The 72089-nt window shown below is 40.0% G+C and overlaps 2 protein-coding genes across 5 annotated transcripts; one reads left to right on the top strand and one right to left on the bottom strand.

The window, feature by feature from the left end:
• Positions 1-7249: 7249 nt before the first annotated feature.
• yars1 (tyrosyl-tRNA synthetase 1) lies at positions 7250-16022 on the top strand. The gene is made up of 14 exons (XM_017694083.2): positions 7250-7376; positions 8460-8558; positions 9712-9858; positions 10216-10391; positions 11386-11515; positions 11659-11739; positions 11877-11969; positions 12051-12186; positions 12305-12390; positions 12556-12691; positions 13250-13350; positions 13921-14114; positions 15125-15266; positions 15435-16022. Exons 2-14 carry the CDS (start codon positions 8502-8504, stop codon positions 15543-15545), a joined length of 1590 nt encoding a protein of 529 aa, XP_017549572.1. The 5' UTR covers positions 7250-7376; positions 8460-8501; the 3' UTR covers positions 15546-16022.
• Positions 16023-17897: 1875 nt separating this feature from the next.
• Positions 17898-68616, bottom strand: kiaa1522 (KIAA1522 ortholog). 4 transcript variants are annotated; one of them, XM_017694070.2, is made up of 8 exons: positions 68373-68616; positions 66775-67057; positions 24449-24604; positions 24301-24341; positions 24065-24206; positions 22957-23064; positions 19148-22843; positions 17898-19002 (listed from the first exon to the last, which is right to left on the bottom strand). In XM_017694070.2, the coding sequence occupies exons 2-8, from the start codon at positions 67022-67024 to the stop codon at positions 18965-18967; spliced, it is 4431 nt and encodes a 1476-aa protein (XP_017549559.1). In that variant the 5' UTR covers positions 67025-67057; positions 68373-68616; the 3' UTR covers positions 17898-18964. The 4 variants fall into 4 exon arrangements, with proteins under 4 accessions (XP_017549559.1, XP_017549533.1, XP_017549541.1 ...); XM_017694044.2 differs by having other exon boundaries at positions 68377-68616; XM_017694052.2 differs by lacking the exons at positions 66775-67057; positions 68373-68616 and adding an exon at positions 53037-53338.
• Positions 68617-72089: the final 3473 nt, after the last annotated feature.

Below are 72089 nucleotides of genomic sequence, written 5' to 3'. Positions count from 1 at the left end.
ATGACCGAACTTCTCACCCTATCTCTAAGGGACAGCCCAGACACCCTGCGGAGGAAACTCATTTCGGCCGCTTGTATTCGCGATCTTATTCTTTCGGTCATTACCCAAAGCTCATGACCATAGGTGAGGGTGGGAACGTAGATCGACCGGTAAATCGAGAGCCTTGCCTTATGGCTCAGCTCTTTCTTTACCACAACAGACCGGTAAAGAGCCCGCATCACTGCTGACCCAGCACCAATCCGCCTGTCAATCTCCCGCTCCCTTGTACCATCACTCATGAACAAGACCCCGAGATACTTGAACTCCTCCACTTGAAGCAAGAGCCTATCCCCGACCCAGAGAGGGCTCTCCACCCTTTTCCGCCTGAGAACCATGGTCTCGGATTTGGAGGTACTGATTCTCATTCCGGCCGCTTTACACTCGGCTGCAAACCGATCCAGCTAAAGCTGAAGTTCGCGGCCTGATGTCCCCAGTAGGACCACATCATCTGCAAACAGCAGCGATGTGACCCTGAGGTCACCAAACCGGACACCCTCCATCCCCTGACTGCGCCTAGAAATTCTATCCATAAAAATTATGAATAGAATCGGTGACAAAGGGCAGCCCTGACGGAGTCCAACTCTCACTGGGAACAAGTCTGACTTACTGCCGGCCATGCGAACCAAACTCGTGCTTTGTTTGTACAGGGCCTGAATGGCTCGTAGCAAAGAGCCATGTACCCCGTACTCCCGAAGCACCTCCCACAGAATACTCCGGGGAACACAGTCGAATGCCTTCTCCAGATCCACAAAGCACATGTGGACTGGTTGGGCAAACTCCCATGAACCCTCCAGAATCCTGGAGTGGGTGAAGAGTTGGTCCAGTGTTCCACGACCAGGACGGAACCTGCACTGCTCCTCCTGGATCCGAAGTTCAACTATAAGCCGGACTCTCTTCTCCAGTACCCCTGCATAGACCTTACCAGGGAGGCTGAGGAGTGTGATTCCCCTGTAGTTGGAACACACCATCCGGTCCCCTTTTTTAAAAAGAGGTACCACCACCCCAGTCTGCCAATCCAGTGGCACCACCCCCGATGTCTACGCAATGTTGAAAAGGCGTGTCAGCCAAGACAGCCCCACAACATCCAGAGCCTTGAGGAACTCAGGGCGGATCTCATCCACCCCTGGAGCCTTGCCACCAAGGAGCTTCTTAACTACCTTAGCGACTTTGGCCTCAGTAATGGACAAGCCTATTCCCATGTCCCCACTCTGCCTCCTCACTGGAGAACGTGTCGGTGGGATTGAGAAGGTCCTCAAAGTATTCCTTCCACCGCCCAATGATGTCTTCAGTCGAAGTCAGCAGCACACCATCTCCACTATATACAGTGCTAGTGGCACACTGCTTTCCCCTTCTGAGTCGCCTAACGGTTTGCCAGAATCTTTTCGGAGCCAACTTAAAGTCACTTTCCAAGGCCTCACCAAACTCCTCCCATACACGGGTTTTTGCCTTGGCAACAACTGAAGCCGCAGATCGCTTTGCCTGTCGATACCTGCCAGCTGCCTCTGGTGTCCCACAGGCCAACCATACCCGGTAGGACTCCTTCTTCAGCTTGACGGCATCTCTCACCTGGGGTGTCCACCACCGGGTTCGAGGATTACCGCCCCGACAGGCACCAACTACCTTACGGCCACAGCTACAGTCAGCCGCTTCAACAATGGAGGAACGGAACATGGCCCATTCTGAGTCTATGTCCCCCACCTCCCCCGATATCTGGTCAAAGTTCTGACGGAGGTGTGAGTTGAAGATCAATCTGACAGGTTCTTCTGCTAGACGTTCCCAGCAAACCCTCACTATACGTTTGGGCTTGCCTGGTCTGACCGGCATCTTCCCCCACCACCTGAACCAACTCACCACCAGGTGGTGATCAGTTGACAGCTCAGCCCCTCTCTTTACCCGAGTGTCCAAAACACATGACCGCAAGTCCGATGACACGACTACAAAGTCAATCATTGAACTGCGGCCTAGGGTGTCCTGGTGCCATGTGCACTTATGGACATCCTTGTGTTCAAACATGGTGTTCGTGATGGACAAACTGTGGTTTGCACAGAAGTCCAAAAACTGAACACCACTCGGGTTCAGATCAGAGAGGCCATTCCTCCCAATCACACCCCTCCAGGTCTCACTGTCATTGCCCACGTGAGCGTTAAAGTCCCCCAGTAGGACAATAGAGTCTCCAGGAGGAGCACTTTCAAGCACCCTTTCCAGGGACTCTAAGAAGGCTGGGTACTCTGAACTGCTGTTCGGTGCATAAGCACAGACAGCAGTCAGGACCCGTTCCCCAACCCGAAGGCGTAGGGAAGCTACCCTCTCGTCCACCGGAGAAAACCCCAACATACAGGCACCGAGTCGAGGGGCTATGAGAAAGCCCACACCTGCCCACCGCCTCTCACCATGGGCAACTCCAGAAAAGAATAAAGTCCAGCCCCTCTCAAGGAGATTGGACCCAGAGCCCAAGCTGTGTGTTGAGGTGAGCCCGACTATATCTAGCCGGTATCTCTCAACCTCGCGCACCAACTCAGGCTCCTTCCCCGCCAGTGAGGTAACGTTCCAAGTTCCAAAAGCCAGTTTCAGCAACCGAGGATCAGAACGCCAAGGCCCACGCCTTCGGACACTGCCCGATCCACAAAGCACCGAACCCCTAGTACTGCCCCTCCCATTGGTGGTGGGTCGATGGGAGGGGGGACTCATGTAACTCCTTCGGGCTGGGCCCGGCCGGGCACCATGAGTAAATGCCCGGCCACCAGACGCTCGCTGGCGAGCCCCTCCCCCAGGCCTGGCTCCAGGGTGGGGCCCCGGTAACCCTGATCCGGGCAGGGTACACAAATCCTGTTCTTGTCTTCTCATAGGGGTAATTATGGATTATGGGTTATTAAATATCCCTGGTGATATTGACTGGGATGACCACTTGATTGGGAGGTCTTTGACGAACAAATTACCACCCTGTCCGCTCTGATGCAGTCACTTCATCTGCCTTTGCTCACTTGCCTTCCAGTTTGGCCACCATGGAGCCTCCTGCACGTCCAGTCACTTTCCTGCTGAGCAGAGAGCTTCAACTTCATGCCTCCGGTTGTGTGTTCAAGTATGGACGTGATGTTTACAAGTTATGTGAACCCTTGAGCAAGTTGGGCGGGTACCTGGTTTTGGAAGTGTGAGTCACTGGCAGCTGGGTGTTTCCTCATTATTAATATCAGACAGGTTGGTGTGCATTTTGTCCTTTTGAAAATGAGAGTCCAAGTAAAGCTGTACTATGGGCATTAACTTCAGGTTGCCTGTGCCTTTTTTGTGTAACCCCTGCTTTATTGCCATAATGGTTAACTCTAACAGTATGATGATCATGGTTTTGATTCATATTCTCAGTGTGATGTCCTAATAGGAGTCACTGGCTTTTGTAGATGTATTTGTCATTTTTATTCTGAGAAGCCTTCAACAGTAGCCAGAGACTGTAACAGTAACCCTGTCAGTCAGTAGCAGTGACTGGTTTGACTTGCTCTCATAGGCCTTTATCACTGGTTAATATTTCTGTCCAGTGACAGGCTGGTTCCTTTTTTGTGTTCAATGTTGTATGTTGATTGTAAAATCTTACCATTTATCCATATTGCTACTGTTGGTTTATTGTTTTGCAATAGGTTTGCCATTATTGTTTCTTCCTCTCACTCTTAGAGAGTTTTCCCCTGCTAGCGTTTCCCCTGGCCAGCTCATTTGGGGCGTAGATTTTCTGTGAAGCTGCTTTCTGACTCAAAAATGTATAAATAAATGTTGGTTTGACTTGACTTCACATGCTGTTTTGTCAGATTCAGATTACCCATCTATTTAAAAAAAATATTACATTTTACAAATGGTTTTAAGAAGCCAAGCCAAGTTAATACCACTTCCCCTGAGAGGAAGCACATTCTCTGATTATCTGCATCAGCGCGCCATCTAGTGACGGGATTTAATCACAAAAGCATAATGAATCCTTACGTTTATAAAATGCAGTGATGGCTCTACATCTTCATAGCAATCAAAAAAACTGACCAAATGCTCTTTACCTTTCCTTAGGAAAACAAGGCACAGTACATAAAAACAGTTATAATCATCTTATGGAAATCTTCTTTCGGCTGCTCCCTTTAGGGGTCGCCACAGCGGATCATCTGCCTCCATCTTGCCCTATCCATTGCCTCCTCTACTTTCACACCAACCATCTCCATGTCCACCTTCACTACATCCATAAACCTTCTCTGAGGTCTACCTCTTCTCCTTCTACCCAGCAGCTCAATCTCCAACATTCTTTGCCCAATATATCCACTATTCCTCCTCAACACATGTCCAAACCATCTCAACCTGGCCTCTCTGGCTTTATCTCCAAACTGCTCCACCTTCACTGTCCCTCTGATCTGCTCATTTCTAATCTTGTCCAGCCTTGTCACTCCCAACGAAAATCTCAGCATTTTCATCTCCGCCACCTCCAGCTCAGCCTCCTGTCTTTTAGACAGAGCCACAGTCTCCAAACCATACATCATAGCAGGACACACAACTGTCTTGTAAACTTTCCCTTTCACTCTTGCTGCTATCCTTCTGTCACACATCAGCCCTGACACCCGTCTCCACCCACTCCATCCTGCCTGCACCCTATTCTTCACCTCTTTTCTACACTGTCCATTGCTCTGGATGGTTGACCCAAGATATTTGAAGTCATCCACCTTTATGACCTCTACTCCCTGCATCTTCACGTTTCCACCTGCCTCCCTCTCATTCACACACATGTATTCCATCTTGTCTCTACTGACCTTCATTCCTCTCCTCTCCAGTGCAAACCTCCACCTCTCCAGATTCTCTTCCACCTGCTCTCTACTCTCACCACAGATTACAATGTCATCTGCAAACATCATGGTCCATGGAGCCTCCAGCCTGACCTCATCTGTCAACCTGTCCATCAACATTGCAAACAAAAAGGGGCTCAAAGCTGATCCCTGATGTAACCCTACCTTCACCTTGAAACCATTTGTCACTCCAACTGCACACCTCACCACTGTTTCACTATCCTCATACATGTCCTGCACCACCCTAACCTACTTTTCAGCTACATCTGACTTCCTCATACAGTACCACAGTTCCTCTCTTGGCACCCTATCATATGCCTTCTCTAGATCCACAAAGACACAATGTAGCTCCTTCTGACCTTCTCTGTACTTCTCTACCAACACTCTCAACTCAAAGATTGCATCTGTGGTGCTCTTTCTGGGCATGAAACCAAACTGCTGCTCACTGATCTGAACCTCTCGCCTTAGCCTTGCTTCAACAACTCTTTCCCATACTTTCATGGTGTGACTCATCAACTTTATACCGCTGTAGTTACTGCAGCTCTGCACATCACCCTTGTTCTTAAAAATGGGCACGAGTACACTACTTCTCCACTCATCAGACATCCTCTCACTCTCCAGGATTTTGTTAAACAACCTGGTTAAAAAGTCCACTGCCTTCTCTCCTAAACATCTCCATACCTCCACAGGTATGTCATCTGGACCAACTGCCTTTCCATTCTTCATCCTTTTTAAAGCTGCCCTCATTTCCACCTTACTAATTCTCTGCACTTCCTGATCCACTATCTCTCCCCCAGTTGTCTTCCTCGCTCTCTCGTTTTCCTCATTCATTAGTTCCTCAAAGTACTCCTTCCATCTACTCAACACTCTCTGTTCACTCACTAGTACATTTCCTTCTCTATCCTTTATCACCCTAACCTGCTGTACATCCTTTCCAGCTCGATCTCTCTGTTTAGCCAAACGATACAAGTCCTTTACTCCTTCTTTACTCTCCTGCCTCTCATACAGCTCATCATAGGCCTGAGCCTTTGCCTTTGCCACCATTCTTTTCACTATGCGACTAGCCTCACAGTACTCCTGCCTTCTTCCTTCATCTCTCTGGTTATACCACTTTTTCTTAGCTGCCTTCTTCTTCTGAATACTCTCCTGGACTTCCTCATTCCACCACCAACTTTCCTTGTCTTCTTTCCTCTGACCAGACGAAACACCCAACACATTCTTGCCAGTTTCTCTCACCACCTTAGCTCTAGTTTCCCAGTCCTCAGGTAGCTCCTCACTACCCCCAAGGGCCTGTTGCAATTTTTCCCTGAACTGCCTGCAACCATCCTCCTCCTTCAGCTTCCACCATCTAATATTTGGCTCTGTCTTCACTCTCTTCCTCTTCTTTGTTTCTAATCTCATTCTACAGACAAGCACCCTATGCTGCCTTGCTACACTTTCCCCTGGTACCACTTTACAATCTCCAGTCTCCTTTAGGTGGCATCTCCTGCTAAGGATATAATCCACCTGTGTGCACCTCCCTCCACTCTTGTATGTCACCCTCTGTTCTTCCCTCTTCTGAAAATACGTGTTCACCACAGCCATTTCCATTCTCTTTGCAAAATCTACAACCATCTGACCTTCTGCATTTCTGTCTTTCACACCATACACCCAGCACCTCTTCATCCCCTCACCAACATGTCCATGATGTCCATGATGCAATTTCCATCGCCACCCTGCTGGACAACAGCAATGGAGGCGGTCGTTGTTAACCCGGGCCTCGACCGATCATATTTGTGATCTGCATGATAGTTTTGGCACAGGTTTTACGCCGGATGCGCTTCCTGACGCAACCCTCACCATTTATCCGGCTCGGGACCGGCACCAGTAGTACACAAAGTACACCCCTAATGGCTGGTTTATAATCATCTTATGGAAATGGTGGACTTAAATTTTCTTCACTGAAATTAATATTAGAACATTTGTAATTTCTATAGCAACTACACAGACACAGTTATTCACTTATTTGGCTCTGTGAATATGTTAATAACTAAAGCTCTCTTTATAACAAAAAAAGCTAAAAAAATTGTTAAAGCATGTGAGCGCTTTAATTTTTTGTGTAGTTATGAATATTCCCCCTAGCAAATTTATTTATGTATACATACACTGTTACGTGTATATTTCATGCCTCTGGTGTTGTGTAATGTGTAAATAAAAACTATAAAATTTATCACAGGGACGCGGTTCAAAAAATCGATAATCGTTATCGATTATTCATCCTGAGGATTTGACTCGATAATAGATTATACAGCGCTGATGCAATATTGTGATTTAAAACCTCTTATGTTAGTTACAAATAAAAATCATCTGCTCTGCCTTTGGACCCTGATGTTGTTGGATTTGTGTAGTCTTTTTGTTACAATCCTGTAATCTTTCTACCGCTATTTTAAAAGTTATAACAAATTACGTGTGGAGTAAAGAGACTTTTATTTTGAAAAATATGACGTAACCGGCAGCAAGCTACACGTTTTCTGAATTGTCGGAGACTCGGAGACGCCGGTAGGGATTTTTTTCAGCTCTCTGTAATATTAAACACTATTTAGTTTATATAAAGACTTAATGAACATGTCTTTAAACGTTGTCGTTGCCTCCCATAGCAAATAAACCTTAAAAAGAAGTCAAAAGCCTAATAGGCGTGCTCTTAGTTTCATAGGCAGTTAGCATATGTTAGCTAACCTGTCAGTGAAGTCCGAGCGTTAGCCGGAGTCGTGCCGCTTTACATCAGCCTCGATTTAGATGTTTTTTGAGATAACACCATTGTGTAGACACCATATTTTCCGTACAGTTCGTAGGATTTTACGGATATTCACTCATTTAGTGATTTAAATAACTAAATATTTATGCTGCGGGATGGCTTTAGGTCTGTATTTGAGTAGCAGTGACGTCAGTATGTAAGGTGTTTTACTGAAGGTGTCTTCAGTTCTTAGTAGGTTAGCAGAACCTTTTTTATTACAGGCCTGAATTCATTTGTCGTACACTGTACGTTCACAAGCATCTAGTCTAGATCCACATTTTGTGAATTTTTCTGTTTTAAGGTACACTTTTTGCTGACACTGCGTTCAGTTGCGCACACAGATTGAAAAAGCATGGGCAGTAGAATTGGACGCTGTGGAGCAGCATAAGCTTAAGGACACGATGGCCTCTGCCAAACATTAGCTAGAGGGATAGAACCTCTGAGTACAGAAATTTAGCGTCACACAACACAGGACAGTAACAGTAGTAAGGGTGTAAACAGTATCACAGGAAGAATAAATATAAAAGATAAAATACAACAATCTGGTATAAAATCTATAACCTGAGATGAAAGAGGCAGTGCAATGATGACTGTACCAGGAGGCACTGGTAACAGCAAAATTGCAGATATGTACAGGTATATAAGACATATGTAATGGCATGTAATGACAAGACTGAATAAATACGTGCGGATATGTCTGGGTAACGGCATATAATGACTAATACTGAATAAATACGTGCAGATGTTGCTACCAAAATAAAGTGTAATCAGTTGTAAATAATTAATAAGAATAATTATGTATTAATAGCAGTAAATCATTAAATGTTGATATGCGGTTTTTGGTTTAGAGATTTCCTTTGCATATTGTCTGAGAGTACAGCCAGGGCACCATGGGAGAACAACTGAGTCCTGAGGAGAAGTTCAGCCTCATCACAAGAAACCTTCAGGTGAAATATTCCTCATCAATACAGTAATTCACAAACATCACATTGGGCATTGTCTGTTTAATGATTGTCTTATTTAATAAGTTGATACTTAAGGAATAGATCATGAGTGTATTGTCATAAAATAACATCGTGACCGAAGATCATCACAGAGTGTTAGTTGCTTTTATGCAACAGTTAAATAAATAAAGTAAAAAATTAATAAATTGGGTAGTGAACGTGACATTTCATCTGTTTTAATGTTCGCAGTTCCTTCCACCAAATTATAGCTCCTTAACAAGCAGCTTGTTGCTACATTGGAGTAACAAGCTCCGCTCACACACTGTTCAGCTGGCAGTTCGTTCTCCAGCTCCTTACATTAAATTCCCAAATTGTCATCACCACTGAGCAGCTTTCTTGTTTTCATTTCTGGGTAAATTTCTGGCTGATTCCATGTTTGGTTTTCTTCTGTAACAGTTGCCGGCTGAAAAGCTGCTCAGTGGTGATGACAGTTTGGGAATTTAGTGTAATCTCATCTTCAGAGTCTGACCAAATCAGCTGTCGGGCAAATATGATCTTGAAAGTATCCATTTTCTGTTTGTGCGCAGAGTAAGAAATAAAAAAGTTCAAATGCCTTCAGTGTCTCATACAGCTGTCAAGCTTGTTGCTTAGCAATGGCATCTCAGCAGAGTGATACAGTGTTTGTGAAAAAAACGTGATGTTATGGTGAAATAAAAGCACGGTTAGAAAACTTTCCAACCAATCAGCTTGCGTGGCCAAAACTAACTGTTGTATAATGAGAAGTACAGCCCTAATCTGATATCTAGTACACCTACAATATTGGCCACTCCTGCACCAGAACTTTTTTACTGGTGTCCACACTGTTTAATTTTTGTTCTGTTACCCATACTGGTCACTACTAAATACTGTAAACCATCTTGTTTTGTAAAATGAGTCCAGGTAACCCATCCATTAAATAAAAATTATGTATTATTTTATGTATAAATATTTTAAATAAATAGAAACTTCTAACAAAATATATATTTGGCCACTAACATGAGACCCTGCAAGCTGGTGTTTACACCATTTCACTTGTCCTGTTTTATCTGTACACCCTGTACAGATGAAACCCTGTATAGAAAGCCAGCTTACCTGACATTGGCCTTTGTGTCTCTAGGAAGTTCTTGGGGAGGAGAAGCTTAAGCAGCTTCTTCAGGAAAGAGAATTAAAGGTATACTGGGGAACAGCGACCACAGGAAAGCCACATGTGGCTTACTTTGTTCCCATGTCAAAGATCGCTGACTTCCTGAAGGCAGGCTGTGAGGTGAGTGTAATTTTAAAAATATAAACCTAGTAAATGTGCTAGTCACCATTATGCTGCATTCACTTGTTGCCATGAAAAGATGTTCTGTGCCTTATGTGACCGTGTGACAGTGGTATGTTTCCATGGTGATGGCATCCCTGGCGGAAATAGATAATTTGAGAGAAAAACTTAAGCATTGCTGATTGTTTATTTAAAGTCCAAAAAGGCAGGATCAAGTGGAAAACACAGGATCATTATTTTAGCTTGAGAATTGTACTGATACTAATGTTAATTGTAGTTGCTGTACTAGTAATGATTGTATTTTTCCATTAATAGTGTGGATATACTTTTCCTCTCTTGCCCGTATGTGATTTGTAGGTAACAATCCTTTTTGCAGACCTTCATGCCTACCTGGACAACATGAAGGCACCCTGGGAGCTGCTGGAGCTCCGGGTACAGTACTATGAACAGGTCATCAAGGCCATGCTGGAGAGCATTGGGGTCCCTCTGGAAAAGCTTAGGTTTGTCAAAGGCACAGACTATCAGCTAAGCAGGTGAGAGACTGGTGTCGTAGACATCATGATCCTAAAATACAGTACATATGATATCTGAACAGAAATAAGATTAACTTGGTTGAAAATAGCGGCCCTGATATCATTCTTAGCCACCACTTGCCATTCATGTTGCTAACCCATAAATATTGAGCTGGATGTCAGGAGGTAAAAATGTGGATATCCACAAAATCTGGAAAAAATAGTGGTTTATTTGTAATTACATGTGTGTGGCCTAGCTGTAATGTGTCAAGCATGGGTTTCCACTTAGCAAGTTGAAATGAGTCAGCATGACAATGTAAGACAAAATCATGTTGACATTGTAGATTTTCTATCCAAGTTGAACAGATCAGATTTTGGAATGTCTTAAACAGAGGTTGCTTTATTCTGAATATTTGTGATTAATGTTCCTTTAATTCAAATCAATGGCTGAACTTCAATTTTGCTACTGTAGGATACAAGTACTGAAAACTGTATTGCATTAGAGTCAGTGATGCTTTATTTGGTATTTGCATTACTTAGCGTGATCATGGTAACTGGTAAGATATAAATCTCCATGATATTAGAATTGCATTACTCAGATTTGGTAAATCAGTATTTGCACTGAACAAACTGGCATTACAGGTCTCTAATTTGAGAAAATAAACATGGTTTGTCTTTTAATTACTACAAGTTTTATGTAAGTACATTTAACACTGGGGATTGGAAACATTCGATATGATAAAGCATCAGTCTGGATGCGTGTCTGAGATAAACATACAGCTTGCCATCTCTCTTCATGTATGACAACACACTTCTCCAAATTTCATGGACAATTACTGTTTATTTAATGACTTTAACATTAAAAAATAAAATCTAAAATGTGGCCTGTGCAAAATTTATGGCACCTTTTACTTTCACCAGGGTTGTTTAAACATTTCCATATGACTGTATTCTTGTAATCGTCGTTCCTCTGTTTAATCTTCCTTTGGTTCGGTTTTCCCTGTTCCCTGTGTAGGGAGTATACGCTGGATGTGTACCGACTTTCGTCCATGGTGACTGAGCATGATGCAAAGAAGGCTGGTGCTGAGGTTGTGAAGCAGGTGGACCATCCGCTCCTGAGTGGTCTGCTCTACCCTGGACTACAGGTGCTTAGCTGCACTAAATGGAATAGTTCATTGTTTTATGTAACTAGCTTTTTGAAGCAATTAGTGCATTGTTTCTTTTTGAATTACCTAACCAACCGAGTGTTGTAAGAATCTTGAGGTCACAATTTTATTTTGGTATTTAGGCTCTGGATGAGGAATATTTAAAGGTGGATGCTCAGTTTGGTGGAGTCGACCAGAGGAAGATCTTCACTCTGGCAGAAAAAGTATGAATAATATTGCGCTTCAGTGCTGATCTCTAGGTAAATTTTGTGAAGTGTTAAGTATCATTAGGTTGTGACTGACTTTTTTTTTCCTTTTTGTTCTTTTATTTCTTTTTGTTCTTTTTGTTTTCATTCTGCAGTACCTGCCTTCTTTAGGATATACAAAGCGGATCCATATGATGAACCCAATGGTGCCTGGTCTGACTGGAACCAAAATGAGCTCTTCTGAAGAGGTGAAATCTTAAGGGCGACTGCTCTTTTATCAACTTTTGGTATTCATATATTTCATACTGAGACTTTGCCCTTGAACCCAGGAATCCAAGATAGACCTCCTTGATAAAAAGGACGATGTGAAGAAGAAGCTGAAGAAGGCCTTCTGTGAGCCTGGGAATATTCAAAACAATGGCATTCTTTCTTTTGTCAAGCATGTCCTCTTCCCTCTGAGTTCTGGTGAGTTCAAACTTTCTATTTTGGCACCTCCTGCTGGGAGCATTGCCACATTACATCTGGACGAGATTATCCACAGCAACAAGTCTTAATGCATTGCCAACTCTGTCCTCTACACTAGAATTTGTGATTAAAAGAGATCCTAAGTGGGGAGGTGATAAAGTTTACACATCCTATGAGGAAGTGGAGAAGGACTTTGCTGAGGAGGTTGGTGAAGAACACTTGCCATCATTGAAATGTGTTACTTAATTTTATGAAATAGTACACTTTTGCAATTGTATGAAACATTATTCATAGCCAAAACATTTGTGTGTGCCTTATTAATTTGGTGAATATCTTTTGTTAAAATGTCTGTCAATTTTTGATTCACAGCAAATCCACCCTGGTGACTTAAAGGCCTCTGTAGAGGTGGCTCTGAACAAGCTTCTGGACCCTATCAGGAAAAAGTTTGAGACACCAGAGTTGAGGAAACTGACCAGCCAAGCCTATCCAGAGCCCACTAAAAACAGTGAGTGTAATAGGACATGCTATTTGAACTGTTCTCTACAATTTTTTTATGCTTATTTTCAGGTACTTCCCTGTAAAAGTGATGACTATTATGTGTGACTATTATGGTTTGTATTCATGGAAGGGGTTTGTGTTCTTTAAGTCTTTTTTTAGTAAGACCACATTCACCAGGTTTTTAAAAAATTGCTAAGCATTGCTATACATAGCTGGTTTGCTGTGGATGTGTTTGTGGCTAGAGATCAAGCTGTTGTCAAATAATAATTCCTCCCCCATTTTGTTCATAATTGACATAACTGGCTGGAGCCCCATCCTACAGTGTTTACTATTGGCTGTTGCATGAGTACATCAGAGTATGCTCTTTCAAAAGTTCAGCTCTGTAAAATGTTTTCAACAGAGAGCAAAGTTTAATTTTCACGAGTTGTTACGTTTCTGTTGTCCGCCAGCGCATAGTTTTTATAGAATTCTGTGGCCAGCGATGTTTTTGACAGTCCATGTGTCATTTTAAAGTCTTTTTGAATCAAGTCTAAGCTTGAGAAATTGTTTGTGATTTGTTTCTCAGAGTTTGCAGCAAAAGGGAACCCCAAAAATGCAACAGAAGAGGACGACGTTGTCCCATCCAGACTCGATCTCAGAGTGGGCAAAGTCATCAGTGTAGAAAAAGTATGCAGACCCAGTACTTTTCTGTGCTTGAGTTATGACACTTCCAACTAGGGGTGGGCGATATTGCAACAATATTGTATCAGGGTATTCAGGATAAACAACATTTTTCTGAAATGCAATAAGTTGGAGCAGACAAACTAGAAGCTTTTTCTATCACATAAAATATTATAATACAGTAAGAATATTATATAAAAATGGTAACAGACTACGACAATGACTTTTATTCCTATATTTTTACAAACTGCATTGCACTAAATCTAAATAGGCTTGATTATGCACTCTTTAATGTAATGTTAGTCAGTTTTTTTAGTGCTGATGATATCCACAGTATCCTCAGGAAAGTGTATTGTGTTGTAATTTATCATGATAATGATAAAACATATTGCCTACCACCCACTCACAATATACTTATTGCTGACTAATATAACTTTGTATTGTTCTTTGGAATGAGTAGGCACTTATGTTATGTAAGTAGTGCAGTACCTGTGTTTAATTGCTTTCATTTGGCATAACCTGCTAGTGACAAAGTCTTCATGATGTTTAATTGCACTTTAATCTTGAACTCTACAGCATCCGGATGCAGACTCCCTGTATTTAGAGAAGATTGATGTTGGAGAGGAGCAGCCTCGGACTGTTGTCAGTGGATTGGTGGCTTATGTTTCCCAAGAGGAGCTTCAGGACCGGCTTGTGATACTGCTGTGCAATCTGAAGCCCCAGAAGATGCGTGGAATTGAATCTCAGGCTATGCTGCTCTGTGCCTCAGTGTGAGTATCTCCAATAGCCAGGCTTTAGAACTAGGGATGCATTAATACAGATACTGGTATTGAGTATCTGCTTGATACTGTACTCTGTTTGACTAAATAGAATTGCAAAGTGTAAAGTGTTTTTTTTTTTTTTTTTAAATTGCATTTGTAAAATAGGCAGTAGGCAGTATTTGCATTTGTAAAATAGATCGTATGCTCCTACCATGTACACCATTTGGTTGTAGTGTCAGTGCACAGTGTGGTACAAGTTATCAGAGCTGCTGTAGCACAGTTTCTTAATGTGTTTGGTCATTATTTTGATGTGCAGTGTTATTTTAAATGAAACGGCAGCACTGATATTTGTTCATTCACTGTATGTGCACTGTCTGTGTAGGCTGCATTTCACATGGTATGTCAAGCGGACTGAGCTTTTTCATATAGTGTGAGCATATATTAAAGGCTTTGTCCATGAACCATGGTCTATTCAAATGTACGGTGAGAGTCCACAAAGAAAAAGATGCCTTGGACGAAGAAAAAGATGACTCCTCCAAGATGTAAAACTCAAAATGTGAGACCCTTGAATTAGCAGTGAATGTGATTCTTGCTGTCACTGTGGTACAGAGACAGATGCAAAGCATTGGATCAAAATCATCAAACATGCTTTACTACCACGGGGTTTTCTGATGTGAAACAAAACCTGCTCTTCAATACAATACTACGTGAACTAATATAAGTAACTAATGTAACATAACTAGTTAGTGCACTTCATTTAAAATTAGCTAGATTTTAATGATTTAATTGTTAAGGTACATTGCACTCATTTACACTAACAACTGTGTAATTTTATGCAAGTTACTTAATGTGTCTCAATATCAGTGTGTACTTAAAACATGTACTTGTATTCTGCCTGAAAAAATCTATTCATCCCTGATGAGAGCAAGCTGACAATTTGCTGCTGTCAATTCAGAGGCCTTAATTTCTTTCCTGGTATATATGATTTGTCTCCATTTTCTGTATATTCTGTGTCCCAGTGAGGGGGATCCCAGGAGAGTAGAGCCTTTAAATGCTCCCGAGGGATCAGCACCAGGAGATCGTGTGTATGTAGAGGGATTTGAGTCAGGCAAACCAGACGATGAGCTGAAGCCAAAGAAGAAGGTGTTTGAGAAATTACAGGTATGTGAATGAGAGATATGAAACTGGGCTGGCAGGTGCTATGTGCTCAGTTGTGTATGAAGGATGGTGGACAGAGGTGCTATGTGCTCAGTTGTGTATGAAGGATGGTGGACAGTTTATTGTGTCACACATTGATTGTATGGGTGAATGTGTGTGTTCCCTTCTCAGGTGGACCTGAAGATCTCAGATGAGTGCATAGCTCAGTGGAAAGAGAAAGATCTGATGACCAAACTAGGAAAAATCACCTGTAAAACACTGAAAGGTGGCAACATCAGCTAGATATTTCCTTCTTTCCCCTAGTCTTCAAATCTAGAGTTATAATGGAAACCCAACATCCCAATAACAAATGCACAGTGCCAGATATGACTTTTAATAATTGTAACAGCAGTCAAAGTCTGAGGAATCGGTTAAAGAACATTAAGTGCTTTTTTTCACAGAGGTTCATTCATTCCTTACGTCACTTCTTGTCTGAAATAGCAAAAGTGCATCTGTTTTCAAGTGGGTATTGTCTCTGAATGATGTGCTGCACATTGCATGTAATTCTGCCCAACATGTCTTTAGCATAAAGTGCATAATAGACTGGTCTTATGTTACCTTTCAAGTCTTCTTGTGGTGAAACATCAACGGTTACCTTTAGTTGACGGAAATTAGGCCATTCAAACACTGGGAAACCATTACATACTGAACTTAACATGCATATGGGATAATGTTAATGAAACATGTTAATTCATAATAAATATATATATAAAAAACATTGTTCTGCTTTTCATTTCTTTTTGTTAAAGGAATTAGAAGGTATTTGCATGCTAAGAGTTGGAAGGAATGTTTGAACTGTGCTCATCAGATTGGCCAAGTTTTGAGAAAACGGGATCTTTCACATCTTCCCGAAGAAGTCAAGTACATTAAAGCATGTTAAGTGCTGGTCTTAAATAATTTAAAACCTACTTCTGCATTATACTATATATATTAAACAATGGTGCACTTGCCAACCACCCAGGTATCTTCAGGAACATTAGGTGATCTGTTTTTTGCCACGTTAGATGTAGTTTGTGGAAAGGTACATAAACCTGTGGAACCTAAATGCTTGAAGCATAGTCTTGATGTATGTTTCAGTTTATTCCCACAAAAAAAGACATGATAAAATGAGGAATGTATGAGGACTGTGCAGTTTTTTAATGCATTATGCCATTTTATGTTTTACTGTTCAAAACTGGAAACGTGCATATTGAAGTAAAAAACAAACAATATGGGTATGTGAAGTATTTATAGTTCTTTAGCTTTATTACTTTCTAATTCCTATAATAATGTATATATCTTCACCTAAGGGTACATTGTTTAATGGGATAAAAACCATATCAAGGAGGAGTGGGTTACATAAAAATATACATACTCTTCTAAACTTTAAGAACACTTCAACTTTAAGAAATATTACCAGGAAATGGATATTAAATTAAATTGAATTCATTCAAAAGCCATTTTAGACTGGCAATACATTGAAAATATGAAAGACAATGCTCAACGTGTATTTTAGCTCACCCATTCTTTCACACCAACTGTATATTGTACCTATAATTAGCAGCCCTTCTTTTCAGTTATTCCTGATTTAACTGTCTGACAAATGTGACCTTTGCGGTGACCTGCATGTTTTGTTTTTTAAAGATCTGACCAACTTTTGCCCATGGAAATTAATTTTTTTGTAAACCAATGTTGTTTAATTCAATTATTCCATTTCTTACATTTTCATTTAGTAGATGGTCTTAGCCAGAGGGAAAAATTAGAAGCCAAAGCAGAACAGAGTACCTGTCAAGAATCTGCAAGAATATATGACCTAAGAGGCCATTCCTTGATATTGTTAAAGGAGCCATATCTTACATTTTTTGTACATTTTCTTTTTCCACAACCAGTCAGCACTCAGTAGTAGTAATTTTAGCCTCCTACTGACCAAAACCCCGTTTGCTTAGTGAAATGCATCCTGCTTTCCAAAATTAAAGGAAGGTCTTAGACAAATGGTTAGAAACTATTTATACTTTTTGTTTTTAGCCATTTAGCTCTGTTCACCCCTTTCATTAAGGACTCTCTCGCAGGTGCTTTCTGGCATTTTCAGTTATATATATTTTTGAAATGATAGGAAAAAAAGGAAGTGGCTAGGCTTCTTCAAGTGGCTTAGTATGCATGTAAATATGTTGGTTCTCAGGACATTACAGAAACAATTTGTTTGTTTTCATATATAGGCTAAGTGGACTAGGAAATGAACGGTACATTTTGAAGTTTATTGTATATATATTCTTTTTTTTTTAAGCAAAGGAAATTCATTTTTCCATGATATGGGCCTTTTAAGTAATCATTTTTCATATTGTATCAAAACTTGGTGATGAATGAAGCAGTAGAAATGCTCCAAAATTACTTGTTCAAATAACTTTTTTTTTTTCTTCTCCTGTAAAGTTCCTGATGAGTTTTTGTCATGAGAGCAACAAAATGCAAATCTAGACATTGAGGTGCATGAATTATGTGCAGTTTTTAAAAAGTAAGTGAACAGTAAAACACAGGTTAGTTTTTTTTTGTGCAGTCATTTTAAATTCTCAGGATGTAACTAGTGTGAGAGGTAAATATCAAAACAGACCATCACACCAATTTTTACACAATGTGAAATGTTTTTTACTTGAATAGAGAAAATACATTGCATACATCTGAACAAAACCTCAGTGAGTTGTAGAGATTTGGTTAGGAAGTTGTCATTTAATGATAAAGTAAGTTTAAAAATAAAAGACAGATTGTAACAGTGCCAAAAGCAATTCTCTGCAGATTATAAAACGCAAATGAATATCTTCTTAATCCATATATAGCCAAATAGTTTAATACATATAAGTGTCAATGCTGTTTATGCATTCCTTGACACCAGTCAAAAATATGTGTTCTATATGTGTTTTAGAGGGAACATATAATTTAATTGCCTTGCTGATTTTATCAGAAGTGGGTGGTGCAGCATTATGTCACTTGCAAAGTGCTTCCCAAAGTTCAGAATATACATTTTTTCCCCAACCACAGCCAATATATCCTGTGATTTCTAAAGCACATGTATTCTAATTATACAGATGCATTGAGCAAAGCTCTGTAAGATTGTAAAATAAAAATGATGTCTAAATATATATGTACATACACTCAAAATGTGTTAGTATAAGTAACCATCTCCACTAGCTGCTGGAGGATAAACTCTGTATGTGAGCATTAAAAATGCATATTTGTGTTGGGCGAAACATTTGAGCATAATAATAAGGTTTGATATTCACTAGAGAACATCAAAGCAGCTCTCTTTAGTTTCATTTCTGATCAGCAGTAATTATTACCCTTTATGACCACTAAATATGACAGTTTAATATTTGCAGTCAACTTGAGAATTTACAAAATCCACTTTTAACAGCCACCCTTAATAAATAAAGGTGGCTTTTTAACATTTTGCCAAAACAGACAAAAACTACACTGTATAGAAAAATACCCCAAAGCTACAGTAAAGCTCAGTAAAGCTATAATATTAAAGGAATTGGGACCAACTCCAATCCAATTTTTTTGCATAAATATGAAGGCCATGTTCAGGCTAAGGCTTTTACAATATAACAGCTATATTGCCCTCGGTAGATAGACCCTGCTTTCACTAACTTTCTACGTTAAAAGAACAGTGATTTAACAGTCCTCCCCAAGCCTTACGATACCTCAAGAGTACTTGCAGTCTCTATTGTACCTGAAAAAGAGAAGTTTGGTTGTAGTTACACGTATTCTGAACCCCATATTTGGTATTCAGTAATACAAAAGAAATTACAAGATTATAGGCTGTATTTCTCATGTGTACAGCATAAGTAAATAAAATATGGTACTTTATTTCTTACTTGCTGGCGTCTTTGTCTCTGGGGATTGTGCTCGCTGGCCAGCAGGTTGCACATTCTCAATTTGTCCATTCTCAAATACATTTTTTTGCTTACTTGATGAGCTTTCAATTGCAAGCGCTGTGGCAGTCCCAGACTTATCCACTGGATTTGTTGCATGTGCTGGCTTCTTAGCAACAGGTGGAGGCACCTTAACATTTTTTTTTGTCTCATTTGTAACCGTTGACTTCGCCTGATTAGAAAACTGCATTAGCTCAGCTGCCAGGTTCTGCTTGAGGGTAGCCTGGACCTCTGGAGATGTAGGTGTCTCAATGACAACTTTCTTTGTGCTCTTGGAGAAAATGAAACTGGCTGTGGATGCAGGGGACTTGTGCAGGTCACAACTGTCTTGTGTTTTAGGAGATAGTACAGGTATTTCATTACTGTTTGTGGTGGGTGTGGGCAAGCGTAGGCTGAGCCTTGCTGGAACTCCACTAGAGGTCATTGCAGCCGTCTTCATACGTATTGCCTCTTGAAGGCGCATTGAAGGGGCCAAGACCATAGCAGGGGATGACTTCGCTGATGATTGTGTGGACTTTAAGTAGGACTTGCGTATAGGTTTTTGTGGAATTACCTGCCTAGGTGTTCCCTGATCCTGACCTGGAGTGCCCTCCGTATCAGGTTTGCAATCCTCTGAGAATACGTTAACCTGATCTTCAACGTTTACAGACCGTAGACGCACCATCTGAAGTAAAGAAGGAGTCACAAGGGGAATGTTTGCATCTTCTTTTGGAATAGCTGCACTTTTAGGCCTAGATAAAAGTTCCTTGCTTCTGTTGTCTTTGCTGATTAGACTTGGTTGCCTTCTGAAATTAAACGTAGACTGATCTTCCATTGAAGCAGGACTAACCACTTCAGTAGTGAGTACAGGTGCTTCAGGTGTTACTTGCTTTGATAAATCTTTAGCTAACATGATTGGAGGATTTGGAGGATCCTGTTGAGGTGGAAGATGGTTTACCTCAGGCAGCTGTTGGAAAGCTTCATCCTGGGATTGAGGGGAAAATTCAGGAAGTTTTGAACAAACCAGATCATGGAAAACTGAAATATTCTCACAGGACTGTGGTTTGGCTTGGGACTGATCAAATGATTTTTCATCTGACACCTCTGGACCATTCAAAGTGGCATCAGCAGTTGGTTGTTCATCATAAGATTTCTCTGAATTGTGTGCTTCCTGATTAGTTATATCTGGCACATAAGAGGAGTCCTCTTGAGCCATGTTGTTTCCCTGTCTGGTTGATTCCATGTTGCAGTCATCTGACATGTCTGAAAGTGTTTCATGTGTGAGTGGTGGTGGAGGTGGAGGAAAGTCTATTTCATCCTGTACTTCAAATACTAAATCAGATGACTCTTCTAAAGGTGGAGGTGGTGGGGGCCAGGAACACTCCAAAATGGAGCATTCTTTTTCTGTATCTGGCTGAAGTTCTTTCTCAAGTAAAGGTGTGGACACTGAGGAGGCAGGAGATTTTTTAGGAGGTGGAGGAGGATGATGTGCAGGTGGTGGAGAGGGAGGTGGAGAGTTTCCAGCGACTCTAGGGGGCTCAGAACTTAGAATTTTAGTGGGTGTATGATCTTGAATATCTTTGTCAGTGCAGTGCTTGACAAAATTTTGGTCCTCTGCGTCAGTGCTCTCTGTCTTTGGAGTCAAATTGTCATTCTCTAGCAGCAACGCACTTGTTTCAAGCTGATACTTCTCAGTTTTCAACTGCTGTGCTGATGATGGCACCCTTTGATCAAGCTCATCTGATGGCACTTTCTCTGAAATAACTGGACTTTCTTGTTCCATCTTCTGGTCTTCTAAATTTCTCTCCTCTTGTTTCTCATTCACACTTGCAGTTTCCCTCTCAGGACAACGTTCTTCTTCTTTTTCATTCATCGGTGGATGTTCTTTATGCCTTAAAACTAGAGGCTCATCCAGAGTCACTTGTTTTTGTACAGGCATGGCCTCATTCTTTGCTTCAATGGTGACCTCTTTATGCTCTGAATGAGGTTCAGTTGTTTTAATTTCTAATGATGTGTGTCTTTCTACAGAGGTTTGGTCAGTGTGATCTGTTGTGTCCTGTATTTTCATTAGTGAAGAGTCTTTTTGTTGTTGTTTTTGAAGCTCATATATCCTGTTGGGGCATGGACTTGGGCCACATAAAAGCTCAACTGTACGTTTATTGTGAGCCCAGGTTTCAGGGGGAGGGGAACAAGGAGCTTTTACTTTAGGTGGAGGTGGAATGTTAAACAAGTCCCTGAGGGCTGATCCTGAGGGTACAGGAGTCACTTTGTTCTTCTCTGCTGTAACAAAAGTGGAAACTTTTGGTGGCTGTGACTGAATGGTATGGGTTTGTATAGACAGATGGGCTGGATCTGTTGTAGCTGATGAAAGGGAATTCATTGATGATGAGACTGACACCACAGGAGAGGTTCGTGCACCCATCCTCTCTGGTTTGGGAGGCTTTACCTTGTGCTTTCCTGGAGAGGTAGGACATATGTCTTTAGAAGGATGAGTTGGTGTGCCACTTTGACTTGAGTATCCACTTGATGGTGACATTGTCCTTTCAAATTTATTCTGTGGGGATGAGTTACCTGATCCTGTTTGAGCATCAGTGTAATCTTGATCAGGACTCTGTGGATTGGAGGTCAGAGATGAGTGGGTGTCATCCAAAAATGCTGTTACTGGATAATGTGTTGGCTTATTTTCATTGTTGGATGATGTAGGATCTTCTTTTGCATTGACATCCCCATTCATTCGGCGACTATTGGATTCCAAATTATTCAAATCTTTTATGTCTACCTGTTCCCTTGACCGTTGCTTAAGCTTTTCTTGATGCAAAGAGTATGTCCTCCTTGGTGGTGCAGGTGGTAATTTAGCTTTCGTTACAGACAAGCTACGAGAGAACAGCTGACTGTTTCGGACACTTTCCCCATTTTCACTCAGTTCCTCTTGCTCTGGTTTATGACTGGCTGCTTTAGTGCTTGAACTTAACCAGCTTGATGAGCTTTTTTGACTCCTTTGTTCCTCTTGGTTTAAATCAGTGACTTCCTTTGTGCTGTCTGTTGGATGTAAAGGTGGAGCATTACCTCTGAAGGAAATTGTTGAGGGGTTGGACGCGACAGTCTCAGATGATTGTGAGTGGCTACGTTTAGAGTTGTTGGAAGGTGGAACATCATGGATACCACCTCCTGACCGTGAAGAGCCTGGACTTGCGGATGCTAAGCTGCTCTTGCTAACTGTACGTACACTGCGCCGACTGCGGCTTCTGTCAATTTCTATTACATCTATAGCAGCAGGTAGAACTGCATTAGGAATGATCGTGGATAAATAAGTAGCTTGTGGAGAAATGGACATCACAGGACCTTGTGGTTCCTGCAGTAAGGAGGAGGAAGTAGTCATTCCTGGTACAGCAAGGGACTTGGGCCTCTGCATAGGAGACATTCGAGGCCCAAGTTTGCGGTTTAAGAGTAAGTCATCTCTGTACACAGCCTGTAGGTGGTGTCTGAGAAGTTGCTCATCTCTGGAGGCCTGAAGGGCTTCAATGTCCTGTAGGTGTACCCGTGCCCCCTCATGGTTTATTATTGGCACACCTCCATCAATTGTTGGGATTATGACTGTGCTAGATGAATTGTCATTTTCATTGTTTGGGAGTTGCTGCAGCAAAACTCCCTTCCCCATACCTGTTTATAATAAACGATTAAAGTACACAATATTTTATGAACACGATATTTTGTGAACTATATCATAATACATTTATTACAATGTAAAGTATACTAGCATGTAAATGACATACATAGCTCTCTCTGAACCTGCTGTGGGATTCCCATAATAGTTGTTCTTCTGGTTCTCTTTTTGGTCTTGTCCAGCCTTTTCACTGTGTTCAAGGGCTTAAATGTTGAACCTGAGAATATGAACCCAAGAATATAAGAAAAGCTACAGGAGCTAGATTGTTTCAATGCAAGTCCACAAAGCATTCACAAAAGCAGTGGTGTCATACTTGAATATGGAATAATAAAATAAAACCATTTTTTCTTTAGATCTTTGTTTCTTAATCCATAATGCTATTACTCATTGCACATGAGTATTCAGACATTTGTTTGCATCAAATCTACACACAATGGACACAATGCAATTTTTTGGAATTTTGCCATGTCCATTTTGGAAAAGTAGTTTGGAGAGCTGAAATGTTTAGGTTTTTTAATTTTTTGAGCATTTTGATGTCTGTAAGCCCATCTTAAGTTGCTTTTGGAATGCTAGCACTACGCTTGACGGCGCAGAAGACAAACTAATCCACTTCAGCAGCAGAGACAACAATGACTGGTTGATAGTTAAGTTCATGCTGCGTGTAAAAGTTTGCTAAAATATGCCAGAGTTCAAATAAAATAAAGTTGCATTTTTGCCTTTCCAAAAGTCACGTTTATTGTGCGAGATGTTATCAGTTATATATGTCTATAAACAAATTTATATCCAAAAAAAGATTCATGTGTAAAGGCTTTTACTGTGAGGACACCAGTATCACAGTTTCAAATGTTTGCTGCTCCAACACACTTCATCCAGCTCGTCATCTGATTATCGAAGCCCTATGTGAGCTGGACTGTGTGTTGGGGCAGGAAATAGTTGAAACAGTGCAGGACAGCAGGTCCTCAAGAGCTGGATTAAGAAACTAGACTCTAAACCCTGTGATGGATTAAATGACTTCCTGCACAATATCCATCAAGAACAAACAAGATTCAAATGCCTAATTCTAAAGTACACATTGAAAAATGAATAACATAAGCCACCAGACATGGTCTGTTTAGAATACATTTACAAGTTTAAGACCATCCAAACCATCAGTGGTCCCATCGTCCTCAACTTTACGTAAAAACAGTTTGCTTCACCATTGTAATAATGTGATGTACCTTGCCGTGTTAGCACGGGCCGTGAAGACGCTGCAAATGTACTGGATACTGATGTGATGGAGTGGTCAGCAGTGCTTTCAAAATCCAGTTGTTCATCTCCTTCCTGGCAACAGGCATCTTTTTCTTGTGGAGAGTCTGTGCACTGCAAGAGGAAGCAACCCAGAGAGGACATATGAAGTCACCTGTTTAAAAGTCAACTGTCATATTCTACTATTTTCTGTATGTCAGGAACTTACAACAGTCTGATCATCCTTAAAGTCCACTCCATTATTGTGCTCTGTGGTATAAATTTAATAAGATTCATATCAGCACTCTAAGATATATGATGTAAGAAATTTGTTAGCTTAAGATTGTTTAGGAAGAGCTAGAGCAGAGGATGCTCACCCTCCTGTTGTAGTATCTTAAGTCCTTCTTGGGCTTCAGTGTGGAGGTCTTCCAGATACTTTGGCCTGTTGCCCTCAATGAACACATTCTCCTGGTAGTGTTGGGAGGCTGTGTAATGCACTGTCAGCTTCCTCTGCTCATCTTGCTTTTGCCCAGCTGCAGAGAGAGTGAGTCATCTTTGTTAGATGCCTGGAAAATTATTCATGTTATTCAAATACATTGGCAGTGTATGCACATAGAATTTTTCATTTATCAAGTAAATGTTAAAGGTTATAGTAATATATTAATTGTTAGCTCTGCAATATACTTAACATACATATAGTAACAGCCCCTTGCCATGTCTGGTCACTGTGCCATGCTAAACTCGTGACAAGCTGGCAGTGTAAGATCATTACAGTATTAGAGCGTGAGGTAGTAAAGACTGTGGCCTCAGACTCGATTGGCAGCTCTGATCTAATTGACTGTGACAACAAAGGAGACTCTTCCCTCCAAATCAAAAGAAGGTGATTTACATGGTGAATGCATCTGACTGAATTTACGCTTCTGAAAAACCTGCAGTTTCATCGATGGTTAACATATTTCACAGTTTTTTCTTCACATGTAAATGAACAGATTCCCTCGACATGTACAATATTTGGCTGGTTTCCCAGAAAGGTTTAAAGCCTAGTTCTTGACTACACTTTTAATGGAGAATCTATACTCAGAATGCTGTGGTCCAGGTGTAGGCTGACTGGGCAACCTTGTTTACTAGTTTGTGAAATGCAGTGTTCTCTGGTTGTCAAAGTGCCTTTCTTTTTCAAAAGTAACACCTGCTAATCTTGGCAGTCAGATGGACACTTGACAGATTGTAGATAGGATCTCAGCAGCAGTATGTTAGTCTCTGATGCTCATGCCAAATAATCTCTCTAGCTGTCTTGACCTTTAATGCGACCCAATACCAGATTACCCTTTGCATCCCCTACTTCCCATTCAGCACACAGTAACCTGAGGCTTTGGTTCTGTTACTCTGAAAGAAGTTAGAAGTTTTAAGTTAAATAAATGTGAAAGGGGCGAAAGGACAAGCGTCTTACAACTGGCAATTACTGGTACTGGAACTTTATACTAAACTCTAGCAATTAAAAAATTTCTATTCAATTTCTATTATTTACTGCGCAATAATAACTTAACCTGTGTATTTATATATTACAGACTATTTGCCATTAGATATTTTAAGATGTTTTATTCCAAATGTTAACAATTCTCTGAAAAAGAAAGCATTAAGTGATGAATAATGTACTGTAATTATCTGTTGACACACATTTTGTGAAGTTTCCTGACCTGAGATTTGATCTCCACTTTTGAAAAGTGATGAATTATGACTACTAATTTTATTAAAACTTCATTTTTTGTATCTGCATTCATCATTCTGATCACATCTAACATTTTTAAATACATTTATTTATGTATTTACTTATTTACAACTTTGTGTTGTCCTACAACCTACTGGAAACCTGTGAAGTTGCACAGGACGAACATATTTATATATTTATCTTTACATTTTCGAAAATATTGATTCCAAACTTTTCAGATTATAAAGGAGTACATATATGAGTATATATATTTGTTCTTATTCAATGCAGTGGTCAGATGCTATCAGTCACTCTAGGCCTCCATGCTTGCATGCAACCTGGAAAGCTAAGGTGAGTCTTTGGATATGGGTGGTCCAGCTGTCACGATGAATCACATGCTTGTCTCTTTCAGGGAACAGACTGGTAGACAGATAGACCGTTCAGCATGCGGTGGAGCAAATCCAGGATTGGCTAAGGTCAGAGAAACATTACGCCCCAGGTAGCAGATAAGCTGGATTGGCCAGATAAAACCTCCAGCTTTGAATGTAATATTTCCTTGCTTTTGAGACATTTGAGAATTAAAACAGATATTTGTTTCTTGTTTGTTTTTGAGCCCCAACTTTCCTCCACTTTTTGTGTCATTTGAAACAGCCACTTTAAAATCGTCATTCTGTGCCATGTTCAGTGTGAAGTGTTTGCGGATTACATGTCTTTGCATTTTGACTGCTCTGTAATGAGGCGGCCATTGGCCCCTGAGCTGCCAAGTCCAAGAGTGTTATGTCTGATTCGCACTGAGGCTGACTGTTAGCTGGACAATAGGCAGAAACACGACACTTGAGGGTGACCTTTAGTTGCCTTTGGACACTGTCTGAGAAACAGTAAGAAGCTTCATATAGGCCCCCATATCAGCTTCCTAATGTACCCCTCAGTGCCTTAAACACTTGTGAGAAGAGAAACTCCGCTTTGGTCCTCGTGAAGGACATTAGGATGCAAACGTGATGAAAGGTTTTTGCATAAAGAAGGACCCTCGCCTAAAAGAAATCCCCTCATCTCTTTAATAGCATTTTTAACCCCCTACCAGTCGTCGTCTTTTAAGTGTCTGGATTAGTGGACACCCAACGGAGGTGTCGGGTGACTTGGCTGTGAGGACAAGGACTGTGATCTGATGCAGACTTAATGTAAGGAACATGGGCAGGTGCGCTATATGGGGCAATCTTACAAACGGTACTTTATTAATTATAATTGCTTGAAAATGCTGTAGATAAATGGTGACATGTCTACTTTATTAGGCCTGCAACATCTCTTATAATGCATGATTTTACCACAGATCCGTTATTATTTAAGGGGGCATTGCAGAGGGATTTCAAGGATGGCAGTGAAAACGAACAAGGGAGCAAGGAAGATGAACCAAAGAACTCCAAAAATACAAGTCCAGATTGTCAGACATAAAGGAACAAGATGATTGATTGATAGTGACTGATGGTGCACTTTTTCACAATCCAAAGTCGTGTTCCTGTCTGGCCACTACCCAGTCTTAGTCTTTAAAATTCGCCTTATAAACAGCAGGGTGCAGCCCGGTAACAAACATATGGTCTCTTCCTCTCTCTGCAACACTCGTGAAGTTATAATGTCATATAAATGAATTAATCTAGCATTCTGATGTCAACGTGCTCATCCTTGATTATTCTTTTTGACAGTGGAGGTTAAGAAAGGCTTTTGGCTTTTCCAAGAACTGCTGTCATGTTAGCTGATGGCCCACGGCTCAGCACCTGCTTCTCTGTTTCTTATTCAGACTTCTGCTGCCTGCCTGCTGCCAAGCTCAGCACTTACAGAGGTCAGCTTTTTATTTCAGTCACAAAACTGTTATAACTGTAATTGTCCAGATTTATGATATACCATAAAGAATGTAATTACAATATATTATATATAATGTAATGTTTTACTATGCAGAACTGTTTAAACAGTTGTATGCCAATGTTGGGATACACCTTGTCAAATTACATGTTTTGTTGTTTTTTTTTTTTTCTAAATGAAAATAAGTTGAAGCATTCTCTACAGTAAACAACAAATATGGCATATTTTAGAATACAATTTCTGTTAACATATTACCATGTGCCATGAGTTTTGTATATGCCACATTTTATGTTTTATTTTTTCCCCCAATATGCTCAATTCAGCAAATAAACATAAACTGTGCATGAAAATCTGCAGATGTTTGCAAGGGGCACCCAAACCTTTGCATACAACAGTAAATATATATTTAGTTCTGTGCTGTAAAAATAGCCAATAAATAAAAAAGGCATCTAAAATAACGTGGCTAGATCAGCAGTGCATTCCCTTACACTCTTATTGTCACTGCCAAAAAATATGTCCAAAATAGTTTTCATGAGAAAGCAAAAGCTTACCTTTAATGTAAGTTAAATGTTACATATAAAGAGAATTTATTCCAAATAATATTGGAGCATTTCTATTAGTCCCTTCATCATGAAACTGAAAAACAAATGGTGATACAACATGCAGTTTTGTCCATTTTTTTCCTCCAAGACAACCATGATGAGTACAGAAGAACAATAATGATGCTGAAAGGAGTGCACTGATGCCAGTGAAGAACCACTTTTGGCTCCCCAAACAAAACTTTTCAGTTCTTCTCGAACTCGTCATCAGGACCACCACCCCTCAACCACCATTGCTTGAAAGAATCTTTTTAGTGATTAAAATGTCTGTGTGAAAAATCTATCTGAATCCCAATGTCCTATCCATATTAAAAGTGTTTTTTCTTTAAATCTGTATGTTTAAGCCAAGGACCATTTAGTAAAAATTCACATTTAAGAGCGTAGTGGTGTCTTGAACACCAAAAGAGTTCTCTACTCACCCTTCTTCTTGAAGACTGACAGCAAAGATCGAAAGTTTTTACTTAGAAAAACCACCATGCCTGCCTTGATTTGACATCCCAACAAGAAATCATTGCGGTGAGAGCCAAAGTGCTTTTAAAAAGATCCACCTAACACAGTAAGACCTGCAGTCCGAGCATCATGACAAACCGTAAACTGCAGGAGTCACAGAAAGGATGTTGTGAGGTAGCTGTGTCGTGGCAGACTGATGAAGGATAAGCTGAGTGAACACAATGAGATCTACTGTGTGCAGCGTCAATCCCAGCTGCTTTACTCTGCTACCCTCTCCCTCCCACTTTCCTCTTCAACTCCCCCTCCTTTTGTCACACGTAACCAGCCCTGGACCCTCAGTCCTTTGAGTTTTTGACCGTTTTTGACCGTTTTTCCCCCCATTTTTTTATTTGATCACTCCAACTGAATTTAGGATAATTTACTGGCTGCTTGACTAATCCAGCTCCTGTTCTGCTCCTCCCTCACCATCCAAACCTCACTTACACATAACATTAGATGTAACTTTGTAATCCATAACTGTAGGAATGTAAGTTCTCTGAATGTTTAGTTAACCCATTAAAGACTTATTATTCAGTAATTTTAATACTTATTTAGTAACTGCAATAAATTATTTGGCAACTGCTATGAAGCTAATATGGGAGTTATTGAATGGAGAATTGAAGTGCAGACCTACATACAGTACGTTGCATTCAAAGCAGTTAATTGGTTTTGGGCCTGTATGTGATTTGAGTTCAATGTCCATTGACTTTTTTAAGAGTAAGTCATTTGTTGTTTTAACTCAGTCAGCTGTGATCACATCAATGCTATTGTTATTCTATCGTTCAGTTTCACCTACCTAAAATAGCAAAGAAAGTCTCTGATGGGGGGTTTTCCCTGACACAGAGAAAACAGTAATCGATGCCTTTTGACCACTGTTTAGTACAACAGACCACTCCAGTAATTACGTCCCAGACAAACATCATTTGTTTTGGTGTTTAGGCTTTAAAGCTTGATAAATTAGTCCAGCTGGATTGCTCTTTCTTAGTGTCGTGCAGGTTTCAGTGATACTATCAGGGCTCTACATGTTCCTTCAGCCGACAATCTCTGTGCCAGTGATGCACCTGTGCAGGGGGTACAGCTGTGGCCTGCTGAAGGCTGGCAGGTGACATGCTGTTAAACTCTTTATCCTCCCTACCACGGCCTGCCTCACTGCACAGACCCTGCTTTTGGCACTGAAGCAGGAACTCAAGTGGAGTTGGCTCAGGAAAGGAGGCACCATTTCAAAAGAACATACAAAGGGAGCCATTTTGGGCGGTACATTGCCAACTCTTACTTTGTCTAGTGGGTTAATCCTTTTGGCCTTCACATTACTCTGTATCTTTCACTGCTTCCACATCTTATTTTAAACTCAGACTTCTTATCATTCTCCACTTCACCAGCCTGTCAGTCTCTTAGGTTTATTGGATGTTCACTGATTCTAACTCTCTATTTCTGCCTCTCAACCAGTAACTGTTAGCTTTCACCCGTTGCCCTACTGTCTCTAGTGTAGAGGCATGCAGCTTTGTGAAAAGGGTGGCAATGTAGGTGTACATGCTTGGAGATCCCTTTGGAAATTTGAAGGCAAGACGCTCCAAAAAGCAGACTGAAACTGTGCGCCTCCTGTTGTTCCCTCATGCAAGTTCCATTAATATTTATCAGGTGATCCTAAAGCCACCATCTGGCACACGGCGAGGGGTGAGGGGCATGCTTATGAGGCCAGCCGACGGACCCCAAGTTTCTATACACAGCCAACTTCACACACCAGTCCTTTTGTTCAGACATACAAATCAAGTTTGCAGGAAACAAATGACACATGGTGGCTATTTTATGCTAAATTAGCCTGGCATACTCCAGACTCTTGATTTGACTTGGCATCACTGATCTCAGCTTGCTGAGAGCAAGAAAACTAATTTTGTAGTTTTATGTGGCCTTAAGTAATGAAAATATAGTTTCACATAAGAAGGCTAAAGATTTCTCATTCCTCTTTTTGAAACTGAGAAACCCTATACCTGCTTTAGTAGAGTGTTTTAGGTCATTGGTATGCTGCAAGGTGAAGCACCATCTGCAGAATTTTGGGGCATTTGGCTGAATCTGAGCGCTTAATGCTTTCGTACATTCCTGATTCATCCTGAATTCAATTTGAGGTAATACAGTTTGGATCACATTTCCTTTATGCTTTTTTTTTGATGTTTCAACATCAGTAATATCAAACTGGCCAGTTCTACTGGCAGTCATGCTGTAAATGTTATAGGTTATATGCTCTGGATCATGTGTTTTTTCCAATGTCATTTTAGGGTATTCTTCTGTTTAAGGTAGTCTTTGCAGATCTTTGCATGTATGTCTGGTAATTTGCTATTTAAGCTCAGTGGTACATCCTTGTTGCTTATTTCTGGCTATATGTGTGATAGATTTTTTCTGATATTTGTAAAAAGACCTACATGCCCCTCTTGTACAGACATAAAGTGGACCTCTTACAATTTAATCGGACAATTATTGTTCTGGACAATAATCAAACATGAACACTCTTAGGCAAATGACCTTTTTTGTGGATTTTGTGAAAATAAATTTAAAAAGTGTTAACACATTCTCTACAGAGAGCAAAATTAAGTAATAATCAGTAATTGTGCATTAAAATGTGTAGAATGGTGGTGTGTAAAATTATTTTTGCTTAAAAAAAAAAAAAAAAAAAAAAAAGAGTAATTTGACTGGGGTGCCCAAACTTTTGCATACAACTGTACTGCCACTAAGGTTGAATATGTACTTGTTAGGATAATGAATATAAATTCCAAGAATACATTTTAATACATTCACACATTTCATTTACAAGATTTATTTTGCCTTAAAAACCTTTACTGTGCCATTTGATAGATTATACTGTGTTCTACTACAACTGTTACTGCAGTATGACATGTTTATCGAGTCCACCAGATGGTACTAGTCTTATGCTAAGACCTGCTCAACGATCTCTCTGTGTCCTTGTTTATGTATTGTCCTGTATTTCTCTCAAGCTGACATGGTGATGTAATTTGGGTGGCCCGCTTTGGTGCTCATAATTAGATCCCATTGGGTAGGTCAGTTCATTCTTGTTAAAGAGGCCTGCAAAACTCTGTGTGGCTTCCTGACTAAGTAAATGTAAGGGTGGGCAGTATAAAGGCTAAAATAGAGCAGGCTAAAATGCAACATAATTGAAGACATTTTGACAGTACACATACAGTATCACAATATCTTATTTTTCTGATGTATGCAAGAAAGTGACAGTGATGTTACCCATGATATTTTTAGAAAACTATACAGTGACAGTGTATTTTGATAACACTAATGAAAACATATCGCATTGCCCAACTCAGAGTAATGTGATGTCAGCAGCAGTTTGGTTAACTGTTTTTGCTTTGCCTGGAAGATTTCTCTCATAAGTGTGGCTGAAGGAAATAAGATCATGATCTCTAATACTAATACTAATATTCTCAGGCTCTTATATATACACACTGTTTCGTCAGGTTTTGCTCTCAAACAAAGGCTGAAATCTCTGTTGTACTTGTACTCTTATAGTCAAACAGAGCCACACTATCCACCACAGAAACCTTGTCTAGTGAAAGTGTGCAAAGTCTGCTGAAGTTCCTGTGAGGCAGGGCCGCTTGGGCTGAGTTGGGGGACAGAGGAACATCTGTTTGTGATGAACTTTTCAGATGAGATCTTGCTCTGGGCTCTCCACGAAGCAGGTCTCCACCCTCACATGACCCCTAATTGGAAAATCCCCAACCATAAGCACCTCATGTTAGCTCATTGTACATATCGCCTTCCATCATCAGTGCACTGGCTCAGTATGTGTGGGTGAGTGGGTGTGTACAGAGTAAAAGATAGAGATACTGCAATAGAAAGCAATAGAAATCCCAGGCCTATTACATAAAAAGGCTTGTTTTTCACTACGCAATGAACCACTGGATGTTATCAGTGTTAAATGTCTCTGCAGAGTGTATCATATCATATCATATTAGAGTATAAGATTATAAATTTAATAAGTTTAATTGGTAATTATACTGTAACTGTAAAACCAGCAGGACAAATACAAGCTGCTGAATAACTATCTGTAATACTCACAGTACTTCTATAGCTCAATTAGGTCACAATGATATAGTTTATGGTGATAATTCTGCAGACGATAATCGTTAACTGTCTCTAGTCATAGGTGCTACAAGAAAGCAAAGTATGTATGCCAGTTGAAGGCATGTGCATGATGTTTGACAGCCTGGTATGTTGCCTTTCCTTGTAAATGTTAAACGAAAGGCAGCTATCCTTTACATAAAATACACTTTTCATTAAGAATGCATTAAAAGAAACTGTCCAAATAACTTGGAATAGAATCTACATTAAATGACATTTTACCTTTGTCCTATGAAATTACCTTTCCGGGGGTACAGGTTTTCTTATGACTTAATTCCTTTCATTGCATTGTGTTTTGCTACCCACTGGGTTTGTGAATGTTACTAACCAAGTCCTGCCCCAGATATAAGAGCCCTTCTGCTTTTCATTCCTACACATGCTTTCTTCTCCTAAATGTTCTGTACATAAGGAGATGATAGTGTTGACTCTTAGGGCCATTGGAGGAGACAGAATGAATATGTCAACATCTTTCCAAAACCTCAAGGGAGGATGAAGTATCTTTGACCCGCTCCCCTCTCCTTTGTCTCCCTCTAGCAATACTGCTCAGTCAGTCATCATGCTTATTTTAGTTCACTCTGTAGTTTGTACACCAGCACCCCCAGCCATTAGCAGAATGGACCAGAGCTGAAACTTTACTTTTCTCTTCACTTATTTCATGGAACAACATGTATTGAAAAACTAAAAGTAAAGAACTGCATGATCCTTTTCATCCTATGTACACACTCTGAGGCCTGAAAGCCTCATTAATTGTAACTATTAATAACTGGTGTGGAGTTTGGGTATGCACGTCACAGTGACATTGAGTGGCTTTCATTCAGGCAGAGATCCCCTCCAGACTTTTCACTGAAGTGACATGTTTGACATGTTTTTATTTCTTAATGCAAAAATGCTCCCCCATTTCTTGGTTGAAGTTAAAAGTGAATTCTATTGCTTTATTCAAAATGTCTGCATTTTGCCTTCATTAAGATGTAAACAAAGTCACTGACAGTGGTTTGATGTAAAATGTTGCTTTCTTGAGAAGCTTATTGCATCATAATTCTTGACAATGGTGGTGATGGGAATCAGATGTCCAAAGTGTTTAATGCTTCTAAAAGCCACTCCACAGACAGCAATTGCATGAAATTGTGACAAATGTGTTGACAGTTTTAATGATTTGGACTGAAACATAGAAACATGAAACATAGGACTAGAACCCCAAGAACATTTTTAGATTTAGCACTATGTCATCATTATCAACATTACATATTAAACTTAAAAGACATGTGCAGGTTCAAATTCAATGGCCATATCATATATTTATATATTGCAGACATCACAATCCCTGCAAAGAACCACCACTGTAAAAAAATCCTAGTCAGCAAGTTTCTCTGCAATGGACATCAAATGTTTTACAATGACTTGGATTATATCTAAATGATTAAATTCAATGTACTTCCCTTTAAACAAAGATTGTGTTGAGTCAAACCCTGGAAAGCAGAAGTTTAGTAACTGGTGATTCAGAAGGACATCTACTGAATGGTGTTAAGGTATAATAAGACCAACCAGGGCTGGGTTTCCCAAAAGCATGTTGGTACAAAGATGATGCTTAAATGGAAGAGCAAGCGTCACACTGGACATTCTCTCTGCCTATTAAGATCATCTTAACGCTAAGATGCTTTTAGGAAACCCAGCCCTGATCTCTGCTACAGGATCCTTATGCATTCAACCAAAAGACTCACTAAAGCCCTGAGCACATGATTTAATACCGCTTCTGGTCCCAGGTTAACTGCTGTATATATGAATAGAATAATTCAATCACCCGAGAAGCTGGCAGAGTACTGTATATATATACACACAGAGTGGATTGCTATAAATGGTCTCTTGTTCATATCAATGTCGAAATGACAAAGGGCCAAACACATAAATAAACCATAGTGTAAGCCTTTCAGGAACAAGCTGCATCTCATTTTCTGCCTTTCCTGACTATCCTGCATGAGAAAGAGGCAAGCATTTATATTCAAGCAATCAGCATTCAGCCACCGACCATGTGGTTCTCCTTCAGGGTGATAGTGCTAATTTAAGCATTTGTTTTGGAGAAGAAGTATGCACTGGGAAGGAACAGAACTTACATTATACTAGCTATTTTGTGATTACATTTTGTTTCTGTATGCCAATGTTTTTGAATGTTTGATTGCATGTCAAGAAGGATATTCCAAGACTAACAGAAGATTAGAAATGCATGCACAAACATTCAGCCCAATAGTAGAGTAAGCTAAAACTCACTGTTTATATTTAGGCCATAATTTGCACTGTTTTCTACCCTGAGACAAAAGCCCTCAATACAAAACCCACATATTCACCCACACTTTCCCTCGTTGCTTTGCTATTCCTTTAAGTGACCCCTAACCTCTGTGTGGCAGAGGATAAATTTAACATTGTGTTTTCTGAAAGTTGAGTGACACTTCTAGCATGTTTTTTCCGCTGGCTTAGTGACTGTGTTAGCTTGGAGTGCTGTCTCTCTCTCTCCATCCTTGGGGGTCACTCATTAGCCTCAACATCTGCAGGCAGCATTGCAATCACACTGGACTGGAACACAGGTCACCTCAGGCCACAGTGCGGAATTGGACTTTCCAAGCGGCCTTAACTTCGTACTTCATCACTGCTACAATGTTTGCATGTTGTTGCTGTCTGGATAAAACTTTGTATATCAGTTTTTGGTCCTTCTTTTTTGCAAAATTTGCTAACATCAGCTGTGCTTTACATTGTGTGTCATATTTTATAATGAATGGACCAATAGAAACAGTGTAACATCTTTGCACATTTACCTCCATTATTAACCGCGTTTTTCTTTCTCCTGTAAACATTACTGTTAGTTATTATTTTTCTGTAAAACATACTGTTTTGAAGACATATTTAAAGGATATTTTGTTCTGACAGCAATGATAGGTGTTTCTAATTTTCTTTAGTCTTGGAACATCGTAATACCCTCTTTGGCATGCAACAATCAATAACTCTGGCATACGGTGTAATATAATTAAAAAGAGCTAGTTTAATATAAGTGCATACTGAATGTGTTCATTTTCTCTACAGACCTTTCACTGCAATGCAGGTCACCATAGTCCACAATGCTGAATTATTAGGCCCTATGAAGACTTTCTTTTTTCTTTCATTCTGTCTTTATTTTCATTCTGTGAGTCTGTATGTCACCTTGTAACTCCATTTTTTATTGACTTATTTTCTTACAAGCTTAGAAAATGGCTGCTCCCCTTAAACTATGAACATTTTTATGACAAATGAGCCAATATGGGCTCACAGGTGGCACCGCCAACTAAGTATTGGCCTGATCATCAGCAGATTCAAGTTCAGGATAGGATGGCCCATGCTCAACCACTATGCTTTTAACCACTTTGCTTTTAACCACTATGCTTTTTAAGATATGCATCTTTTAGATCAGTCACTTTTATTTTGTGAGAGTCAGTACTTGCTTCATTCCTGGCATTGTGTGATACTGGATCCTCTGCATAATGGATGTTAATTCATACATTCTTTCAAAAAGAAACTCATAAATCTATTTGTTACACAGGGCTCCCCTATTTCGGCCATGCTGAGTAGGGATACTGTCCAGTTTTAAATGTTTTAGGACACAATGAAAGACAAAGTGGGAGAGAGAAAGATTATAAAGATATAAATATTATAGGAAATTCCTTCCACTGTGGTTAAATGTTTGTCCCGAAAAGCATCAGGCTTCTCGAATTCAAGGACTTTAATTCTGGAATAATTACACACTCATAAACACGAAAACAGGCTATTGTGGATGGACTATGATAGCAATGCAGAGAAGAAAGCTCAGAAACTTTGCTTCTCTTTTAGTGTGTGGCTTTGCTCTTGCACACTAGCAGACTGTGTTTTCTAGCATGCACTTCTATCATGGTTGTGCAAATTTTGGTCAAGATCTCTTTTTAAAAAAGTAGCCAGAAAGGGAATTCCTTCCTGTGTTTCACGCCAAAGACACATACAAGTCAATGAACTTCATTAAAAGGGAGCAGTGATAAGGAACAGACAGTTATTTTGTCTTTGCAGAAATGAGGACTGTTAGTGCATTCTTTCCACCAAGGCTTTTTAAAGCCCATTTAACCTTAGACCCTACTCAGAGGAAAAAAGAAGCTTGTCAAGTCTGGCCCAGTTTGGGACTAACAGTTGTAAACCAATACAGAAATTCCACAGACATGAACACTGTTTTCTTAGACAAATGCGGAAAGACCTTTTAACCATAAGCTGAACTGTTAGCTCAAGGGATCAGGGATGAACTTTAAATCAGCAAATCATGGTTTTAGTCATCACCTGACTGCAGTTAATGGAGTGCTTTAGACTCTGCGGCTGAACGAGAAGCTTTAGTGCAAGTAATGATTGTAAACATCTCTAAGGAGGCTGTGCAGAAGACATTCTCAACAAAAGGCCTAATATTGTTCCATCATCTCCTCAATGTACCTACAAAGCACTGTTGCTCACCAATGAATTACACTGCACAAATATGAATTATAACAATTATGGATATATACAGTACTGTACAAAAGTCAGAGACCACACTTCATTTGTTTAATTTTCAATCCAAATGGCCATTAAATATGGCGTCCACTGTCAGAAGACGGCTCAACACTATGGGTCTGAAAGGACGTTTAGCTGTCAAGAATCTGCTATTGAGAAAAGATATAAAAATAAGAAAATCTGCAAAACAAACAAAGAATCTGCTGCTGTTCTCCGAACAATGGCCTGGCCAAGAGTCCAGACCCCAAGATCATTGAATGTGTTTGGGATTACATGGATGATGAGAAGCAGAAAGTACAACAAACTTCTAAGCTTTTAATTTGGAGGTGTATTAAAATATCCCTGCAAATGTCTTTGAAAAGGTGAATGTAAGTAAAGAAAGTGGTATGGAAGGACAAGCTAAACGCTGAAATTATATTTTATACTTGTTGAGGCTTCTGTGCAAATTTAGGCAAATTTAGACCTTTTATCTTAGTTGAAGTTAAATTGTGTGTGTGTGTGTATGTATATATATATATATATATATATATATATATAGAGAGAGAGAGAGAGAGAGAGAGAGAGATTTTTCACTGAAAATACAAAGAACATAATTACCTCTAACAACTCTCAACAAATCTGTGGGCCAGGGAAAACCTCAGTTCACACACCAGAACTGACAATTGGTTATTTAAAATACACCAAAATGTCAAGAGCATGAAGCCTGAAATCTAATATTACCTGAATACATACATACATACATACATACATACAAACAAATCACACACATATATATATATATATATATATATATATATATATATATATATATAGTGCAGCACATGACAATGTGTATTTCTATATTACACACACTAGTTTTTTCGCTTAAGATCTAACAGGTCAAGATAAGATTTTTCACAAATTCGTATTACAGAAGCAAATCTTTTCTTAATTTAGGAATCCCATCTTATCTTACAGCATCTTATCTCAAATTAGGAAATCTTAACTTTCTCCATCAAAGTCAACAACCAACTGGTGTCTGTTACCTAGCAACCGACCCTACACGTGCACCTGAAACGTCGACACATAATCAAGTTAGCTTAGCTAGCCAGACAGCTAACGTTAGCTACCAATCCTGAGCTAAAAATGTCCAATAAAACTAACAGTGAAGAATATTGTGTCAGCACTTAGTGCCATTTATCAGAGCATCGCTGCTCCCACTTTCAGTTTCGTTTGCCAAACACTTTAGCCGAGCGAGCTAACGTTATTCGCCCTAATAAACAGACACACGTTCTGCTCTGTCTCCTCATTATTCACCACCATCACTGTAATATTGTATCATCAACATTAACACAAGAACAAGAGGGGCGGTGGAGATCGTGTGTGCAGCGTCTGGGGTTTTTAAAACGCTGTTAGAAAAAAAGTCAAAGCACAGTTTTCAACGTAGATAAATGAAGCTAACATCATTCTGCTGGTTATAGTGAACTATGCTGCTTGACACTGCACAAAACAATAGAAATAAATGGTTAAAACAGAAGTTAAGGCAGCTCTGTGGTTGTCATAAAGTTTGGACAGAATTTAGGAAATTTTGCCTAGTGAGGATGTTTCTGTAATGCTGGAGCTAGGATAACATAATGAACTTAAGAACTGTTGTTCTGTAAAAGCTTCTGTCCTAAATTCATCCTAACTAGATGAAGTTGTCCTGCTAAGCAGATCAGCTAAGATTTCAGACTTAAGAGGTTCTTGTAAAACGGCCCGAGGCTAACATGAACAGAACATTAAAATAGTTTAATTGTACAGTATAGGACTGTGCTGCCTGCCTGATCTGGCCCACAGGCTTTGTGTTTGACAAGCTATAGACAGCACTCTGTATGTGTTTGGGTTTCTGCACATACAGGCATTTAGCTGTCCAGATTTTTAGGAAAATAGTGAATAAGCCAGTCGAGATGAGGAGATATTCTGGGGAAGTTTCAACTGAGTTCAAATGTCCTCTTACTAGGAAGATGATGTCAACATATTTTAATTAAACATGAAGAAGATATTTTAAAGTCTATATTTAAACACAGTAGTTATAAATGCTACAGTAAGGACATCTATAACTTTTGCCTGGAACTGAAGCAACATTCCCCTGTCTGTTCCTTAGCTTTATCTTAAACATCCTTAGTCAGGACAATGGTGTGCAACATTGACTTGATTGGCATTTGCCTTGAAATGTACTCGGGCCTGACTGAAGATGTACACAGAGCACAAACAGTTAATAGTTTAGCCAAGTTTAGAACAGTTTGATCTTTTTTTCTTAAATCTGTATTTTATTCCAAAAATGCTTCATCTTAAAATATTTGTTTGTCTCTATGTGTTTATCTCTGAGGGCAAAAAAGTCTTATGTGATCCACGAACCCCTAGCAAATTCTGCAAAATGTGGCCAGGATCTAAACTGCAGAGAAAATTCAATTCATGCACTTACGATAATGAGAAACAGAACTCATCTTCATACTCCTCAGAATACCTCTTATGTATCAGCATGTGTTTATATATTTCTCCCGTTCACTTTACAAACTCATAACAGAGACCACTATCTAGTGTGCACGGTGTGAAAGGTCAGTGCTGAAATGTGGCTCATAATCATTAAAAAGATGCAGTAAACTTTATAAAAATTAACATACTTTCATATGTCTATGCTGCCCTGATTTAATATAGTGAATATAATGAGTCAAATAGCAGGAATTTGCATGTGAGCAAAGTATTTCCAAACCCACCACAATCACATTCCCTTTTCCCCTGTAAAATCCCATTTTTCATGGTGAATGAACAAAGACCTCATCATTCCCTCTTTTAACTAAGTGTTTCCGGCTTGGCTTTTATTTAAATCTGTAACTCAATGACATGCGCCAGTTTTTTTTCTCTCAGACATGTGGAAAGCAGCTTTTTAAAGAATGAATTGTAAAATATCGAATTTCAGCAGTTTGTGTGTAGCCTGTTATATTTAGGAGGAGTGAATTTCCATGCAAACAGGCATGATCATGATTGGCTCTGGTTAATATATAGTTACAACGAATGGCACAGGTTAAGAATGACTGGCACAGGTTAATATATAGCTATAATGACTGGCACAGGTTAATATATAATTATAATGATGCTCATGGGTTAATAGGGGTTGCAGGGAAGAAAAAACATTCTGCTATTAGACTAAATAACCCTTTTCTTTTACTTTACTTTATCTCAGACTGAATTTACATTTGACTTGTGTGACATGACAAGCCATCTGCAGCAGAAGTGCTTTGTGTCGCACAGAATTTTTCATGAAATGAGCCATACCATCATATAAATGCAAAAAGGTTGGAAGCACCATTTGCTCTTTCATGCAGTTTACATCATTTTAAATGTGCTTTTGGATTAAGCTTTTAAGGTAGTTGCTGTCTGTGTAGACCTGCAGACTGACCATTGCCTTTCTCAATGATATAAAAGGCAGTGAAGCACCATTAGCTGCACTCATAACAGTTATTATTCCAGTGCGTTAGGGTAAAATGTGACATGAGACATCAAATGTGCACCTGGATTTACTAGCATCACAGAGTGCATACTAATTCTGAACACATCACATTGACATTTACAGGTAAACAAGCCACGAGGTGGATGCTGAGCAAACTGCAAAGCATAGCACACTAAATTACTTCATTAAGAAAACAGACATCCAAGAACTAGCAAGGACACTTTGATAGCATCTCAAAAGTAGTCAGAGAGATTGAATACCCAGCATTACAAGTATGTGAACATTGAACAGCTTAGTCTTTTTGTGCTTATTTATTTATATAGCACTAAATCACTAAACCCTTCCTGGATTGGGGCCTTGTCATGGCGGAAGGGCTTGTGTGACTCTTCCTGGATCAGGGCCTTGTTGTGGCGAAAGGGCCTGTGTGGTCTAGGGATCTTCAGAGCTAAGTCGTCGGGAGCAATATGCTCCTGGTAGGGTCTCCCAGGACGAACAGGTCTGGAGTGAAGACCCAGACTATCACGATCCAAAAACCCACCATGAAAAACAGGCACAGAAAATCGTGTACTCTGCCCGGGAGAGGGTCACAGGGACCAACCCCTGGAGCCAGGATTGGCGGTAGTGTCCCCCGGCGAGCGCCTGGTGGCGAGGCAGCCCATGTAACCCGGCCAGGCTCAGCCTGAAGAGGCAAGGTGGGGAGCCAATGTGGGCGGTGGAGAGGTACCAACTAGATATAGTTGGGCTCACCTCCACCTACAGTGTCGGCTCTGGAACCAAACTCCTGGATAGGGGTTGGTCCCTCTCCTACTCAGGGGTTGCACAGGGTGAGAGGCGCCGGGGATGTGGGGATACTCACGAGTCCCCGGCTGGCGGCCGTGCAGTTGGAGTTTGTCCCAGTGGACGAGAGGGTCGCCTCAATGCGAATAAGTTGGTGAAATGTAGTGGTGAAGAGGGAGCTGAGCCATAAGGCAAAGCTCTCTGTTTACTGGTCGGTCTACATCCCAACCCTCACCTATGGTCATGAGCTGTGGCTAATGACTGAAAGAATGAGATCGTAATACAAGCAGCGGAAATGAGCTTTCTTTGCAGGGTGGCGGGCTACACTCTATTCAATAGGGTGAGGAGCTCAGCCATCCGGGAGGAGCTCGGAGTAGAGCCGCTACTCCTCCGCATTGAGAGGAGCCAGCTGAGGCGGTTCGGGCATCTGATTTGGATGCTCCCTGGATGCCTCCCGGTGGGGGTGTACCAGGCACGGCCTACTGGGATAAGACCCTGGGGTTGTCCTAGGACCCACTGGAGGGATTACATCTCCAAGTTGGCCGGGAGTGGCTTGGGGTCCCTGGGAATGAGCTGGAGGAAGTTGAAGGGGACAGTGTCATCTGGGATTCTCTGCTCTTCCAGCTGCTACTGAAACCCTATCTGGATAAAGCGGTTAACGACGATGAATGATGATGATGATGATGAGAACTTAATCAGCATGTTCACAATGCTGGGGTCTCTGTTACAGGAGGTTAGGAAAGGCTAATATTATGTTTTTGTTTGTGATCTGCATGATGAATCAGTAGACATGATTGAAATATAAGAGAAAGAAAATTGCACAAACAAGCCTGTAAGGTTGCTCATCTTGTCTACACTCTAATAACCTTAACACAATTTGGGCCTAATGCAGGAAGCGGTTACACTGAGCCCCATTACAATCAGACACAGAGTGCTTTGTATCAGAAACCGCTTCCTTTAGCTCAGCTCTCACTTCCAGTACTGCATGCTGGATGCTCTTATGATATATGAGGGTTGTAAAGTATCTTGAGACCACAGTTAGAGCAATTTGAGCTCAGGTAACACAAGACTAGAGCTGATGTTTTAAAAACATCTTTCCAGTAACGTTTAGGTCCCATTCTTTGAGATTTATTTATGTGTGTGCATTTATTGTAACAGCTTAGTAAGTCCTTTTCACTGAGGAACTTGGCATTATGAAAACAAGCCCAAACTCAAGGTCATTTAGAGTGCTCACTCATTCTAGTTACATCAATTATGGAGATGTTTTAAAAGAATGGAAGAATCTAATTTATATAGTTTTTCACTCACCCCACATGTAGATGATCAGCCAAGACACATTTGGTGTCCAAGTTTTGCTTTTTTTAGTTTAGCACTGGAGCTAACATTGCTTAGTCAACAAACACCCCAATCTTTTACACCAACACATCCCCAAACCTTCTGAAACCACATTTATACTTCACTATGCTTGCTCAGACTAGGTTTAGTGCACAGCATGGCCAATAAAAATAAAAAAATTAATCATGCAGCTGAACACTGAAGACATTGCAGGGATGTTGTGCTGAAATCTGGCTTCCATTTGCATGCACGCACATCATATAGGCATATGGATGCTACAGCTTATTTTTATGACTTTTGTTGTTTTTAAAGAATTCAGAATTCAGCGCAACACCTGTTGTCTAAAATGCTTGCCCCCAGTGTTCAGCTATTGTGTCATAAACCACACTGTTACATCTGTGTAACATCTTGAAGACCTGGATGCAGCTCTATTGGGTTGAGAGAAGTTTTGTTTAAGGTGTAATGATTCAGGTGTCTATTGACTTCTAGTGTTCATGTGAAATGTTAGACTTGTAGCCAAAGCGAATTAAGGAAACAAGTAGAAGAATTTGTGCACCAAATTGATTTGGCTGATTGACTACATCTGGAGTAAGAGGTAAACTGTTTCTTTAATGCTTCCATTAGAGTAAAACCTCTGCTGTAATAAATGCCTGCTGTGCTTGTACACAGCCTAGCACTTGTTGAAGAAGAACTTCTCTTCAACAGATGTGTGAGTTCCTAAGCTAGAGAACATAACTGGGTTCGAGGTTTGCTAATATAATAAAGAAACATAAAATATGCAGCCCAATACAAGCCTGTACATTGGAATTCCTTTGATTCATGTTGAGAAAACAGCATGTTGAAGTATCATTCTTACTGCAGTTTCATTCTGGGTTTTGTCTTCATGCAAGATGCTCACAGAATGTCACCATTAACAGCAGTGAATATTATCTTGAGAAAAGTCCTATGAAAGATACTGTTGTACTGTTCAGGTCAAGGCCAACCTTGTTGTTGAACAGCTAAAGAGGGATAAAGCATGAGGGCACATGGTTTCTCCATGGGCCCTAATGACCGCTGTTTATCCAACTTTGGAGCCTGTCAGGACTGTGTGAATGCATCCAGTGGCAAAGACAAGGGCACCATTTCATCTAGAGCCATCCAATCCCCCAGGCTGCCATGAAAGACTGGCTGTCTGTAGCAGAACACAGAGAAGGCCGGCTGAGAATGACTCACATAAGGAGAAAGAAGGTGGGCGAGGTGGAGGAGTACAGAGGTGAGAGGATTGGTGGCCTGCCTAAACTTCAAAAGAGTGAAAAGGGACATTCTTGAGAGCCTTTGGGGCTGTGTTGTGGAGTGTTAAGTGAGATGCTTGACTCAAAAAACCTCTTTGTCAGGTTTTTATCAGGCTGTTACATATTAGCTTTATTCATTTGGACTTGTTGATTGTCTACCTTAACTTCACTCCATCTCCTATTTTGCTTCACATTTGAAACAGTCAACAGGTGTTTCTGTCCATCCTTTCCAGCTCAACACTAAGAATCTCCAAAGACATGTAGCTTCCAAGAAGCCTTAACTGAGAAAAAACAGGAAGGACATTTACACTAGAACAGTGAAACTGGACATTTGAGAAGTAGAATAAGGTTTTATGGACTGAGGAGTATAAATTTAAGAGCTTTGGATGTAACAGTAGGCAGAGCGTGGACAATGCCAAAGCAAGTCAAGCCTGGTTTAATATCTGTGCTCATAACACAACTGGAGTTAGTCGTCTGTGTTTGATTGAAGGCATCATTAATGTTAACAAGCACAAACAAATATTAATACATTATGCAATCTACTCTGGAAAACAACTGATTGGGAAGAAGTTCAAGTAGCAAGATGATAACCTGGAAGCTACAAGACAAAAAGAGTGGAGACACTAAATACTGGAAAATGTGTCTATTATGTTTTGATCTGGAGGCTTTGGTGTAATTCTCTTTCCTGTTGCTGAACATTGTATATGGTGGCATGGTGCCATGGTGGGTAGTGCTGTCGCCTCACAGCAAGGAGGGCCTCGGTTTGAGTCCCCAGCTGGGCTTTCTGTGTGGAGTTTGCATGTTCTCCCTGTGTCTGCGTGGGTTTCCTCCAGGCTCTCCGGATTCCTTCCATGTCAGGCCGTTTGGACATGCTAAATTGCTCCTAGGTGTGAATGTGTTCTGTCTGCCCTGCGATGGACCGGCGACCTGTACAGGGTGTCTCCTGCCTTTCATTCAATGACAGCTGGGATAGGCTCCAGCATCCCCTGTGACCCAGAAGGAAAGCGGCTTAGAAGGTGTGTGTGTGAACCTGTACATAACGGAGGTTTTGCCACTTTTGCACGCTGCTGTAGATACATTGTTAAGTACTCACAATTCCAATTTAAAACTATAATTAAACTAAAATTGAAAGAAATTCTAGGCTGAACCCACTACAGTGATTCCATAACACAATATATCTGTGAGGGAGAGTGCTACTGGTGATTCAGAATGACCATTATTTTGAAATCCCACAAGCCAACACTAATTCTCATGCATGATGCACTCTCACAGTTTGATTTCCTAGCAGCCCTATTTCCTGATGGATGCTCAGTGGGCCTTTCTCACAGCTATGCAGACGTTTCATAAAATAAATGTGATTGAGATAAAAGGAGAGAGAAAGAGATATCGACTGACCGGTGTGACCAGAACATCATATCAGGGCTTTGTAATTGGTGATACATACAACAGAGGGGTGTACTTTCAGACTAAACCTTAAGTGCTTTGATGCTATAAATAAGGCCATCATGTTCACAAATTAGTCAGCAGCAAACAGAGCATGCCCTCAGCTGCAGTCACACTAAATCTTATGACTGTAATCCGGGATATTGTGCGGACACTGTAAGGCATCACAGGGGTTTAAAACAACTGCTGTTTGGTGCCTTTTTAAAACCATTCCATTCATGTCACTGTGTAGCATGGCTGAAATTCCCACACTAAAGATCCTAAAGAAGGCCTGAAGGTAGACCACACATACTGACTTACTGTGAGAGGCTTAACCAAAGCTTTAAGATTTACTGAGACTCTGTAAGAGGATTTCTCTTGTATTATAAAGCTAGCAATAGTTAAGGTTAATTTATCACTGTTTATAATATTTACAAACATTTAAATCAATAAAAGTACCTCCGCTGCTCCTCATATTCAGCCATTAGTGAATGAAACAATTAAATTGATAAAATTCCACAATAAGCACTTACTTTTATAGACAATAGTACTTTACTTGCTGCCTTAATGTTCTATGCAGAAGCAAAGTTATGGATGTGTTGCACATTGATCTACACAAAAGATTTTACATTAAATGTATTTTATATTCTTATGTATATGTAATTTCCACATAAATTGGGGTGAAAAATTAGGCAAAATTATAACCTCACAATGCTTTTCATGATACACAATAAGCATAAAAACACTTTTTTTTCGGAGGTTTGGTAAACTGTAAAGAATAAAAAAACACACCACATTTAAAAAATACTTTTAAAACCCGTGAGTACAATGTATTTTATTTAACATTTCACATACTGCACCAAATCCAATTAAACAGACCTAATTATGCTCTCTTTGTAATGAAGCATGCAGTTGGTTAATGGTTTTTAAGTACATTATGGACAGAACCATGAAACAGCCCCATCATTGTTCTGACTAAGTTCTGCTTGTTTTGTTGCTTTGTCGTAGCAGTTGATGAGTAAAAAGCTTGGTTAGTGGTAATGCCAGGTTCAAAATTTGATGTAGTCCTGTCACACTTGTTCTTCAGAGGTTATCTAAGGTGTCTATTTTCATAAAGTAGAAAATTACTAATGACTAGCTTAGTCGTACTCAGTAGCCAGTGCTCAGAAGAATGATGCAGTTACTGTGAAAAAATAACATGCTTTTATTGCAATTAACAGCACAGGTAGAACAATTCTTAACCACCATAATTATCAGACTGTGCCACTGGAAGTGTTTGTATAATCTGATGTAATGTATCATGATCATGATAACAATCACCATATTACCCACTCCTAATATAACTTCATTTTGGAATAACTGTTATTCCACAAAAAAACAACAACATAGCTTAACATGGTTCGGCATTTTTTAAATAACTGATGAAAGGAGTCTCTGCTACACACTGCAGAACTCATTTGAATGAATGTTCCTCTACAGTGCAATGTGTCATACTGAATGAGTGTGCAGAACTACACAGTTACTCTCAGTATTGCTCTTTGTAGTGCCTCAAATCAACCCTTTATCCAGCTGTAGTGAGCAGCACTGGCACATCATCCTAGCCACATAGCCTTGCCAGGAAAATTCATCTGCTTCAAACCCTCATATTTTAACCTGCCTTCCTGATAGACAAGAATCTGATCTCCCCCATCTGCACTCAAGGCCTCATCTGAGCTCCAGTCTGAATATGTGGATGTGTCAGGGAGTAATGTTCTGCCATTAATCATTACGCATACCATCATGGAAAGGCCTCCTGACGTCACCTCAATCAGACAACCCGCACCGCATCATGACCTCATTACAGAAATCTGTGCTACTTTGTGACGTCCAGGTTTTGCTGACAAGGTAAAACTATTCTAGTGCCCGCAGACCCCCACTCTCTGCTTCAGTCCAGCTCTGCCATCACTAATCATTCACGGAGGTTGACGTTATTTAAAGAGACCACTGAAATGCTGCTCGTTTGTTAAAAGGAATTCTCCAGGGTTTCAAAGCCTGACCTCTATCTGCTGTGTCCGTGCCATATGGTTGATTACCATGGCTAGAAAATGTCTTTATGCTTAAAAAAGAACAGAAAACCTGCTGACTCAAAAAACCTTTATTAAAAAAACAGTGGACAGTTGGTGAATTACATCAATATCAAAATCAATTATTCTGTCAAAGTTTAGCCTAATTAAATCTGGATATCTGGTTAAAGAAAACTTTAGGGAAAGCAAAAACAACAGGAATCATTGTGTTTGACATGGGTTAAACTTCATTATAACAGCTCCAATACGACAGGCTCATATTAGTTTCATCTTGTATTGTTAAAGTATTACAGATGCAGTAATAAATTATACCATCACATATCAGAAATGAAGAATTAATTTAGACATGGGTTCTATTAGACATGTGCATGGGTACTCAAGCACTTAAATCTCTATTAATATTTGTTTCATTACAGAAAGAACTTATAGACCAACAATTCAGTGGAACATGAAAGCTTTTGAAGTTTACATATACATAATGTTTATATTATGTTAATGTTTTTGTTATATTAAACTTTGCTACTAAAAGTCATGAAGCCCCAAAGAGAATGCTATGTGATTGGCCTCACACACAATGCCGTAGGATTGGCTGAGCAAAATGCTAATGTGATCAGTAGTGTTGTGCAAGTTACTATAAATTAGTAATTAGTTATTAGTTACTTCTTTCAAAAGTAATTTGATTACTTTGCCAATTACTGCATTTGAAAGTAATTAGTTACTAGAGAAAGTAATTTTTGCATTACTTCTAAATATTGTCATTCTAATTGTTGACGCATGTCTTCAACAATGTCCATGGCATTCAGTATGTTTAGTTCTGCCTGGCTTACAGACTGTGCAGACAAATTCTTGGGTTTAAAATCAAGCTTTGGCTGTTTGGATTGAGTGGCTCGTGGGTCAGCGATGATAGCACTGGGGTCTTTCGTGATTAGCTTTATAGAAACATATTGTTTTATCATGCGCTTCCGAAGCTTAGAAGATGAGAATTACTATTCTTTCATGTGGATAAAGTCACCACACCTGCACACAGACTACAACTCACCAGTATGTTTTTGTCTGTGGTCTAGAGGAAGGAAAAATAAGACAAATAGAAGAAAAACAAGTGTTATTGAATTTGAAAAGGTAATTGGATACATTACTTACTACCACCAAAAGTAGTGTAATTACAGTAGCATGTTAATTTGTAACTTGCTACTTCCAACACTGGTAATCAGGCACTAATGCTGGTCATAGGCACCATAATGCTATTTTAATCTTTACTACCAAATAATCTGCTGTGAAAAAGATTCTAAAAACATGCAACAAAGATTGCATGCAAACTAAATACACTTTACTGTATATACATATATATATATATATATATATATATATATTGCTCTAGTCAAACTAGAGGGGTTTTTAGGCATTCTAGGCATTCTTCTATTTTTGTCCTTCTCTGCAACTAGATATCTCTTAATGAACTATTGTGGGTGCTTACATATCATAATTAGTCTGAATGCACATCCCTAGCTTTTATTATGAGTATGTTTTGAACCAATAGATTTGTGTCCTCTTTTAAGGAAAGCAGTGACATCACTGTCTGTGTTAATGAACCAAACAATACAGAAATTGGAGTATTCCTTTAAAAATGTTAAGGTCTCCGTTTCAGCCAATTTAACCATCTTTATGTATTTCACATTCTCAATCATGTACAGCAAGGTCCTGCACACACATATTGACATAAACCCTGCCACCCATGACAGGGGCTGACCCCTCTGTTGTGCGATGCGTTCGGTCATGCGTGAGGAGACAGGCTGGGACACTGGATTCAGATTCAGCCTTTCTGAATAAACCCTGCTCTATGAATGAGAAAGCTATGCGCAGAGAACAATCCAAACCAGGCAGGGAGCACATCTATACACCACAGTCAAAGCCTTTGGCATTCCAAAGGAGAGCATGCATGCTAAGTCTGTTAATTGATAAAGTGGAAAGGTGCGGCCTTTCTCTCTGTTACATCAGTTGTTTGGGTGGAAAAAAGACCAGTGAAAACACAGGAAATAGCCGAAGCGTCCCCTACTGCTCACCACATGCATCCTCTCACAACTCTTAAATTAACTCTCACATTTTATCTCTGAGCAACCAACCAAAGCAAACACTGACGCCGTGTTTCAGTATATTTGCCTTAACTGGGAAACAGATTTTTTATTCTGCATAATCAAATTGTAAAAATGTGAACAAATTTATTCTGAGTTGTTTTGGTGTGAAGTGTTCCATTCTAGAAAAACTTAGAGTCAGAATTGTTCACAGTGGTAGTGATAGGAATATATGAGCTTGTTGGGAATCTCAAAACCATGGGTATTAATATGAAGCTGGCCCCATCTTTGCCGCTATAACAGCCTCCACTTCCACAAGATCGTGGAGTGTGTCTGTGGGAATTTGTGCTCATTAAGTCAACAGAGCATTTGTGAGATCAAGCATTCGCAACTGACCTTCTGATTCATCCCAAAGGTGTTCAGCGGAGTTGAGGTCAGGGTTATGTGCAGGCCACTGGAGTTCCTCCACACCAAACCATGTCTTTATGGACTTCACTTTGTGCACATGGGCACAGCCATGGTGGAACAGAAAAGGGCCTTCCCTAATTGTTTGGAAGCATACTATTGTTTAAAATGTCTTTGTATGCTCACTGAAACTAAGGGGCTAAGCCCAAACCCTGAAAAAGAGCCCCAGACCATTATGCCTCCTCGGATAGTGAAGTTTGATTCTCACTCCAGAGAACGTCTTTCCACTGCTCCAGAATACAGAGATGCTGTGCTTTACCCCAGTCCAGCTGACAGTTGGCATGGTGCATAGTCTTCTTAGGCTTGTGTGCAGCTGCTTTGCCATTGAAACTGCTGCTAATGCACAGCTCTTGTGTTGATGTTGCTTCTAAAGGCAGTTTGGAGCTCTTTGGTAAGTAATGCAAGAGTAATGCAATAAAGGCAATTTTTACATGCTACACAATTCAGCACTCAGCAGCCCTGCTCTGTGAGTTTGCATGAGCTACAGCTTTGTGGCTGTCCTGTTGTTGCCCCTAGATGCTTCAATTTCACAATAAAAGCACTTACAGTCTACCAGGGTAGATTTTTCAGGGCAGAATTTTTACAAACTGGTGCCAAATGTGGCATCTTATGACACTGCCACATTTAAAGTCACTGAGCTCTTCACAACAACTCATTCTACTGCCAGTGTTTGTCTGTGGATATTGCATGGCTGTGTGCTTGATTTTAAACTCCTGCGAGCAATGAGTGTGAGAAAAAAAACCTGAACTTGATATTTTGTAGGGTTGTCGACATACTTTTGACCATATAATGTATTTTTACCTAGTATTTTTACATGCACAGTGTAATAAGGCAAAATAGCGCCCAAAACACACTCCGTTTTTCAGATTTACCACTAATATCTTATATATCACTATTATCTATTACCATGGTCTACATTACATATAAAACATGTAGGTTTACTGGGCATTTGGATAGTAAATGAAATGGTTACATCTGCATTGTGGTAATTGTGACCCCTGGTTCCTATCACACCCACTGCAACGAAATATGTCAGTAACTTAATTTACAATAAACCATTTTAAGGTGAAACCACTCTGAATGACTTTTACATCTTTACGTGTTCACATCATAAAGATTAAACTATGCTGAAATACTCAAAAAGCAATGTAATTCCACTTCAGTGGGATATGCACTTAGGAAAGCATCATCTCATTATCCGTCAAACACGTGATTTACTATCTGCGGTACGTAATTTCATTTTCTGTTTAACGAGGGATCTCAACTCCATGGCATTCAGCTGAGATTCAAAACAGTAGACTCACTGTCTGCTAAAGACGCTAAAAACTGCACAAAGATGTTCCATTGTCGCTCACACTCATGTCTAACATAGTGTATACGCCCCGGGAAGACCTGTCTTAAATAAGCCTGATCACATGACACAGCAAAAGAGAAAAACGGAAACTGCAATGGCGAGACAATTGTATGGTAACTGTGAAAGTGCTGTCAAGTGTGAACCTGTTTATCTGACTTTTGAGTGCAGAGAGAGAACAAATAGCATGCGTGATAGACACAGGACAGCTTAAAAGCGATTTTCCATTTCACAGACACACCCACACACACCCCTGGCCTGTGAACTGGACCCAAGAGCACAGGGAGACATTTCATCTCTGACTCAGTCACATAGGAATGCCAACATGTTCACAATTTCAGCCGGTTACAGGTTTAAATTAACAGTCTACACAAAATCATGACCAGCACATTTATTCCACAGAATCCCTTTCCAGAACAGTTAGTACTGCTTGCCTTTGTAGAGACTGCAGATGCCTATTAGTCATGCCTTTGTATGCTAAACTTTTCAAAATGTGACTGCAGAACCAACTGTATAACCACTAGCATTGTCTGATGTAAATGACTTAGTTCTAGTAGTAATGGTGGTAGTGGCCCAGTACTTAAGAAGTTAAAGAATCAGGGTGTGATGCAAGGTGAGAGCTTTGCTCTTGAACAAGATTCTTAAAGGTGAATTCTACCCATTTAAAACATTACATAATTCTATTGATAAAATATAAATTTTATATAAAAAAATTTATATAAAAAAGGGGTTATGAATGTGTTCCCTGAAGCCTGAGCCACTGGTTTACAATAGTTTTAAGGTAATGTTTGGCCTAAAATGTATTCCATGTTTGGTGGAAATGTAAAATAGCGCTTAAAAATGATTTTGTTGCATTTACCAACATTACAACGTTACATAAAAACTGCAACATGATTGGTTGTTTAAGATAACAATAAACTAGCCATATTTTCATTGTAGACATTGTGATTTCTGGTTCCTATCACCACCACTGTAAAATCAGAGTTGGTAAGTTTATCTACAATATATCACATCAAACCAATCTGAATGACTTTGTTTGCATCTCAATGCTTCAGTTATGGAGAATGTTTTAAAAATGGTACTTTTAAGTAATTACTACAGAGGGGCGATGCCTAATGTATGTGGCCAGCTTTGGACAAAAACAGTAGCTAAGTGATCGTCATTTCTAATGACTAATGAAAGCTTAGCCAATAAAGTGCATGACAAGAGTTTCCTTGATTGAAATTGGTTCACCAACATGTATAAAACATAAATCACATCATCACAACTTTTTAATTCAGTTTACTTAAAAATATATTTCATGTTCATGTTGAAATGCTACATTTTTAAATCAAGTGAATTCCATGCATACATTTTTTCCATTATAACTTTCAATGTATGTCCAAAAAAAAAAAATAAAGAGCAATGCACCTCTATTGAAGTCTTCGCCTACCTGCTTTGAACTTGTCCACACGTCCAAAATTCCAGAAAGCCTTGACCTTACTTGGGCTGTGGTTAGTTCCAAAGCTGGCCTTTGCCTTCTTCTTGCTGATGGAGTTCCCCATGGATTACTCCTACCTCCCAGCAGCTCTAGATTACCCAAGAACACGAAACATCTGCCTGTTTCTCTCCTCCCTGCACTCAATTACTCCTCTATAGCTCCTTATGCTTCTTCTTGAGGGACTGTCCTACTGTCAGTGCAGGACTGAGCTGTCCCCTCTCTGTGCCGTGCTGGTAATTCACCCTGTGTGTTTGTGTAGGGTGTGTGCAAACACCTCCCTCCTGCCCTCTCTCATTCAGAACACATTCCGCTTTCAGTGATGATCAGTCACAGCTCGCTCCAGCCACTTAGAATGTGGAGAAGGAGGGATCGCTGGCTCTACCCACCCCTGATCACAAGCATACACATAGATGTACTTCCCTTATATCTGTAGTTTAGCTGTGATCAGCATTGTGTGTAAGATCAGAGCATTCACACATGCTCTAGAATGAATCCCTGTCCTTCTCTCTATTATAGACATCTTCTGCTGTCCCTGCTTTGAATCTTAACAGTGCCTGATCTTATCTGCTCCACCTTTCTGAAACGAATCCCAGTAATTCTGTCATAACAAAATCTAGTTTATCTAACAGAACAAAGTACATTACTTCAGCATCTAAGAGCTCTGTTATCACACATCTAAACCCACAACAGACCCCTCATACTCAGTGGTATGAAGCCAAAAGCCTTGTATTATTTCTACTGTGATGAAACTCTGGGCTCACGATCAACATTGTTTTTATTCCACTGCTGTTCCTGTTCACCCATAGCCCCGCCCAGGCTCTGTTTTTATCCACTCATTCTCTGCTGGAACTCTGCATCTGGATCTCCTTTTCTTTATTCTGTTTGCATGTCCCTCTCAGTTACAGTACTCTTGCATTTCTAGCCATCTCTCCTTTCTCCTTACTGTCATTTCTCTCTCTCTCTCTCTCTCTCTCTCTCTCTCTCTCTCTCTCTCTCTCTCTCTCTCTCTCTCTCTCTCTCTCTCTACTTGTTTCTGTGTGGTCAGGTAATCTAATATTCTATGCAACTCTCATAGTCCTTGCCAGGCCAACATTTTACATGGTACTGCACAGGAACATTCCTGATGAGAATTAAACAATTATGCCAATGTAAACATGACTAGAAATCAGCACTGACTGTTTAATGTGGGTGTATAGGATATTACCTCTTGGCTTGTCCCAACAAAGCCAACATAACCACTATTGAGTTAAACTATTGTACCAAAGAATGTGACTTAACCGTGGGTTGTTTGAATATTTTCAGGACTGTATTTTGTCTATGTCTCTCTGTCTTCCTAAGTATGGGGTACAGTGTCATACTGCTAATGTCCAACTGACAAAGCACTGTCCATCACAGGAAATGGATAATATGTAATGCAGAGCAGCCATGATGCAGATGCAGAGCATAGGCCAAGACAAAAGAACCTTTTATGTGGAACCTAAAGGCTGTCTATCCTACAGTTTATTGTATTTTACCTTTTCCTTTCTGAGGTCCACTTATGATTTTTTGTGTAGTTTTATATATCAAAATTACTTTTACATGACTCACACATGTAAATGAGCTCAGTTCTGATTTGCTGCCCTTTTTGTGTGTTATACAAAAAGCAGTTTGAGATGAAACACTCCTAGTTTCCTTGTGTGGACTGAGGGATGGACAATATATTTTGAAACATTAACAGTGTTGACACTCTACATCATACTTTTCTGTTGTACCAAATAGGGTTACCTGATAGGAGGTGTAACTAAAGCAACTCCTTTTTGGCCTCCATCAGTCTTCAGACCTCAGTCTGCCTCAGGTCAGTGTGACCTCCAAAAGATCTGTAATGTAATCTGTGATTTAGCCCAAGTCACTGCATCTGCACCTTGTCAGAACAGGTAATACTGTTCACTTACTCGAGGCTCAAGCACACTGTTTTTACATCTACCTCTTCCAGATCTCTTAGGCAGTTTGTTGGCTCTTACCTAAGAGTAAAAATATGGTTTGACAATCCTGAGCTACAGGATAACTGAACAAGATTTGAGCTAAAACTGTGCAAAACACCACTCTTCATTTCTCCCTTTATTTATTTTCCTTTCAATATGGCCAATGAGTATTCATTTTTCAGTCTAAGTAAAAAAAGAAAAAGAAAACATATTTGACAGACAATTACACAGAAGCCCCAACAACTAAATATATTATCAAGTGTTTCAGGATTTAATGTGCCCATCATTTGCATTTCCACTTATTTCAGTTGTTCTAAGAAATTTGCAGGAATATTTTGCTACACCTCCTAAGTTCAGATATAGAAATTGGTTGGCTTTTTTGTTTCTCATGTTCCATGTTGCCCCAAACACATTCACTGATGTAGAGGTCTGGACTTTAGAGTGGCAAATCCACTGTTCTGAAACCCAAGAACAGAGGTCTTTAATTAAAATTCAACAAGGTCCAGTCAAAGAAAATTTCCTAACCAAAGGTCTGGAACATCATAATGTCTAACTTGCATCATGATTCAGTGTCATATACTGTTTACTGAAGTAGCCTAGTAGGTATATCAACATCTTATACAGTCAACAACTGAACATTTATAACATGAATGGTCTGTGAGTTTCCCGGGCAGCTAAAGCAGTACCGCAAGTGCTAGAAAAGTTATGCAGATAAAACTAGAACCACCCAGTCGGAATAAAAAATTCTCCTTAGTTGATCATTTATAGGCCTATGTCCGCATTGGTCAGCGTCTGGGTCCAGACTCTGCCCTAGAAGGTTCTTTGTTTGATCAACAAATTCTCTGTCTATTTCTAATTTTGTCTGCTTGTCTAATGGTAGCTTTGACTGGAAAACAAATAAATGAAGGGTGGTCTCTGACATTTGTATAGTACTGTAAAAATATGAGGAAATGAGTAGCATTAGAAGACTCGCACACTAACACGTAGACTCATTTTGGATAGAGCCACAAAGGGCTTTCAGTGGGTACCATTCCAAGCTAATGTCTAATTACACCCCATTGAAATTCTTGCAAGTAAATACTGCCCACATATAGGTTTGCATTACAGTATTTCCACAAACACACTCCTCCACAGCCCTATCACAGGTTCACTCAAGTCCTTCACTAAATTCACCCAGTCACATTGATTTCTGTCCGGTCTAGAAAATGCACTGAGGCGAGCAGTGGTATTTTAGCTGGCTCATGATCTGAAGAAGTTCCTGCATGACAAGAATACAATGTCCTAAGGACTGCATAATATTACTTAGCACAGCTTCCTGCTTCCGAGTCATGTAGGCCGACTGCTGGCTAAAGGGAGAAAATCTGCTGCCAGATATCTACATTTCAGTGCTTTGGTTCACACAGGTATGTGTGCTGTGAGGGGTCAGTGGGTTCAAAAGAAATATAATTGAATTTAATATAATATAATAAATGGCCTTATCTTTGACTGTACTATTTCGTCTGCCTGCCTTGTTTATACTCTTCTCATCCAGGCCATAATGCATAGAAGAGAACATAGCCTGAAGGAGAATCCTTTGCCACAGAGGGAATTTGGCTGCCATTTGCAACTTATGTCATGCGTCTGCACTCAAATGCAAAGCAATGCTGCTGTAAGCTATGTTACCAATAACGTCCCTAGTTTATGCAGCTGTTACACTGCATGTCTAAACGTTTGTGGACGCCTGTTCATCCAATGCTTTTTCTGAAATCAAGGGGATTAAAGGGTCCATATCATGGAAAACCAAATGTTCTGTTTTGATAATGGTGTTTGGTGTAATGTGTAAACATTAGTTAAAGCTAGTTTTAAAAGTTAAAAGTTACCATTTACTCTTCACTCCATACAGTCCATGAACACATTTACATATATCCGCCTATCTGGCTTACAGCAGTTGAACTCTGCCCATTAATGCTGAAGTTATAAGGACTATATATATATATATATATATATACACTATATTTCCAAAAGTATTCACTCACCCATCCAAATCATTGAATTCAGGTTTTCCAATCACTTCAATGGCCACAGGTGTATAAAACAAAGCACCTAGGCGTGCAGACTGCTTCTACAAACATTTGTGAAAGAATTGGTTGCTCTCAGGAGTGTAGTGGATTCCAGCATGGTACCATGATAAGATGCCATCTGTGCAATAAGTCCAGCCGCGAAATGAATTGAAAGCGATTGAGAACAACAGCAACTCAGCCATGAAGTGGAGGACCACGCAAAATGATCTTACATCAACAAGCGTAATGCAAAACATTGAATGCAGTGGTATAAATCCCTGCCACTGGACTCTAGAGCAGTGGAGACGTGTTCTCAGGAGTGACCAATCACGCTTCTCCATCTGGCAATCCGATGGATGACTCTGGGTTTGGCTGTTGCCAGGAGAATGATGCTTGTCTGACTGCATTGTGCTAAGTGAGGAGAATTATGGTGTGGGGTTGTTTTTCAAGAGTTGGGCTCGGCCCCTTCCAGTGAAAGGAACTATGCTTCAGCAGACTAAGAGATTTTGGACAATTTCAATCTCCCATCTTTGTGGGAACAGTTTGGGGATGGCCCCATCCTGACTGCACACCGGTGCACAAAGCAAGGTCCATAAAGACATGGGTGAGCGAGTTTGATGTGGGAGACCTTGACTGTCCTGCACAGAGTCCTGACCTCAACTGGATAGAACACCTTTGGGATGAATTAGGGCTGAGACTGCAAGCCAGGCCTTCTTGTCCAACATCAGTGTCTGACCTCACAAATGCGCTTCTGGAAGAATGGTCAAAAATTCCCATAAACACACTCCTAAACCTTGTGGAAAGCCTTCCCAGAAGAGTTGAAGCTGTTATAATTGCAAAGGGTGGGCCGACATCATATTAAACCCTATGGATTAAGAATGGGATGTCACTCAAGTTCATATGCGTGTGATGCAGACGACTGAATACTTTTGGAAATATAGTGTATGTATCAGGTGTAAAGGCACAGTGACAAAAACTGCCTGTTTAATTGTAAGGGATGAAGCTGGAAAATGCTCACGTAAAAAAAATTTGTAATTGATTTATAACTATATTTCATAATAATTAGTTATGTTTTAGGTGCAAAAAAACACACAATTATAGGTGGACCTCAAGGGAGGCCCTTTATGGGCCCTTTAATAAGGGGTTCCCCTCATTCTTCTGTTCTGGGAAGGCTTTGCACTAGATGTTGTAACATTGCTATGAGGATTTGATTACATTCAGCCAGAAGAGCATTAGGGACTGGTACATGGTTGGTGTAGCGTAGTGGGTAACACCTCTGTCTTCTATGCTTTAGACTAGGGTTCAATCCCCCACCTGGGTTAGCACCCTACACTATACCAATAAGAGTCATTGGGCAAGACTCCTAACACTACCTGTGTAACATGATCAAATTATATGTCGCTCTGGATGAGAGCATCAGCCAAATGCCATAAATGTAAATGTATTGGAGCTCCATTCCTAAAGAATGCAGTTCCATTGCTCCAAATCCCAATGCTACAGGGCTTTATAATCCTCAGCCCATGACTGGCACTGGGCATGGTGACTTAAGGTTCATATGTGGCTGCTTCGCTCTTCTGTGATTACACATGCTCTTCTGCAACTGAACACCTGTGTCAGCAATAGTGGTTGGTTAGTGTAGTGGTTAACACCTTTGCCTTCTACGCTGTAGACTGGGGTTCAATCCCCCACCTGGACAAACACCCTACACTAAACCAATAAGAGTCCTTGGGCAAGACTCCTAACACTCCTTCGCCTACCTGTGTAACAATAATCAAGTTGTAAGTCGCACAGGATAAGAGTGTCAGCCAAATGCTGTAAATGCAATAGGCACAACTTTAAGTAGCAGAATACAATCATTACAAGGACTGTCTGAATACTTTTGGACATATAGTGCATCTCAGATACAAGGCCCAAGTGTATAATGAATAATCTGACAGAATTCAAGACTTTGTATTGTTTTTATTTTCATCCATCAGTGTTCAGCTACTGCAATACCCAGCATGCATTCCACAAATACATCATTGGGAAGCCATATGATGCTCAACAAATCCTGACTGATAGCCACTGATCTAGAGGATAATAAATGTATCTGTAGTTGTATCTATCATTGGTGACAAAGCACAAACTCACACATGTTACATATTCTGTCTAAGCCCAGTAATACTACTTCTTTTAGTTTTAACAAAAATATTATATAGTGCTGCTTTAAAGAAATAATTAAGTTAAGAATTAACCAGCTAGCAAAAAAAAACAAAAAAGAAAAACAAACAACCAACCTAAGCATCCCTGAAGCACCTGTATTCTTTCGAAATTTACTTCCACCAACAAGATACATCATCAGAAAGGAGATTTACTTGTCTTTAAACCACTGTGGCACGTGTGTAGGAGGCAAGTAATCATGTTTAAAACATAAGTAATGACTACATTTTGCTGGAATATCCTTCAACACCATGTTTAAGGGCCAAAAAAGGTATTGAGCTGGGGTTTTCTTGATGAGTGGGTAAAATGAGGTCTGAACAACATGAAACTGAAATTAAAATGTTGCTCTTCACCATGTTGCATGTTATAGCATACTAAGATTGCCCATACTGCCCTCTACTGGTGGAGGCAGATACAGACTGGAGACAGCTTGTAGAGCAAGCGAGGAAAGAGAGCTTTCAACATCAAACTGAACTTTAACAAACCATACTCTTCACTATGGTATGCTGATGTATATGATGTACTGATGGAAAAAACTGGGCTTGCTTTATTCTGCCCTCTTGTGGATGAGCTCTCTATGGCACTGCATTGCACTGCGTTTTTCTGCCTTGTGTTTCTGTTGTTTTCAGGAATACAAAACTTGGCAGAAATGATCCAAGGACACTTTGGTAAACGGAATGTTCTACTTGCCCAGAAAGCCACACTTGCTAAATGTGCTAGAAATCTGCTGTGTAGGAATGCGGGGCGAAACAGAGCTGGCACTGAGGCAGATTCCGTCCAGCTGCATTCCAGCAGGTCCAGAGACTGGCAGGCACACAGAGCACTCACCTGGTGCCAGCCTGCCCTTTCCATGCTGTTCTCAAAGGCTCACAGGCTCTTGTTGTTTCTTAGTAAGAAACTCTGCTGTTTGCTGTGACATTCTTGTTCACCAGTGTTTAGATTAACTTTGAGGTTCAGGAAGTTAGAGATTCCTGGGCACATGCTGGCATTGTGGATCTGTGCGCTCATTATTCTCACTCCATTCCTAACATGCTTGAGTCTGAGCTTTGAGTGGGCCAGGTAGCACAAGCTCAAGGTTAAAATGATATGATGAGTCATGAACCATTTTGGGAACAGCAAGGCATTGAGCATTCAGCAATTTAATAGCACAGGTGCAGAAAAAAGTGAGTGATTGAGAGAGAGGTGATTGAGAAAGAATGGCAACATAAGGTAGAGAGTAAGTGCAGATTTTATGGCAGACAGAGACAACGGAATCTTCTTTAACGTTTAGTCCATGTCCAAATGAGAGATGTCATGTATATCGTCATAGTATTTTAAGATACTCATTACATTATGGATATTTCATGAGGAATTAGTCAACTGAAATGGTAAAACAAATACTCATAAAATGTTGTACTGTGAATAATATACATTTGAATTATGAAACTTAGTATTTAGAAACTTTGAAACTTAGTATTTCAGAAGAAGGTTTTCACAAGTGTTAAATCCACATCTCTCTCTCTCTCTCTCTCTCTCGCACGCTCTCTCATATATATATATATATATATATATATATATATATATATATACACACACACACACACATACACACACACACACACACACACTGGACAGGTCGCCAGTCCATCGCAGAGCAGACAGACAGAATCACACACCTAGGGGCAATGTAGCATGGCATGTCCAATTTGCCTGACTGCATGTCTTTGGACTGTGGAAGGAAACCAGAGCACCCAGAGGAAACCCACGCAGACACGGGGAGAACATACAAACTCCACACAGAAAGGACTCTGGTCACCCCCTGGGGAATCGAACCCAGGCCTACCCACAGCGCCGCCCTATATATTCTATATATTAATTCTGAGAAAAGGTTTTGGCCTAAACTGTTGTTTTTTTTTGTTTTTTTTTTTACCATTCACTCCTAGCAGAGAAGTACATGCAGGGAGTTGTAAGGCAAAATAGTAGATTTTTTTTTTCCTTTGCAGTTTAGCTCTCTTTTACCATGATTTAACACATTTTATTATTATCAATATTACATATAAAAAACTCGGATGACACATATAAGTTTGTTGGATGTTTTAGAAAGAACATTCATTCATTGGTGCTAGATTTTATGTTTTAGACATCTGGCCCCTGTCACCACCACCGTAAAGTGGTACATTTCTCCGCAGTGTACCACGCCACATCAAACCACCAAGCAATGACAGGAGCGTACAGAGACGCCAGGAACTAATGTTCTTCTAATCGAGATATTGATAATTATTGAAAATAAATTTATGTTTATTATTTTATGTTATAATAAGGATTTATGTGTATTTGTTAAAACTTAAAGCTTTTAAGTCTTTTGCATAGTGCAGTATACACACCACCTTATCCACAGTTTTCTGGCACTGTACCCATTTCATTAACAACCACTGTGTTTCAAATGACTCAAGCAGACAGCAGAGTGGGAGAACATTACTGAAAGGAAAATAAAAGAGAGAGATAACGAGTGTGTGATAGAAGGGGGTTGTGAGGTTAGCTGCTATGACAACAGGAAGAGACTTTATTCTCTCTATGGGGTTGTACGGTGTCCTTGTTATTACGAGTCACAGGGGTCCACTAGTGTGGTAGTCTGTTCTGGGAGTGTCTGTGCCACATTTGTGTTGCATGTCTCATACAGTTTTGGGTGTAACCATTATGACCCTGTCTGAGGTCACAGAGGGTGACCTTGGCTGCCTGGTTTAATACATATTCCACATCATGCTGATTATACCCTGGAGTTCTGAACTCAATTTCAATTCATTTGCGCTGTTACTTCCTCCGTCTCATTGGACTTACATCACAGCTCACAGTCAGCCTAGATCAAACAGCAAGGCCGCACAGGCCAGTTCACAGGCCAGCGTTCGAAAGGTGCATTTAAGCCACATAAAATCTACCTATAAAAGGATTAACTACTGAGTTTTATCCTGCTCTGACATTATAAGAGGTGTGCAAGAGTTTCCAAGAAGGTTTATAGTAACAAGAAGACTTAATGGCTTCTTATGTAATTGTAGAGTGAATCATGCTACTTGCCATATAAGCAGTATCAGTCAAATTGATTTGCCAAGCAGGTGGCAGAGCGAGAGAACAGGGTGAGAGGGGGCAAAGTTTAGGTGAAGCAAACGGTGAGAGTGCATATGTCACCAGGTGTATTCGTTACCCAGGATTACATAAGAAAACCCAACACACGCTGAGACACATGAGATAGCCAGGCTGATTTGAACTGGCACATCAAAGGATACAAGGAAAATACAAACGTTTCCATCACTGTAGCCTTCAATGAACTAAAGTCTGCTGCCCAGCACAGGCCCAATAAAAAACAAAAAGAGAATAAAAAGTTACTCAGAGGATTGGCCATTGTCTTTGTAAGCTGCTGTGTTTCTCTCTCTTTCATCTTCATCACATCTCTGTTGCTTTCTTACTTTCAGACATCTTTAAAGGACTGATATCCCACATTTTTCTTGTATTTTAGCTTGTCTTCTGAGGTCTACTTATAACATTTCCATGGTTTTATATACCAAACACAGTCATAATTCAATTTTACAAAATCATTTTCCAACCTCTCCTTATCCTTTAGAATTAAACTAGCTGTTTTTGTTACTGTGTCTTTAAGACTGACATATGTAAATGGCCTAAGCTCCAGTTGACTGCCCTGTATTGTGCCTCATTCAAAAAAGAAGTGCCAGAGGTAACATTTTTTATAATAGTGTGAATGGGTGGAGTGAAATAGCTGTAGGCCAAATAAGCAGTTATATATGTAAATATGATGGTTTTTGTGACATCACAACAACAATAATTGCCAAACAGGCTTATTTCTCCCCATACCTGTTTGGACCAGTGAATTTTGTACCGTTACCAGTGTTTACATACTACATCAAGTTTGTTTTATTAGAAAATGTGAGGTTTTCCATGATATAGGCCATTTAATGAGAAGGATCTAGAGTTGTTGAGAGGTGAACAGGTGGTGCAATGGAGCTCTGCCATGGAATTTTTGCAGGCCTTCCAAATGACTGACCAGGAGATATATTGTCTGTCTTGGAGCACCTGTATTAGAGTCACACAACAACATTAAATTTAGTTTTTCCGTTTTTAGTATTGCTGGACAGCAAGCATTACATCCAGGATTCTGCTCCCGTCATTCTTAAGTAGAAATACATTATATAAGGTTCCTCTTGGTGGAATTTTAGTGACAAAAATAAAACAACGCTGCCTACTCAAACTAAGATATGTCAGTATCATAGTACATTCTTTAGCATAGGGTGTCAGGACTCAGGAGATTTATTATTGCAAACCTAAATATAGTCTGACACATAAGTCCCTGATATATGTGGAAAGTATTATGATATTAATATTTTAACAGTACCGCCTGGCACTGCCTCCTGTCCATATCCTATGTAATAGATGCACTACTATACAATATTCTCTACATATGTCTGTCTGTAAACAGTGCTCTCAGTGCCCAAAGCTCAAGCCTTTTGAGTATAGGAAAAAATGTGATTTAATGATCAAGCCAACCTTTTGCAGCACATCTCAGCAACCTTAACATTGTATCACTAACACACAGTGTTCTTTGTTGAGATAACTAATTCCGATATTCTGTAAAAGATTGAGAAATGGCTTTGGCGTTGTCACCAAGGTCTTTCAGCTCTTATCCCCAGCTGCATGTGTGATTCTCTGACGTGGGGGCAGAGTGTATATCATTGTCTGGAGACATCATTAAACATTCAGCTGTTCGTTTTTCCAGTGTAATTACTGAGCGGTCACATTTCACCCTTCCTGCTTTTGGCCACAGATCTCTTCTCTGCAGTGACGTCCAAATAGATGATAACAAATGGACAATGGATTTGCCTGTGACAATAGCCATTAACAGCACTGGGCTAAACTCTGCTTGGCTCTAGTTGACATTTCCACCACACTGTTGGTAAGCAAAGCCTTTTTGGTAGCCAGCCTTAACCAAGATTTAGTTGCAACATTTATATATGTAGGATTTCCATGGATGTCAAGGACTCACGAAGATCCATTTTGGGCTGTGAATAGCATACATTAAACTTCAGCACTGATACATGAAGTTTAGTTTAACCAGCTATTAATCTTAAAACTTGCTACTTACTACAGTAGATTATTCAGTAACTGTTATGAAACTAATGTGCAAGTTAGGATAGGCAATATCATGCTAAGTTTTCTCAATATGTAATGTGTATTGTTAGTGTTTCTGCAATACTAAAGATCAGCATGTGTCATAAAAATTTATATTATATTAATATATAGAGAGTCGACATATTAATAAGTAACCCAATATGCCATTATTTTATTTTATTAATTTATCTACCAGATGTTTTACTTTTCTTTTTTTATTATTTCTGCATAATTAGATATTGAAATGTAAACTAAGTTATTTAGAGTGCTTTGACATGCCTCTTTACAGTGGAGGTGATAGGAACCAGAGATCACAATGTCTATAATGCAAATATAGCCATTTTATTAACTCTTCAAAACAGCCAGTGAACCTACATGTCTCCTGAGTTTTTCGAATGTAAGTTATGTAGTTATGAGAGTGAGGAACTAAGTTAAGTGATACTTTTTTAATCCAACAAACAGGGTTACGGTCTATATTTAACCCATCCGTGAAGTGAAACACCACATACATACTAGTGAATACACACACGGGGGCAGTAAGCACACTTGCCCAGAGAACTATTGGGGGTTAGGTGTCTTGCTCAAGGACACCTCAGTCATGGACTGTTGGCACTGGGGATCAAACCAGCAACCTTCTGGTCACAGGGCCAGTTCCCTAACCTCCAGCCCACGACTGCCCCCAACTGAAGTGTGAGCCCACATACAGGCCCTTACACGTTAAGCAGTTAAATAAAAACTTCAAACTTGACTTTAGCATCACATCCCAGTTTCCACTCCCCACAGTAAGCAGTATGGATCAGTGATGCCTGTGGATGTGGACACGTATGGGTGTGTGTAGCATGTATATCCCTGGACAGAGACTGAGGGAATCCCACACACACAGTGATCTCACCCCTAAAAAAGCCTCCGGACTGAATAGAGCACCCTGGGGGGAGGGAGGGGGCAGATAAAAGCAAAAACACAACGAAACAAGGGTGACGCAATACTTTAGCGCTGCACTATCGACCCCTAAGCTCAATGCTTATATCAGCCTGAATCAGGACAGTTAGAACAAAGGCGGTCTACTCACAGAGAAAATATCAGCCACAGTCTAAAGATTAGACAGATGTTTTTACACAATGCTCAGAATTTTTAAGCAGTTTTTGTGACCTGTCTTTATGACTTGACAAACTTTGATTGTCAAGTGTATTTGCACCCCACGGAACATAAATAAACAAATCCTGAGAGCCCTTTTACCATACTCGTCACATGAGGGTTCAAAGTATATAATAATGAGCAGTGAGGTAGATAATAAAGCACAATAAGCAGTAATGCATAACTGAGTTGTTTAACTGCATGTGTGTAATTCTAGCTCCCTGTAATTCTGAAGCGCAGTTGCAGAGACTGTGAGAACATGCAGGAGGGGGTGTTCTAATTAAAAAAGCATTTAATAAAGAATCCGCTCTCTGTCATCTCTCCAGCTCAATACAGCATTGTGTCTCTAATCTCCCTCTTCTGTCACACAGCCCTGTCCACATTCTGGCCTGCTCTCTCCTGCATGCCTTTGGATCAAAGTTTTCATCCTGAAAAAAGAAAGGATCAGGATTCTTTAGAAAAGCGCCAAAAGCCTTTCCCAAATATCTCCAAAATTGTTTTGTATTTATACAGTCAACTCCTATGGCCACTTCCTGGTCAATGTTGCATATTTTCCAAGTCTAGGATACCAGTATTGCCATTGTATGTGCCTATGTTGTCTTTTTGTGTACAAGATGTTACGCTTTGGCAGACTCAGCTATCTTTATAAAGAGTTTTCTGCTCCTCTGGTTGGACCACCTACTCAAGTTACCCAACAGGTTCAAAAAATGTATGAATCTCAAGGAATGCTATGGTTAAAATTTGGGCCTTGCATTTCCTGTAACAGTATTTTGTAGAAACATGCCATGAGGTGAATACTTAGTACAAGGCTAAGAGACTGAACTTAGGGATAAGGCAGTCCAGGCACAGTGTTCAAGAACTTCCCCTCCTTGTTGGTGTTGCCACTTTATTCAATGTGACATGAGTACTGGAGTTCAAGAAAGAGAGATGAACAGCCAAAAGAAAATACAACACTAAGAAGATTAGCCATTCCAGAGGAGACATGTTCCTACAACGGTCACATAATCCTCCTTGATAATGCTGAGATGACCCAACGATAACCAGGCACATAATAAAAAAAAAATTCCAGGTTTGAAATTTTCCAGACCGACTGGCATCTGAGTACTCTAGATAAAAATAATCAGCCCCAAGAAGAACCAGCATGATGGGCTTAAGCTATATCTTTACAATAGAAGCTGAGAAGGGGTTTAGTGGTTTAATTACCTTTGGTGGAGTCATGGTTGGCATGACCCTGTCTGATGGTGGCACACTCTGCAGTCCGTCCTGCCAGACTTGCTGACATACTCTGACCATTACTGACACTCCTCTTTTGCTTGCTGCCCTTAAACCAACTGAAAGCCCGTCCCAGGGATGAGCCACGCTTGTTCTTGCCCTTACTGACTTTACTCTGCAGGGCCAGGACCTCAGTTATGTCTTTAGGCACCAAGTCCCCCACGGAGCTACTCCTGGACATCTTCAGGCACTCTGACTCCACTCCAACAGTGTCCTGGGGAAAAAAATAAACAATAACATCACAATTAAGTCAAAATGAAAACCATGAGATCCCAACTTTACTATGGAGGGGATAAAGTTTTTGGCAGACTGACAGAGACTGACAGTCAAGAGAAGCCAAAGTGGCCAGGACACTCCTCTAAAAGAGATTTTTAAGAGATTTTTCCTGGTTGTGAGAGATAGAAATGGGTGCCCATCACATGCCTTTAATCTCACATGCAGGTGATACCAAGTCCCAGCTCAGCCTCTTCCTTGTCAGTATTAAGGTGCAAATGCAACCTCTTTCTCTAGAACAGTAAAATGCCTTCCTGCTAAACCCTGCAAATACTAGAAAAAAATGAGTGAGAAAATAGGGGAGCAAACACGAACAGCACAAACTTCATGCAAAAGCACAGAGAGTAAAGCCCCTTACGCTCCTTCACTCTGACAGAAGCACACAGGAGAAAACCCATAGCGCAGTTAGACTCGCCCACCAGCACTTTGGTTTTCGCAGGCTAGTGCCAGTGGCAAAACTCTCTCACTGTTCCATTCTCAAACCCAGCAGAGAGATGCTTCTTTTAGAGAGTGTGGCCGCTCATCCAGTGTGGCTGCAAACCACTGCTGTGCACTTTGGACAGGCAAAAAAATGCCTGGGAGCTGACAGAATGGACAGACCCCCTGAACAGACCTGCAGGGTAAATACCCATCCATAGACACTCACACTTCTGTCTAGACACACATATGCACTAACCTATTAACCCCTTAACCTACATTAGACACTCACCTCATATCCATATAGCTACATAACTACATATTGCCACCAAGTGATTTATAAGACCACTCCAACACTCTTTTTAAAATGAGTTTGTAAGTTTAAAGCATACTGTTCACTCTCCTATCCATACAGCCAGTATATGGAAACTGAGCTGCAATAAAAGCCATCAATCACTGTATGTGTGATGTCACAAAAACAAATGCATATATATATATATATATATATATTATTCAGACTATTCAGCCTAGAGCTGCTGAAGTCATATGGAGTGTTTCTGTCTGACTTGCTGCTTCAATGAGACACAATACAGAGCAGCTAATCTGAGAACACATCTTTTGCACATGTTAGTCTTAAAGGTACAAGGACTTTTTAAACACATATGTCATAAGAGCACAGCAGAGAAAATATTAAAACACAAGATAAATGTTGGATATGGGCCCTATTATAACAACAGTTAAGAATAACATCTTAATAATAAGGCTGCACTGTAAGGGGTTTCTAGACACACTCACAGGCATAAATTGTTTTCCACACATTCACATGCACACACACTTACATACAATGCACTCCGGAGGGGATCTTCCCTTCTCTTCTTTTCTGCTTTTGTCCCTCTTTCTGTCCGTCTCTCTCTCTGCTCCCCCCTAGCTGAGCCGTGCTGGGCTGTTTGCTCAGCTCTTTCGGGGTGGCTGGAGCTCCATGCTGGTCAGTCCTCCCCCTCCTGTCCGCTCCCAGCTCACTGCTGGCCTCTATTCAACTCTGCAGAGAGCAACTGCAACACACGTGTATTCCAGCCAGCGTTGTTTCACAATGACAAGCTCCCTCCCTCCCTCTCTCTCTCTCTCTCCCTCTACCTCTCCGTGTCTCTCTCTTTTTTCTCTCTCTCCCTGTGTCTCTCTCACTCACACACCCACACCCACGCACACACACACCACTTCACTCCTCTCCACCCTCACTCGTCACTCTAAGACATAGCTTTCTATTCTTCCTACTTCCTCCTCTGGAAGCTTTGTGCTTTCTATTCCTTTGCACAGAAAAAGTGATGAACTGACTTGATTCAAATGTGTACATGATTTCCACACAAATTAAACATGTCAACAGTTTGGTTTTTCTGTTTACTTACTTTTGACCAGTTGTGCTGTTGGAATATGTTTCATTGGCATGGAAATGATCTACATTTGAATGAAGTAAATTCACTGCATCACTTTTTTCCACTTTCCTTTCATTCTGATGTAGTTTCCTTGTAACTGTAGTGTCAGCAGATGAGGTGGTCCACAGTTTGTGTTATCATAGCTTTATAGACAATTTCTATTTAACTGACTTATAACATCCAAAGGCTTATTATTGACTACATAGACTACAAGAGTTAGTCTTAAGTTATATAAGTTTGTAAAAGATAAGCTACATGCAGACTGTCCAGTGAGGCCTTTTAAGGGGTGAAATATGGAGAAAAAAAGTTCAAGACTGGGTAACACTTTACTTAGGGCAATGTTAATTAGCCTACAGTCATATGCTAAAGTCTGGGTGCACATGGTCAAATGATATGTGTTGTTGATTTTCTAAGTGGAAATAAGTTAACACATCCTTATCCTTTAACTTCTGCACTTTTAATGCACAATTACTTTCTATTTGCTGAAATTAACATATTGAGGGGAAAAAATGTGGCTTGTGCAAAAGTTATGTCACATTTTATATTTTATGTGTTTTCTAATACATTAAACTCTGAATTGTGTACTACAATTTGTATACTTCTGGGCAATAAAATAGGCCAATCCCAAATTATGTTTTTTAACATAAATAGGTTTTGTCCTGGACAGAGTTCGGATTTAAACCCCTATAGAGAATATTTGGTCTCACATTAACCACAAAATAGCTCAGGAATGTTTTTCAACTGCTTGAAGTCATCAATGCTCAGTGTATAAACACTGACCACTAGGTCACATCTTTGATATCAAGTTGACATTACATCTATGTCAAGTGATAGTATGTCCACAGGTTGTGTCCAGAATCTTTCTAGAGTGAAATGACATAGACTTTGTGGCTCTTTGTATGACATACTTTACCAAATCAGGCTCAGTGCTTTCTGTGACTCTCAGGTAAAGTGAGTTAAATTTTTTCCATTTACATAACTTAAGCTATGTCGCATCATCACCACTGCTGACTACTAGCAGTGGCTGATATTTGTGTGTGTGCTTGTTCGGAGCAGTTGTGCTTGGTTGGAGGGGTGACTCTTTAACCTCTGTTAATGAAAATCCCTCCCAGGAACTTTCCCTTGAACTCTGACTGCTTGGCAGCATGAATTAGCTATTTTCAACTGTTTCACAGCAGAGAGGAGCCATGAAGCGGAAACTAAGAATAGCGCAGGCGTAGTGATGTCACGCCACATGGGAGTCAGTGACAGGGGAACCAGAGCAGGGCTCATCTGGTTTCAATAGGGCTGTGCTGGTGTAGAGCTGAGTGGGCTACATCCATCCGTTGGGGGCACAGGGACCAGATTAGCTGTTCCATTGTTTATATCCTACTACTACTAATGGTGCAGACTAATACAGCACAGGTAATATGAGCAGAGAATGTACAGTGTAGCCTATTAGATTGGATAATTGGATAAAGATACATTTCAGGAGATAAGTAAGTAATAAAAATTAAACAGTGGGCTGTTGTTTTTAGCCAGATGTGTATCACACGTGAGATCTACCTAAAAGTTTAGAGTTCTAGGTATATTTACATCTGGATTCTGTTACTGTTGTCTCACAGCGTGAGGACCAGATAATTGTCAATTCTGTAGATCATAATCAATAATCAAAAAGAGAAAATCAATAAATAATTAAGGTCAGATTACAGTTAAGATACAAAGTACATAAATGGCCTATAGAGTTCTGGGACTCTGATAGACACAACAGATAAAGATTAACTTTTACCAGCATGATAGAATGAGGAAAGTGTGAAAAAGGATCTGCTCATGACCCAAAAACACAACACTTCATCTGCACAGTGTGGTGGCTGCCAGTAAATCTGGGTCACTTGATTTTATTGATGATGTGACTACTGACAGCAGCAGCAGCAACAGGACGAATACTGAAGCATCTTTGCAATTTTTTTTACTGCCCAGGTTAGTCACCAAACCTGAACCCAAACAAGCATGCATTTCACTTACTGAAGACAAAACTCAGAGCAACAAGCCCCCAACATAAAAGGAACTGACAATGGCTGCTTCACAGACCTGGCAGAGAAAAAACAACAAACACGAAAAAAACATAAAATGGTTACATGTATGGGTTTCAGACCTCAAGAGGTCATTCATTTGCAACCAAATCCTAGCATAACAATGTAGTTTAAAATCATCTTTATTGTGTTTAAATCTCATTACATAGGGTCCCTTGAAATGGAATTGTGAGGTATGTATGAAAGGGCTATATTTTTTTATATGGTTCACCTAATATAAATGTAAAAACCCTCAAATTGAAATTGACCAATGCAGTTTTTCTGATGTAAAAGAATTGGTAGTTCTGCGTCCACTAGCATTCTCCTCCAAGCATATTAAGCTGTCCAATGGCATTGCATTAGCAGCAGTTTGAAAAGATGCTCTAGCTTCATATATTTTGAGAAAAACATTTGCTACCCCCCACTCTCTCCATTTGGTAGCTTTGTGTGATGGAAGAGACCTAGTTAGTGGATGTAACTGGACTTGACAAAAATGGGAAAAATCAGGAAAAAGTGTCTTTTCATGTTGTTACTGAAAACCAAATTCTTTTAAATTCATCCTTTTATACTGGTACCAATGCTACCAGTTTTAGATGATGAGGCAAGAAATGATCATTTACATTGTGGTTTGCAATGATGGCTTAACATAGACTAAAACTGAATCTGCATTTGTCTGTGCATTTGAATTTGCATCTGATAATATATAACATCTACAATATTTAAAATTTTGAAAGGTGAGAAGGCAACATGAATTACATTAATTATAATGAATTTTCCATCCACACTGTGATATACCTCAGACTAGATATCTAAGCTAGCCAGTGTTTTCTTTAGATGATAGGTGGGGGAGGAGGGAGAGGGGGACGTGAAACATCATTATTGGTTAATGTTATTCCTCCTTGCCCCCACATGATCGGTGACATCATCAAAAAACAAAGTATTTTAGAGGTGGGCAAAAAAAACATTTTGTTGGAACATTGTGGAAAACCAAGAATGATTAGATGATATGATGAATCATGCTTAATATTACCAGGCACATGACCTAACAAGGTAATAGGTTTCATGTTGATTTAAT

Source organism: Pygocentrus nattereri, chromosome 27 (genome assembly GCF_015220715.1).
Source record: "Pygocentrus nattereri isolate fPygNat1 chromosome 27, fPygNat1.pri, whole genome shotgun sequence".
NCBI lineage: Eukaryota > Metazoa > Chordata > Actinopteri > Characiformes > Serrasalmidae > Pygocentrus > Pygocentrus nattereri.
This window is presented reverse-complemented; position numbering and strand designations above follow the sequence as displayed.

What these genes read in the sequence shown, in the direction of transcription:
- kiaa1522 (XM_017694070.2), bottom strand. Translation starts at nt 67,024, where the DNA reads ATGTCCAGGAGTAGCTCCGTGGGGGACTTGGTGCCTAAAGACATAACT. An exon ending in TAAGATACTACAACAGGAGG is followed by an intron (nt 24,342 to 24,448) that starts GTGAGCATCCTC and finishes TTTATACCACAG; the next exon opens with AGCACAATAATGGAGTGGAC. An exon ending in TTAAGGATGATCAGACTGTT is followed by an intron (nt 24,207 to 24,300) that starts GTAAGTTCCTGA and finishes TTCCTCTTGCAG; the next exon opens with TGCACAGACTCTCCACAAGA.
- yars1 (XM_017694083.2), top strand. Translation starts at nt 8,502, where the DNA reads ATGGGAGAACAACTGAGTCCTGAGGAGAAGTTCAGCCTCATCACAAGA. An exon ending in TCATCACAAGAAACCTTCAG is followed by an intron (nt 8,559 to 9,711) that starts GTGAAATATTCC and finishes TTGTGTCTCTAG; the next exon opens with GAAGTTCTTGGGGAGGAGAA. An exon ending in ATGCTGCTCTGTGCCTCAGT is followed by an intron (nt 14,115 to 15,124) that starts GTGAGTATCTCC and finishes TCTGTGTCCCAG; the next exon opens with TGAGGGGGATCCCAGGAGAG.